At 29.4% G+C, this 72089-nt stretch overlaps 3 protein-coding genes across 3 annotated transcripts; 1 reads left to right on the top strand and 2 right to left on the bottom strand.

Moving 5' to 3' along the window:
- Positions 1-12711: 12711 nt before the first annotated feature.
- LOC110652974 (exocyst complex component EXO70H1) lies at positions 12712-14875 on the bottom strand. The gene has a single exon (XM_021808596.2). It carries the CDS (start codon positions 14750-14752, stop codon positions 12866-12868), a length of 1887 nt encoding a protein of 628 aa, XP_021664288.2. The 5' UTR covers positions 14753-14875; the 3' UTR covers positions 12712-12865.
- Positions 14876-31648: 16773 nt separating this feature from the next.
- LOC110670410 (protein SODIUM POTASSIUM ROOT DEFECTIVE 2) lies at positions 31649-33073 on the top strand. The gene is made up of 3 exons (XM_021832455.2): positions 31649-32431; positions 32517-32592; positions 32682-33073. Exons 1-3 carry the CDS (start codon positions 31811-31813, stop codon positions 32852-32854), a joined length of 870 nt encoding a protein of 289 aa, XP_021688147.2. The 5' UTR covers positions 31649-31810; the 3' UTR covers positions 32855-33073.
- A 4410-nt stretch (positions 33074-37483) lies between these two features.
- LOC110670403 (pentatricopeptide repeat-containing protein At1g07740, mitochondrial) lies at positions 37484-39505 on the bottom strand. Its single transcript, XM_021832448.2, has one exon. It carries the CDS (start codon positions 39440-39442, stop codon positions 38054-38056), a length of 1389 nt encoding a protein of 462 aa, XP_021688140.2. The 5' UTR covers positions 39443-39505; the 3' UTR covers positions 37484-38053.
- Positions 39506-72089: the final 32584 nt, after the last annotated feature.

The raw sequence follows: 72089 nt of genomic DNA on the forward strand, positions 1-72089 counted from the left end.
TTAGTGAGTCCAAAAGACATCACCAAGAACTCATAAAGACCATATCTTGTCCTGAATGCCGTTTTGGACACGTCCTCATTCCTGATTCTCAACTGATGGTAGCCTGATCGCAGGTTTATCTTGGAAAAGAATCTAGCCCCTTGAAGCTGATCAAACAGATCGTCGGTCCGAGAAAGTGGATACTTGTTCTTCACAGTCACCTTGTTCAGCTGTCTGTAGTCAATACACAACCTCAATGACCCATCCTTCTACAGATGTATCTCTCACCAATGCCAAATACCCTTGGTATCCATGCCTCAACATTTTTCTAGCACTAATTGCTGACACCAAGTTATATGGAGCCACGCTCTTGTCACCATCAAAACTAAACTCTTCCATACCGGGTATGTGGAAATACACCTTTTTATTCCTGCAGTCTAAGGTGGCATAATGAGTTGCCAATAAATCCATCCCCAAGATTACATCAAAATCTATCACTGGTAGAGGAACCAAGTCTGCTGGGAGGATCTTTCCATCCACTACTACTGGGTTACCCGGAAAAACCATATCTACATCTATGTTGTCACTAAGTGGGGTAGCTACCAACAAAGGGCATTCTAAAGTTGTAGGGTTTCTACCCAATCTCATGGCAAACACAAGGGAGACAAATGAGTGTGTAGCACCCGGATCTATCAAAACACGAGCCTCATAGGAACAGACCAGAAGAATACCTGCCACAACTGCATTTGAAGCTTGAGCATCCTGATGGGTCAGGGTGAAAACCCGAGCTTGACCCCTACCCTGAGTGGCGAGAACCACGATCGACTTCTACCTCTGACCGCCTCCAAATCCACGTCCCCCTTGTCCTCGGCCTGTTGGCCACCGAATCGATCACCATGCTGGAAGCACCCGGATACAATTGACGAGGAACATTTGCAACAGAACCCTGTGACCCCATCTGTGGCTCACTGAACACGGGGCATTCCCTAGCAAAGTGACCTGGTTGGCCACACTTGAAGCATACTCCTGAACCCATCATACAAGGTCCTGAATGTCCTTTTCCACACTGTGCACAAGGTGCCAAGGAGGATCCTGAACCAGACCCAGAACTGCTGTACCCCGAACTGTGACCACTGCTGGATCCGTACCCTGGTCTGAACCCTCGGGATTTGTGTCTAAAACCACTCCTCTTATTCCTGCTTCTTCCTCTGTAAGTAGTTTGGCCACCACTATCCGTAGTACCCATGTGGGGAACACCTGAAGAACTCTCTGCTTTTTTTTTCTTTGCTCTTCCGCTGTCATCCGCAGCATAGCTAATCTCTATCTGTCTGGCTCGATCAACTACCACATCAAACGACTGATCAGACATCATGGCCAGGTTTGCATACCTCCTGTCAAGTCCCTTTAGGAATCTTTTCACCTTCATAGTCTCTGTAGATACTGCTGTGGGGGCATACCTGCTCAGTTCCAGAAATTCTGTAGCATACTCATCTACAGACCTGCCATTCTGTCTTAAGGCCTCAAAGGCCCACTGCTTTTGATCCCTGAAGCTTTCTGGTACAAACCGGTTGATGAACATTTCCACAAACTGAGTCCACGACAAACCCTCCATCCGAGGTAATATGTAGTCATTCATCCATTGTCTAGGCATAGGCCCCATGACATGCTGCATACACTCTATAAGTCTTCTATCAGTCAATCGCACTGCTCTGCTCGTCGCAGAATCCAAAAACCGATATGCATCGTCTGACACATCATAAGTACCAGGCACTAACTTCTTGAAATTGATGATCTGTTTATAAGGTTCCCCTCTTGGTGCGGTGGACTGCTGCTGCTGTGGTGGGTGGACCATATATTGTGCCATCATATCGATGGTTCTCTGCAACCCAGCTAGAGTAGCTGCCATGGGGTCCATGGGACCCTGTGCCATGAAAGACTGATCCTGAACTGTTGGCAGCTGCTCTTCTACTTGAGCAGCTCTAGGCCTCCTACCCCGCCTCCTGGCAAAGCGCCATCCTGTGCTGACACCTCGTCAGGCACATCTGGTTCTGGTGCAATGGCAGCTCTCCTGCTTCTACGCATTTTCCTGAAATTCAGCAGCATTAGCCCACAAAATTCAAAATTACTCATTACACAGCTCTATAGACTCATATTTACACACAATATATGAAGCAGAAACTAGAAGCAAAGATGACAATGCAAGACGAATGTGGACCCTATTTTTCCGCATGTGACTCCTAGTAGACTCTTCCCAACACTTTAGATGAACATTCCCTAAGAATCTGGAGCCTAAGCTCTGATACCACATTTGTCACGACCCAACCTATGGGCCGGACCGGCACTAGGACCTGGGCCAGCCTAAAGCCCTCGAGGCCTGTAGTAAGCCTAACTATTCACTTAACCCAACTCTAAAGCCCATTTGGACCCAATTTCAAGAAATCAACCGGACAGAGTCCGACCATAAAATGGACCTACCAACAGGGAGTTTATGACTCACCCGACCTGTAAACACAGTAAATACTCAATTGGGGAGCTCAGCTCACCCTCCACATACTCATCAGCATAAAAATAAATGGGAGCTCAGCTCCCTCATCCAATCCATCAAACATGCATAGAATATTAAGTTTACAGGTCCACAATAATAATTTAGTTTACAGACCCAAATCAAATAAACATTTCTAACACATGCGGAAATTCTAAGATTTAACAAGTTTATACAAACATTAATAATCGACCTGCGAGGGAGAAAGCAGGTTAGCCTCAAAAATATCCTCCTGTGGCCTGGAAAAATATTGAACAGGAGTGAGCGTTCGACTCAGAGAGTAAAATATCAATTTTAACCATAATCTCTATAACTATCTAAAACTAATGCACCCTGTGGAGTGAAATGCAACACCAGTAATAATTTCACATCATAACATCAAAAAGGTAATTTGGAGCACTAACACACCCAGTAACATCAATCATAATATATATGGGAGCCGATCCCTATCTGACTCTCTTAATTCCAATCTGCGTGAAGAAATCATCTCGGACTTCCACTTAATAACCAAATCGGGGTCCCAGCGAAGAACTCAAGCCGTGTCTACCCCGAAGGACCGGGTCCCAGCGAAGATCTCAAGCCGTGTCTACCCGTCCTATCCATAGTCCACACCACATCACACGCACGCCAACGCACGCACACTGCTCCAAATTACCACAACAACATACATGGCACTTTCACAGTTATGAATGCAACATAAATCGTGCCTAAAGTTTATCTACATAGATATATGCATATAAGTGATGCATGGGCATGCTCGAACATATAATAATAGTGAAATTATAATTAAAATTAATATTTTACTCATAGACTTGACAACGGTCACTGTGGCGGCTGGGCGGAGGAAGAAGGTTGTCCCGGCTCACCTGATAATTACATTACAATTATTTAATACAAATGACTCAATACAACTCAAGGAAAGACCAAATACGTCCTAAGTCATGCCGAAAATCCGACAGAGTCTCCCCTATACCTAGGACCTACACAACTTGCAAAAAGGCTCAAATCACACTTCTATATTCGCAACTCATATATCCTCAGTTCAATCACATCACACAGCCCCTCCTGGGCCCATCAAATCAGCCACCCATCACAATATGTAAAATTTCAATGTAGTCCTTATAATTGATCATTTTTGCAAAAACTACCCAAACAAGCTCTAAAAATTCTAAAACTTCGCCCCGCGGTCCTTAGCAATATTACTAGGCTATTGCAAAAAGAATCATAATTTTCTGAGCTACCACGAATATTTTATGGATTTTTAATCCTATTTAAGCACTAGAAAATTACGAAAAAACAAGGTTCGGATTTACCTTTGCCAATTCCGACTTCTGGGACGCGCTCGGGACGTCTGACAATGGGGGGGTAGCCAAAACCTCGGTCCAATTCGGAGACTTTTCCTAGCAGTGCTGTTCGATCGAAATTCACGCACTGGACAAGCGTCGAATTTCCGTGAATTGAAGATACCTACACGAAGCCCACAACACGGGGGTTAGTACATAAATTTTACGAAATTTTCTAAGCTCATTTAATGCTCGGAAAAATACTTCGAAGTTCCGTGGGACCCACCGAAAAACGGTGTCGAAAAAATTCAAAATTTATGTCACCGCGAAGCTCTCGATGAGTGGAGGCTCTGGTACTCTCGGTTTTCTCTTGGAGTTTACGGTTTGTGAGAAATATAGCCCAAAAGTCAAAATGGGCTAAAACTTTCTGGGTAAAAATTGGACAAACCGCTCGATGGATTTCGGTGTTCTTGGTGTCTATGGAAAGCTCTTGACGAGTAGATGAGTTTAGACATAAGACCCGGTCCGATTGGTAGCCGGATCGGCCGAATTTTGGCGGGAAGATTTAACGGTCGTCACAAGTGCGCTTTCGCCGAGGCCGTTTTCCGGCGTTCGAGCGTGGCCGGCCGTGGGAGGGTGAGGCGGCGTCTTGGCGAATGGGTGGCAGAGGAGGTAGCGGCGCAGCAAGGGGAGGAGGGAGGAGAGAGAAAAGAGAGAGAGAAGGGGAGGAGGTCGGGACGCACGGAAGAAAAGAGAAGAAGAAAAGGAGCTGGTCCGATTCGATCGGTCCGATCCGGTGAGGTCGATTCAGTCGGTTCGATTCGGAATACAAAATTTTAAATTTTTACTCTGCCTCGGGACCGAAAACGAGGTCCAAAAATTTCGAAAAATTTCCAGAAAACTCAGAAAAATACGTAGACTCCAAATATATTTTTAGTTTTGCCATGTGGTTTTTAAATTAATTTTTAAAAATCATCAAAGTTTATATTTTCGGAAAATCGAACCCGATTTTTAAAATTCGAAAAATCTCAAAAAAATTCCTAAAATTTAAATAAAATTAAAATACCAAAAATACTCATAAAATAATAAAATTTAAAATTTTGGGGTGTTACACAGATGTCCACAGTAAAATCTCAAATATTAAGTGAAAAAAAATTAAATAAAAGCATATAAAATAGGAGATGGATAGTCTCAAAATGTGGGATTAGCATATAGCCAAATTGCTCTTACTAAAGCATGAATAACTTTATTAATTTGTTGTCTAATATAAAGCAGAAACAAATTAATTAAAACCCTGAAATAAAAAAGAAAAATTTACGATTCAAATAATTTGACCAAATTCTTACCGACCCTCAGTAGCATCAAATAACATTTTAAGGGAAACTCAATAAGTAATATAAATCTTAAAATTTTTAATTCATTTTGAGGCTTAAATTCAAGATTTTATATTTTAAAAATAATTTCAATATTCTATCAAATTCTTTAATTTTGTAACTTTAGCTCATACATTATATATTAATTAAGCAATTATGCCTTAAAGGTTAGATTTAACGTTAATTAAGATGGCTAAAAATTGAATTGACGCATGCTAATATGGGAATTATGGTTAGATGTACCGTTAATTAAGATTGGATCATGGAAAATAAATTAATAATAAGTGAAACGATGATAAGTTTAAATTTAAATCCGACTGAGTACGTGCTCAATGAATGTATCAACCTATCTACCAACCATTTAGATTATTAACTTGGTCGGAGACAAGGAGACTTTGCTTACATAAATACTCATTTAATTAATATATTATTAAAAATTGTGATAGAATTTATCATAAAATATAATGAATCTTACTAAATGATATAATTTACTGAATTTTAATTTATTATATATATAAATTAATTTATATCCTGAATTTTAATTTTGGTTAAAATCTTTTCAAAATTAAAAAAAATTTAGATAATTAATTCAAAATTAAAGCAATAGAATAAAATTATAAATATCTGCAAACAGCTTTTTTAGTTTGATTGGGCTACTAAAAAAATATTATCTTCATTCATTTTTATCTTCTGCATTTGGATTTTGCACAGTAACTAATAAAATGATTTATATATCTTATTTACTGAATTTTAATTTATTAAATATATAAATTAATTTATATATCTTATTTTTAATTTTGGTTAAAATTTTTTCAAAAACTAAAAAATTTAGATAATTGATTCAAAATTAAAACATTAGAATAAAATTATAAATCTTTGCAAACGGTTTTTTTAGTTTAGTTGGGCTATTAAAAATATATTACCCCATTTATTTTTATCTGTCGCATTTAAATTTTACATAGTAATTAAGAAAATAATTAAATAATTTTATTTTTATAAATATATACTAGTAATAGATAAAGTTATCATTTATTTTATTTAAAAAATTATATAAATATTTATTATATTTAATAGAGATAAAGGGATAAAATTTTAAAAAAAAATAATTAATACTCATTCATTTTCTAAATGTGATAGACAATTCTAGATAAAAATATCTGTATGTGACAAAAATGAATGGCTGTAATAATTTATTGAATATTAATTTATTAAGTGTATAAATTAATTTATATATTTTGATGTAGGTAAGAATTTGCAGAAGGGAATATTAATTAGGAAGTTAGAAACCAATAGATCAATGGCTATATCCACTAATCATTTGCCAAATGTTAGGGTTGAAATTGACTTAACAAATTTTCTTGTATAGTACGTATGGAGAAGGCAATTTGTCACTAACATGAATGCTTCATAATCACTTGGTCCGAGTCACACACACTTGCTAACTTCACTTTGAAAAAATCTGATCAATGTCATTGTATAAAAATCCCATCAATATATGTCATTGTATAAAAATCCCATCAATATAAACTTTTCTTTTCAATATTTAAAAAAAATTAAATTTAAATAATGTTTTATTATAATAGAGTCAATTTCGACACATTTTGTCACCTTTAAATTTGAATGTAATTTATATTTAAATTAGACAATTTGCAAATAAATAAAATATATATTTTAATTATTTTTATTATAATTAATGATTAATCGGATAAAAAATTAGACAGATGAACTAAATTATAAGTTTTATCAAATCTTATAGATTAAATTGTTAGGTTATGAAAATATAATATGATGATAAAATTTGGGTGTTATATACAATTACTTTGATTTTGAAAGGTTTGGTTCAATTTTGTAAATTTAAAAAATTTGAATAAATTGAGCAACATATGTAAATATTAATTTGAATTTATCTGTCAATAAATCTGAATAAAATATTATTTTGTTGTGTTCTAGTAACAGAAAATTAATGCAAACTTAAAAAAAAAAAGACATGATTATTTTAGGTAGTAGAGCCACATGTTCCACTTAGTCCACTGAATTAGGTCTAATCCTGCTCGGGCCGGGGAGGCTTATTATGGGGGATAAAATGCTCTTAGTGGAAATTTTCTTCATTTACAAGGAACGAACATTCAACCTTACTTAAAGGATATAAAGTTTCTTACTATTCATACCAACCCGTTTGTGGGACATGACTATTTTAAACACAAGTAGACAACACAATTATTGAGAGAAACTCGAATATAACACTACACCAACTTGCCTTATATATAAGCCTCACCCTAACAAAACACAACATGTGCGGTTTAGTTAAACCTCACAATTACATAATTTGAAGATGATGCAAAGTTATAGAAAGAGACTAACCTAATTAACTATATATTGATATGATAATTAATATTCTTTTCAATCCAAATTATCACTCTAATTAGATTATACAACTATCTAAATGGATCATCCCTTTTAGAATAAAAAAGTTGGACTTTGCAACTAATTAGTTCAATTTTTCAAAAGTTATATATATATATATATATATATATATATATATATATATATATATATATATATATATATATATATATATATATGAGGGGGAGACTTCAGAAAGAACAAATTGCCCTAGGCAAGATTAGGGCCTGCATATTAGAGGCCAACAAAGGATCATAAAGAATGTGAGTTCCCAACTTTGACTCAACAGCCAAGTTATCAACTACCTGATTAGTCTCACGACAACAATACATCAAGGTTATTTGTGGCAAAGAGAAATCAAATTGGCAAACCGAGGACTCGAATTATCCCTACCATAAACCAAACGCAAAGCAACCTAGGAATTCATTTCCACTTACACTTTCTGAAAGCCAAGATCCCAAGATTTCGCGCCACTTGGAGACCATTAAATAATGACTGCAACTCTGCTTGCACGAATGTGCAAATACCTAGCCGCACTATAAAATCAACTCTCCAAAGACCCAAATGATCTCGAATAACTCCACCACCACCATTGTGTGCTGGGTTACCTCTGAAAGCTCCGTCAGTGTTGAGCTTAACCCATCCAACATCCAAGCACTTCCAAGCAATGGGAATTATTGATATAATCATCAGTTTATGATTATCACCCAAACCACACACCAAGTCAACAAATTACTATGGATTTGGCTTTGCAACAATCTCAACTTCCCTTCAAGAGATAAAGTTTTTTGCTGGAAAATAAATTCACAGCACCATTCACCATATACACCATAAAACTCTAAAGCATTTTATTATAAGATATTGAAAGTATAAATGTATATACTTGGGCCACCTGCAGATGTGTTTACCTGCAAATTTTACGTTTCAAATATTCATGTTTGAATGCGAGTGGGTGTATTATCCCATATTAGTTTAGGATAAAGTGTTTATACTATATATAAGAACTGGGCAAACCTCCTTCCATATTAATTTGGGATAAGGTGTTTGTATTATATATAAGACTTGAGCAAATCTTCTCTCCTTAAGCTAGCTTTTAAAGTGAAATTAGGTCCGATCCAATTTTTTTTAACATGATATTAGAGCCTCTTAGATCAAAAACTCCAAAGTTTGAATCCTAACCACCTCCATTTATTTGAATATTTCATCATAAGATAAAATGGGCATATGCTTGTTGAGGATTCAAGCCAAGTGAGCTTCCGCATGCAAGAGTGTAACAGATATATAAAACATTTCTTGGAGATTGTTGAATTTGAAGTTGTTTCCTCCAAAATGGCTTAAGCCAATAGAATTTGGCTCTCCATAATTATATTCTCTATCAAATTTTTATAGCTAACTGATGTGGAAATCTAACACTCTCCTTTAAGTATAACTAGACTAGACTTTAATTTATAGGTCTAGTTATCACTTAAACTGCATGTAATGATCCATCTAGAGTTCAGCTTTCTTTCTTTTTTTTTTTTTTTTCCTTGGCTCTATGGGTATAGTTAATTTTATTAGCCCATCGATCCATTTAAGTCTAGCTCACTGTAGAACTGCCTACTATATTTTTTCAAGTTTGGATTGTGGATTTCTTTAATGCTATATGAAATTTTTTTTGACCCAGAGAATGCTAAATAGTGTAAGTTAGGAAACCTTAAGCTTAACAATTGAACCAGACCAATAATATTTAATACTCTTCAGGTAAGAGAATTTCACATTAAGTAAATTCAAAAGCTATATATATATATTAGATCATTTAAGAATATATATTTTTTAACAGTGATTTCAGCAATAATGTGCAGAGGAGAGTAGTAAAGTAGCATGAAATAAAAACGAAAGCTGGAGTTCCTTGTGTGGAAGAATAATTTCTTGAAATCTTGGAAAGTTTGTGGAGAATGAATTGAATGCAGTATAAGAAACAAAGGGGCATACACGTACGTATCAAGTTCACATTGATTAGGGACTGCTCCATGGCAAGAAATCCATGATATCTTTACAGATATGAGTAGCTGTCGCGCGAATGAATTAGTTCATAGCTTTCTTGCAAACTAAATTGCCAGCCCAACAAACTCTTAAATATGATATATCAATCTATGGTTGCATTAACTTTTCATCTGTAATTAATTTCTCTTCCCTTTTTGGTTTAAATCCCACTTGATTCATCATTTTCAATGCTCAACCTCTGTACCACCATTGAATTAATGGTGATAAGACATTTTACCAAGTATAAGATCGACAGGGCAGCAGCCCAGAAACCTTTGCCAGTAGGCCTACTACTACCCAAGTTGGAAGCCAGCCACAATAATCCTTCAGTTTGTGTGTTAGGGCTAGTTTGTTTCGTCGTTTGGGCCGATGGATTTTTAAAGGTTTTGGTTTCTGTCTCGATTATCATGATACATTTGAGTCTAACAGTTTCTCTGGGATTTATTTAGTATTGCTGTTAATGTTGATATTAATAAAAATATTTTTTTAATATATTAATTAAAAAATATAAAAAAATAATTTAAAATTAAATATGATAAATTTTAATTATAAAAATATTAAACAACAAAATAATTTTTTAAATGATTAATTTTAACTGTATTTAAAATATATATTTTTTAAAAAAAAAGATATTGATATTTCAACCACAATGCCAAAGGATCTAATAGTCTCTTACTCTCCTCATTGCATAAAATATATTGTGAATATTACTATATTAATTAATGAAAAATTAAAAATAGTTGAAATAAAATCTAAAATTAGTGGAAATATTATTTAAAACCACTTAATTTTCCAAAGACAATCTTAAATTATTTACCATTAAATCAAAAAATCTTGAATTCTTTATTAATACACACTAGCAATTGAATATAGTATTTAATATTTATATATAGAAATGTAATGAGGATTGGAATATTATTTTCCCCTCTCCTTCATTGGAAAGAAAAAGAAAATTGAAATGTATTCACATAGAAAAATCAGAAAAGCCATGAGAAAAAGAATCATGAACTTCTACACCAAATAACATCAAGTTGCCGGCAATGCCAAATTAAATTAATTAATTTGGTACCCTAGCATTATGGATCATGCATGGATTTTTTTTATGACATTTTTTTTATTATTATTTATCAGATTAAAATTTTAAATTTGAGACACGAGAAATTTTTTTTATTATTGATAAATCAAATTAAATTGAACTTTTATTTCTGTATTCTTTGGATTCCTTCATTGGCCTCAAGCCATCACAATACCCTTTAAAATCTTTAATTGCAGAAGTTAGAGAATCCTCAAAGAATTTTAAAGTTATTTTCAGGATTGTAGAGTCTTTGAATTTGAGTCACCGTCAAAGTTTTGTTCATTTGTAAAAAATTATGATTTTTTTAAAAAAAAATTATGAAAAAAAATAAAAAACAAAATTTTGTACTCACATGCGCTAATTTTTCAAATGAAACTAATTTTTTAATTCTCTAAATTTTAACTAAATTTTAGAAAATAGTTTTAAGTTATTTTCTACTATTTTCTAATATAACAAAAATTCTGTTTTCTAACTAATTTTCGAATGAAAAATCATAACATTTTTATAATCAAAATTATACTATAACTTTTGAACATCTAAAATTGAATAATTATTTTGAAAAATATTTTATTTATAATGATAAAAAATTAATTATATTATTATAAAATAAATGAATAACACATATTAAAAATTTTAAAAATAAAATAAAATTTTTAAATATGCTTTACAGTGATTTATTTTTTTAATTATAAAATATGAATAATTTTATTTTATTTTTTTAAATCATAAAATCATTATCTATTATTTGTCATTGAATGCGCTTTCTATATTTTCTCTTATTTTTCATATGAAATGAAAATTATAATTTATATAAAAAAAATATAATAAAAAATAAAAAATTATTTTTTACGAGTAAACAGACCCTAAATATTTTTTGAAATATGGTTCAATTTGGTACATGTACTTATTAGGAAGGTTCAATTTAATTTATTTTTAACTTTTGATTCAATTTAATCCATAAATTTGGATTTATGCTCAAATTAGTTCAATTAACGAAAATATTATTTTTTAATATGAAAATATAATATAAAATAATTTATTTAATATTTTAATTATACAAATTATACAATATAAAAATAATATTTTAATATCATTTTTAAAATATTTAATTATTTTGTTTAAATAATATTAAAAAATGAATTTTGTTAATATTAAAATATTATTTTTATATTGTATAATTAATTAATTAATTAATTTTTTTATATATCAAATAATTTATTTAAATAAATTATTTAATATTTAATTATTTTTAATATTAAAATATTATTTTTCTATTGTATAATTAATTAAATAAAAATATTATTTTTATTATTCAATATTATTAATTGGAATAGTAATAATTTTTAATTTTAATTAATTATATGAAAATATAAAAATATTTTTTTATATTTTTAGTTTAATTAATAATATTGAATAATAAAAATAATAATTTTTTTATTTTTATTAATTAATTATACAATATAAAAATAATATTTTAATATTAAAAAAATAATTAAATAATTATACTTTTTTATTAATTAGTCTAATTTGAACATAAATCAAAACTTATGGGTTAAATTAGATTAAAAATTAAAAATAAACTAAATTGAATCTCCTAAATAAGTACAAGAGGTAATTTGAATCTTATTTTAAAAATTTTTATTTCATGCTAATTTTGTATTCCTGGAAGAAGAATAAAAGAATAGTAAAGTGACAATAAACTTCTTTGCTATTGTCGTTCTTTTTCTTGAGGCTTAATTTTCTGTTTCTTATGCATCAAATCATATTATATATAATTAATTACGAGTTAATCATTCTTCTTGTCATCTAAAACTTGGAATCTAAAAATAATTAATAAAAATTCCAAGGAAATTTCTCCTAAACATTGGGCACCTTGTCTTCCAATCTTTCTGTTAGAGAACTCCGAAAGAATGAGTAAAGCTTCTCAACCACTTGTTTGGCATTTTTCCTTTTCTATAATTATTTTATTCATGGTTTACTTGTTCATCCTTTAATCACCAAACACAAGCATTTGCAACCATAAAAAATATTCCCTTTTAAATAAAAAATAAAATAAATTTTTATTATTTAAGTATGCCGTTACGGTATCTCAACGGTCCTATGCTCCAAAATGTACACGCTCCTTTGTCTTTATTCTTTTTTTTTCTATTTTTTTAAATTTACGCGCCTAAATGATTCCACAGCGGCATCAACGGCTTTTCCCACCTCGGGATTGACCCGACGATGAAGAAAACGACGACGTTGATGAAGCCGACGAAATACTTCCGGAACCACCGTTGTTCCCAAAGAACAAATCCGACAAGTAATTCCCCAAATCATCAGGGGTAAATTTGACATGACTTATGCTTCCAATTTCCCTCCTTACTACCTCACGATACTTGTCGTGAAACTCCCGATATACCAGCACCAGCTTCTTCGCCGCCGATACTTTAATCTCGTCTCTTAATTTAGCGTCCGGCACCACCCACGAACTTTGCTTCTTGTATGCCTCCTCGAAAGCGGAGTTAAATCTCTTGAAACACTCTGCCGCTTCGTGAATCGTCATCCCCGACGCTAAATTCTCTGGCAACGAAGAGAAAACCTTGCTCCACACCATGCGCTCGTAATTCAGTGCGTACTGTTTCACCTTAGCCTCGTGTTTCGTGATCCAGTCATCGCCGATAAGGAATTTTAAGCTTGATTTTTGGACTTTGTTAACCACGTATTGGAGATTATTAGCAAGAAACAGATATGATAGAGACACGTCCTTGTAAAGCTCAGCCTTGCCGTCGAGTTTGCAGAGTAAAACGAGGATGAGCCAAGCAAACCGTACAGAAATCGCCGAGGATGTGCCATCTTCGGGCTCGGGGCTTCCAAAATAAGATTCTGGCAAAGGAGATGACATCGTTAATGGCCAATCGGCGACTATATCGGATAGGATACCGCCGTAATCGGCTAAGAAAGCAATGTAGTTCATTACATAACGCGTAAGCGGGTGGACCCCCCCTCCAGGAACTAGCTTTTTGGAATTTTCTTTCGAAATAGCCGATTCGAAGTCCGTTAGCATAGTACGCACAGCCTCGCCGAGCCGGATTAGGGAGCTAACGGCCTGTGAACGGACGGTGGAGGTTGAGTCAAAGTTGAAAATGGACTCAATCTCTGGCCAGAGATCAGCGATTGCTTCGTAGAGGTCGAGAGTGCGAAACATTTTCTCTGGAGTTTTCTTGCACTTGGCTACACTTTCCGGGAATCCAAACAGGGTCAAGGCGCCTTCTCTTGTTATATCGGCAAAGCAAGACTCTTTTATCGCAACAGAAGCAGAGAAGACATTGTCACAGAGAATCCTCTCTCCATTGAACAACGTTTTAACCGCCACCTTCACTGCATTTAACCAGCTCTTGATTTTCAATTCCAGTACCTCCCAATCCATCTTCTGAATCTGCGAGAAATTCAATCTCTCCACTCCAAGATGATAGAGAGCCTCATCAACAATCGATTTTCGAACAATTTTATAAATTTTGACGCACTCTTTTCCATAACCAGAACCAATCATGCAATCAGCAATCGCCTTCAAATCCGCCATGGCTGCCAAAGAGATTCGCTCCACTTCAGAAACAGAGTCACCATGTCGTGAGGACTCATCCTCGGATTCATCTTCAAAATCTGAAACACTGGACCTGGACGCTCTAGAAGAGTGAGTAGACACTGATTCCGGGTCAAGATAGTCTCGGTTAGACTTCAAGATTTGGTAGAACTCCTTCTCGAGTCGTTTCATAGCAATTTGCATAAGATTTTGAGCTCGGACGAGCTTTTCAGAGGCAGAGTTTTCAGTGACGTAATATTGCATTGCAGACTGTAGTTGTTTGATAGAGTTGAGGTATTGCTTGGCTTCTTGGCGATTGTCAGTGAAAAGAGAAGCGATGGAGCAGTAGTTGGTATTGGAATCAGAATCCCATTTGTAAATAAGTATATTGGCATTGTCTATGTTCTCATCCACTAATGTATCAGAGAAGGTATGGCGATGCGGTTGTGATCGCATTGGAGAAGATGAAGTAGACGGATTGAAGAATACCGTCCTCATACCTTTTCTAGGCATATAGAGCTTCAAGATTAAAGTAATTTAATTTGATGAATATTTTAGAGAGGGAGGAGAGAGAGAGAGAGAGAGAGAGAGAAGGGAAGTTGAGTGAGACAGAATACTAATGGTTTGTGCGGAGGAGGTGTGGGGTGTGGCGCATTTATAGAGGAAGAGAGGGAGAAGGTAAGTTTGAAAAGAGACGGATAGTTTTGACTGTCGGGAGAGTGCACGCGGTTGCCTTGTTTGTCTGTTCCGGCTGCAGGTTTTTCCAAGGTGTTCAGTTCACATTTTGGAGACAGTTAATGACACTTAAATAAATAAATTAAAATATTTAATAAAATTAAAAAAATAAAATTAATAATTAATAAATAAATAATATGATATCTATTGATTATAATTTATATTAATTTTATTTTTAAAGTTATTTTTTATTAGATAATAGTTAAATTATTTTATTTTTTATTTTGATTATATTTTTTATTTAATTTAAAAATTAATATTATTAATATTATTTTTTTTATAATTTTAACAATTTAATTAACACATTTTAATTTTATTAAAATATTTTTATTAATAATATAAAATATAAAATATTTATTTATATTTAAAAATTTAAAATTAATTATAAATTTTTTCTTTATTAGCAATAATAATTATTTTATTATTTTACTGGTATTTTTAAAACTATTTAATTATTTTTTAAAAATATTTAATTATTTTTTATTTTAATAATAAAATAAATAATATAATATAATAAATTAATAATTATATATTTATTTTAATAATATAATAAATAATATAATATATTAATTTTATAATTATATATTTAATTTAATAATAAAATAAATAATATAATAAATTTATAATTTTATATTTATTTTAATAATAAAATAAATTATATGATATATATATTTATTAGTTATTTCACGTATCAACAGTAATAATTAAACATAATTTTATCAAACACTTAACATAAATTAACTATCAGTCATCAACTAACAATAACAGCTATTAACTAAAAGTTATTATTTATATTCAATAGTTAAATCAAACAGAAACTTATTAATTTAAATAAGAATAATTAAGTGGGGTAATTAGTCAAATAATTTTTTGCCTTTTTTTTTTTTACCAAGAAGTTCTTTACTTCTGTATGAAGATTCTTAGTTTTTTTTTTATATAAAAAATAAGAAAAATATTAAAATGCTTTATTTAATATTAAAATATGAAAAATATTAAATTGGAGTAATGATTTTGGTTTTTTTTTATTAATATTTAAAAAAATGAAATAATTTTTTTGATATGATATTTATTGAGTGTCACTCTCATTTTAATTATATTTTTCATGTTTGTAAACACTAACATAAAATATGTTTTATGGAAAGACTGATCTTTTGTGCTTTCATTGAATAGTAAAAAGAAAATTTAATGTTTCTGTTTTGCATGTGAGAGTAGAAGACCAGTTCTAAATACAAATTTAATCCACTTAAAAAGACTCTTTCTCATGCCTTAAATTTTCATATATTTTTTTAATTTTTATTAGACCAAATTTGAAGCTCCTAAACATATATATATATATTTGTTAAAGTGATTAAATTAATAATTTAGTAATCAACTGTTAATTTTATAATATAATAAATTATAACCCTTTATTCAATTCTTGTATTCTTTGTTCCTTTGTCTAACAATTTTTCAGATGTGAGACCAGCAATTGATGTGGTGTAACGTTGCCGTTGTAATGTTTTGAATACTTCTACGCCAAGCATCCCCATGTTTTGGAAACATTAATCATAATGTATAGTAATAATAATGACAATTAATGAGTCTTAATGTCAAATTAAGGTTCAAGATACATAAATAAGAAAAATTTTAATTAATTAAGCAATATTCTATATATTTCTTATTTAGACTCGGTCCAGACTTAAAGCACAGGATATATGATGAGGTTTGAAATAATAAATTTAAATTATAAATTTATAATAGACTGATCTAAGTAAAAATTTTTATGTAATTAAAGAAAAGTTCATTTCAGATTTAAGTCGATTAATTGGACATTGGTGCCCATTGTTTTGTGTTTGGAAGCATATTGATTATGATTAACCAAGTCAATTTAACTACAAGTCAGTATTGGAGAAAGGTGAAAATAATATATGTTGTTCTAGAAATGTCCTATTGTAATTGTCCACCCCAAACACAACTCATGCCTTTACTTGTTTGAATCTCATTCATTTTATGCCAATGGTTCCCACCAAAGCCTACAGTTTGACAATTACAATGCAAGTCTAGGAGCCCATGTATTCATACTCTATTTCAATTCTACAAATTTATGCTAATTTCTTTTAGATGAAACCTTCATTTCTCTTTTTGAATAATTTCATTTTAGAGAATTTGAATAACTCAATTCATATTCATCTAATTCAGTTTGTTTATTTAATTATAAGGTCATATTTAACAACAGCTTTTAAAGTCATGTTTAATATTTTAATTATGATAAAAAAAAAATGATATCATTGATTTTATATTTAACAGCTAATTCTATTTGTACCGAAACTTCTACTTTAAATCATTATATAAATAGCTAATCATTAATAATTAATATTTAACGGTTAGTGAAATAATCGATAACTTTAACGGTTAACTACTATTAAAACAGCTAATGTTATCGGATAGACCTTAAATTTTATACTTTCAATACAACCGTATCTTTATTTTAATATTTGAGTATGAGGAGATTAATTAGAATAATTACAAATTTAATAAGCAATTATGTGATTAATATAGTATAGTACACTGAGTGATTACCGAGGAAGGTTCTTATGCCCCGTAGAATTGCTGAGTTGATTAGGTCAAAATCTAATATAATACATTATATGATCATTGACATGCTGGGTAATGCTCTCTAATCAGTCTTTTTAAGTTAGTTAATTTTATTCTTTAAACAATTATTTAGTTTTCTTGAGAAGATGGACCGTATTGTGATTATGAAGAAAAGTATTTTGTAAAAACAACAGTGAAATCTTATTCGTAAATTAAATGACATGAGAAGAGATGTCATTAGATAGTGATTAATTTCTTGATCTATAGGCATTAGCATGATAAAGAAATCTTAATTATAAAATTGAAATATATATATATATATATATATATATATATATATATATATATATATATATATATTCTATGGTCTGTCCGCAACCCCTTAGATGCCAAAGGCGTCCTTGGAGTAATCTCATAGTTTTTATGGGGTGAAGATGATGGGTCAATCTATAGATTTTTTTTTTTTGTTTTACGGCATTTCACTAAAGGGTTGAAGGGAGATAGCATATCAAACTGTTCGCAAAAGCCAACTTGATCATCTTCCCTAAGGATCCTAAATAAGGGAACAACCATAGGATGATCGACTTATATGTTAAGCTGAGCATTCGATTCAAATCGTATTAAATTGAATTGTAAAAAAAGAATTGAATCGAATCGCTCTAATTCGGTTTGGTTTGGTTTGAATCGATTGATTTTTAATCTTTGATGGATTTTTTATTTGTATTTGATTTTCAAGTTATTTAGTTTGATTTTACTTTAATTTGAACCTAATAATTATTAATCAATGAAATTAAATAATATATATATATATATACATATAATACATAAATAAAAATAAAATAATTTAAAAATCAATAAAGTAATTCGATATAATTTAGTTCGATTCAATTGATTTTTTTTTAAATCAAATCAAATCAAAATAATAAAAAATTTTAAAATTCAAAATCGAATTGAATCGAATTATCTTAAAAATCAAATTGAATTATTAAATTAGAGTAATTCAATTTAATTTATTGAGTCAAATTAAATAATACTCACTCATACTCATATGCGGTGGCTATAATTATCAATATAAATAATAAATTAAATTTAAATATCCATTTTTGGTGCCCTAATTTAAATTAGATTTATCTAATAACTTCTTTTATTAGATTATTTCCTTCTCAATTTTAAGAAATAAGGGGGATGGAGGGATGTGGTATTATCATTAATTTTTTTTTTATAAGGGATGAGAAGTGAAGACACTCTCAAATGAGTAATATATTTTTAATTACTAAATAAATCAAGTTAGATTAAAAAAAATAATTCATTTTAACATGTAAAATTAACTCAAAATATCTTTAACTATCAATATACAATAGGAGATTTAAAAGGGAAAAGTAAAACTTCTCATGGTGTATGCTGTAGTAATCAGTAATATTAAAAAAATAAAATAATTCTTTATAAATTATTTTTTTTATTAATATTTAAAATAATATTTTTCTTTTAAAAATAATTTTAACCCTTAATCGGGAAAGGCTTTGTGAGCGTTGCCGTTGGTAGCAGCGGTAATTAACAAATCCCCAACGCTTTATTGAATAAACATTGCATTATTTTTATATATATTTAACAATTTTTCTTCTTGACATAAATCAATGTGTATCAACACATGATTACCACGTGACGTCAACCAATAGGCAGCCGGCCATTCCAAACATTTAGAATCCATAAATAACAAAAAAAAAAATAAAAAAAAGAGCAAATAATTCGATGTGAAAAGAACTGAAAATAAAATAATATAAGAGATGGAGAAAAAATAATAATAATTAGTGAGAAAGTAATAATATCTAACTGTTGTACTGAAAATACAAATCCATCTATATATTTTTTTCTTAGAGAAAAATATTAACCATTATCTTTTTTTATTTAAATGCTTAATAAAAATATTTAAAATTTTCATATCCTTTTCTATTTTTGTTTTATATTTTTAAATAAAAAATAAATTATCATATTAAATATTAACCTTTTAAATAAAAGTTTTCAAATTTCAATTATTAAAATCATACTAAAATAAAAAAAAATATCAAAATTTTTTTTATTATTCATCATATTATATATCTATAAAAATTAGTGTTTTTAATTAAATTTCAGTTAGATTAGAAAGAAAATGAATTATTTGTTAAAAATTAAAAAAATATATCTATTTAAATAATTATTCAATAAAAATTATTTATAAAATTTAAAAAATAATTTTTAATAACCATTTATTATATTTAAAGTCTAGAAATTTTGATAACGATATATCAAAATATCATGGAATATGTTTTTTTTTTTTTTTTTACTTTGTTTTTCGTTCAATTAGTATAAGACTATTTTATCGTTCTATTAGTATTTGACTATGTCAATTCATTTAAATAATAATAAATAATAATATATTATATAATTAATTAAAAATTTTATTATAAATAAAATTTTATAATATGATTATCAAAATATAAAAATATATATTAAATTATATTATTAAAATAAATATAATAAATAATTTATACACTGCATGAACAAAACGACTAGTATTATAATAAATTGAGGAAAAATAGTAATGGTTTCATAACGAAACAATTCATGCATGTTATAAAGGGCTAATTATTAGGTGCACCTGGTGCACTAAAAAATAGTGCTCCCTCTCTCATAGAAAGTGGGTCATTTCTAACTCTCATAGAAAGTGAGTCATTCCTATTATATAGGAAGTGGGTCTCACATGATTGTGAGAGAAGGTGTATGTGTACCGATTACACCTAATAATTCTTCATTATAAAAATCTTTGCACATTATATAATAGTTATGTCCGGGTGTGTGTATGTATATGCTTTAATCTCAAAATGGTTTGAATTGTCTATATTGATTTATTTTTGCCATTCAACTTTATTTAAGATCAATGCAATATTTTTTCATTGTATTACAAATAAAGTAATATCATAAAGAAACAAGAGAGAGTTATAGAAAGAAGATAACATATAAAGAGATATAGTTATGGGAGAGAGTGTATGTGTGTGTTTTAGACGTTAACTTATATGGAATGAGAGAGAGAGAGAGAGTAAAAGAACATAGAGAGCAATAGGTAGATAGCAACAGGGGAAGAGAGTAATAGTACATGAAATGAAAAGAAAGAGATATATAATAACAGGGGAGAGAGAAAGAGTAATATAAAATATATAGAGAGATAAAGCAACAATACATGAAGAAAGAGAAATTTTTAATTAGATAGATCTATCATGGATCCAAGATATAAATATATAAAATTTATATTTTTAATATGTAAGTCTTATTATTTATCCTGTGTCTTGGATTCATAATAAATCTAATCTAAGTAAAAAAAATTTCATGAAAAAAAAAAGTATAGATAGCAATATGAGAAAAAAAAAAAAAGAGAATCGAAAATAAAATAATAAAAGAGATAGAGAAAAAGTAATAGTAATTTGTGAGAAAGAAATATATATATATATAAGAGAGAAACAAATAAAGGGAGTAATAATACATGTAGAGAAAGCGATATAAAGCGATAAGAAAGATAAACACAGAAAGATATAATAATAGTACATAGAGCCAAAGAGATAAATGGTGATAGGAGGGACAAAATAGATATTTCATACAATATGTTTTAAATTTTTAAAACTCTATGTAAATTTTATTTATTATTTTAATTTATCAAAGTTCACATTATGCTAAACAACATCTCTACTATATAAAAATACACAAAAATTATTTTTGTACTTTAATGTAATATTTTAATCTTCATAATGTAATATTAATTTACAGATTAGAAATATACAATTGATTGATAATTAATATGAAAATATATGAAAACTTAAAACAATAACACATTTTTATATAGTTTAATGGAAAACTAGTGCTATAATTTTTTTTTTTTAAGTTCTAAGGTTTGAATCCTAACAAAATCATTGACATTATATCATATGATATTGAGTTAGTAACTGCTATTCAATATCTACCTTATTAATTAAACAAATTTATTTAGTAGGCTTTCAATGGATTGAGTTAAATAAAATTTATTTTTTATATTATAAGAATTCAAATTTTTATTAAAAAGGGAGTATTATTTTTTTATGCATGAGATTGAGGTCATTCCACAAATTCTTAATTATTATTATTATTATTATTATTATTATTATTATTGTGAAACAAATTAATAAGACAATCCATGCCAAAAGCCTCTTAAATATTTCTTAATTGTCAATAGGAAGGACATGTGAATCATATGCATGAATTTTTAATTTCCCCTGTATTTTTTTTTCCTTCTTATTTGTATTCAACCAATTAAATGGGATTCTTATTCTCAATTTTTAAAAAAATGAATTAATAAGAATTGTAAATGTATGGAATGTAATCTTCTATATTGACACAAGCATTAACTCTGACTTAATCTATATATGTTTTCTTAATTACTCAAGTTTTCTCTCATAATTTGTTTGATTCCATTGTCTCATACACCACTGAGAATAAGGGAGACTCAGTTAACTTACCATCATTATAAATTATATATAGAATAGTTAATTAATTAATTAATTAATAATTACTCTATTTATCAAAACCTTCCTTCAATCATCAAATTAATAAAATGACTGTTTATTATTTTATTTAGATTATATTTTCTATAGGTTGATAATTAGTTCATGTTTAATATGATTACTAATTAAGACTTTATTTGTTTTACAGAAAATAACTTATATATAAAAAAATATATTTCATAAAAATTATTTTTTTAAAAATATTTTTCACGAAAATATTTTTATTATTTGATTATAATGTTAAATTAATGGTATATATTTATATCATATATTTATAAGTGTTTTTATATTTTTAATAATGTCAAAATTCAAAAAATAGTTTTATCTTAAAAAAAATTATTTTTCTTAAAAATAATTTAAATTTTTCTTTGATTAAAAAAATATTTTTTATTGATAATTTTTGAGTGCTTCAAATGTTAAAAATGTAAAAAATAATTTTCACAAAACAAGCCAGTAGAAAATATATAGCTGAATAAATGATAATTACTAACAAGAACAAGAAATACTACCACAACAATTGCTTAATTAATTATTTATGGATCCACGTCAATTTCAGAGAAAATTTTCTTTTCTTTTTAATGAATATATCAATTTTTAATCTCATAACCCATAAGTCTTGATTGGAATATATAATAAATTTAATAAAAATAAATAAACTATTATAGTAAAACCATTATATATACATTACTTTCAATAAATAGAAATTAAAATTAATATATTTATTGAAATTTTATAAATATAAAGTATAAAAGTAATTATTAATTCACATATATATGATAATGTATGAAATAAAATAAGAAAGAAATATTTTGAGGAAGAACAAAATAATCAAATTTCTATATTACAATATGAATGGAGAAAAATAGAATCAACTTGTCAAAGTGAATGGATCTAATTTAATGCGTTTCTATCAAACACAGAGGGAAGAATATATACATGCTGTACATTCCCAGAAGAAATTAGAAATTTCTGAAGAAATTAGAAATTTCTAAGTGTGCATGCGACGCAAGAGAAAAATGATGCAGATAATATTGGCATTTTGTGGCCTAAATAGCAATTATAAATGACACGTACCGCGTAAGCCTAAGGTGTGCAGGTGAAAAGTAACCCAAATGGGTCATCCTAATGTTGACAATACGTTTATGATTTGGCCTATGTAGGTTTCAATTCTTCAAATTTGCAGAGTTGATCATGACATTTGATGTAACTCCCGTGTGTGTGTGAATGCTTTTGCTAATATAATTGTGACATGTTTGTTCCAATGGGAAACTGATCAACAACGTAAAGCTTCGAAGTTGATTCAAGGTAATGAGAATCTTCCAAGCAGTTAGTTTCTTGTTGCTGTCAAGAGCTTTGTTGAGGGATTGAGATATTCTTGACTCATTAGGCTACTTCTTTTTCTTGTTGCTACGCGTTATTTGCAGCAGATTCTATAGCTTCGTTTGTTTAAAGGAAAGTGGATAGAAAATATAAATTTGGTTGTATCTAATATGAAGTTGTTCAAACTAATACGAGAACGGGTTTAATAATCGTTAGATCAAATATTTATACTAAAATATGTGTAGAATTAATTAAAATGCATATAGAGAGTGTATAAATCTAAATGTAAAAATTTAATTTAATAATTGATAAGCTCATTCTTATGTAAGTTCGAGCTCTCTATGAACACATCCTATAAATTTTTCTGATCTATATTCAGTCCATTATGAATCTAAAATACAATATATACTCTCAACACTAAGATTATATAATAAGAGTTCAAGAGTGAAAATAAAATTTATAAATTCATTTCCTATATGTTGTAATTAATTAGAGTAACCAAACAAACAATAGAATGGAAAATAATTTTTTTCCTTTTTTTTATTATTTAATTTCCTTTTCATTTTTATTACACGATTAAAAAACCAAATAAAGGGGTTGGTTTCTTAGTTATTTTATAACAGTTGTGGAATTGCTTATATCCATTCTCGTGTTGATTAATTAGGTTCTCTTGAGTTTTACTTCATGTAAAAATAAGAGAAGAAAGACATGTTAAGGAGTATTTATTTATTGAAAATTAGAGTAATTTTTTGAAAATATTTTTTAAAAAAATTAAAAAATAAAATTTTGCATTAAGTGTGTCAATTTTCAAAATATAAAATTGAAAAATTAATTTTTAATTTTTAAAATTTAATTAAATTTGAAATAATGACTTGTCTATAATTAAAATAATTGTTTTATAATTAAAACTGAATAATTATTTAAGAAATTATTTATTTACAATAATAAAAATTAATCATATTAGTATAAAATAAATGAATACACAAATTAAAAAATTTTAATTATAAAATAGAAATTTAATTTTTTTTGTAATGATATATTTTTTTTTTGTTTATGAAAGATATGAACAATACTTTTAATGTTTTGAATTAAAAAACTTATTTTTATTGACAAATAAACACAATTTTCACTTTTTATTTATTTTCTATGAAAAATAAAAATAAAAATAATTTAAAAAAATAAAAATTTAAAATAAAAAATTATTTTCCACAAATAAACATGTTACAATTGGAAGAAGGCAACTTTATCAAGGACGTGAAACTTTAATCTTTTGGTAGGCATACTGCATAGCGCAGTGTTGCAGTCAATTAGCGCGTTTGACTTCGGATCGAAAGGTTGTGGGTTTGATTCCCACAGTGATCGGTTGCAGCTAATAAATTCCTTTTCTGGGCCTGTTTGGTTGTAGAAATAAGGAAAGTACTTGCTTTTTATTGGTTTGGGTTAGGGCCCACATTTAGGCCTCTTGAGCTTTCAGTTGTCTTCAATCTTTAGGCCTTTGGGCTGCTCCATTTTTAAGGTTTATTATTATTATTATTAAAACATATCATTCACTTGAGCTCATCTCCTTATCTATTTATTTTAAAATTATTAATATTTGTGTAAAAAAAAGACTATCTCTTCAGTTATATAACTCATCAGTTGTAATCAACCTACTGTGCTCCGTTGAATTCAAATATTAGATTTATTATTATTTTAAAATCAACTTAATAGTTTTCAATTTTTAAATGGAGTTATATACATCAAATTAATACCATGATGAAGATTGGTGGTAATGAATTTAAGAGAATTTATAAAAACTTTTAGTATATAAAAAGCTTACATCTTGGAAAATCCATGGTCTTAGCACCTTTAAAAGCATAGAATTTCTTGAGTTTGAAATTGATAAGAAGACGAAGGAGAGACAACTGAAAAGTAGTGTGCTTTAATCCTAAGCAGGGTATCTAATAATTTAATTAATTTTCTTGTATATAAGAAGGGATGGCAACGGATTGAATTTTTACGGATACTTGATTCAATCGAACCCTAATAGGACGAGTTTCGATGGTATATAATCGGGTTTGAGACGGGTTTGGGTTTGAAATTTAATACGCATAACAGGTTCATATCGAATTTAAATTTTATATATCGGGTATCCGTTACCCGAACCCGTTTATATAAATATTTAATTAAACATAAAATGTATATTTTTTTATAATAATATTTATAAATTTTTATACATTTTATTTTATATAAACTAAAATTGAAACATTTTATAAAATTATTAAAATTTTAAAATATAAATTATTAATAAAAATAATTTTTTATATAAACTATTAATTAAATATATAAAATTAAATAAAATTAAATATTATTTAAATAATAATAATTAGATTTGAAATGAATTTAAATAATTAAAAATAAATTTTAATTAAAAAATTTAAAAAAATTTAAATTTTAAAAATATTAATTAAATTTAAATTCAGTAAAATGATTTTCATATGTAATTTACCGGTTACCACCCATGCATATAAAAGAGATTAAATTTAGATATATATTTTATGTAAAAATTTTTGTCTGAAAGAAAATGAAAAGGGTGAGTTTAATTCTGCTAATCACAAGTCAACCGATAAGTGTACTTGTGATAATCAACTTTGAAAATTTTGCACTCAAAATGCACTATTGGACCTACCGGGCCGTCATCTGATGGAAGACAGCTCACCCATTTTGTTGGCTAATTTCAATATTACGAACAGAGTCGTCCAAATTGCTTGTAAAGTTGAAGGAGAAGGGGAAATTATTATTATTAATTTGATGTTGGTGGAGTTGATACGTTTTGCTTGTCAACTACAAGATTTTTTTTTATCCTTTAACATCTATCCAATCTAAGAAATTCGGATAGTTTTTATAGCTCTCTGAATTTTTTATTTTATTTCATATTTTACTTTTTTTTAATTTTAATTTATTATTTAAAAATTTTAAAAATTTAATTTTATCTCATAAAAATCTTTCTAACTTATTATAGTAGATTTATAGGATACAAAAATAATAAAATTAATTTTTTTACTTCTATTTTTCTTATAATAAAAAAATATTGATAATTTTAATTATTATTTAGACATATCATAAAAATATTAATATTATCATGATAATTTATTTCTTAAAAAGAAAGAGGATTTAATATTTATTAAAAAGTGTTAAAATTATATTTATAAATACTATATTATAATTTAAAGAGATTTTTTTTTTTAAATTTGAAAGCCTGCTATTATATTAGAAAAATTTTTTATGAAATAAAATAAAATATTTTAAATTTTTTAAAAATAAAATAAAATTAAGTGATAAAAGTAAAATATGGGGTAAATTTTAGAAATGGAATATAAAAATTACTCAAGAAATTATGTTTTGTTTTCTCATCATATACTCTAATTTTATTTTTTTTTAATAAAAGATAATTGATAAATACACACAAGAGAACAAAATAAAAAAAGCATACATCAAACAATAAAATTATGGCAATTTTATTAAAACACATCAAACCGTACATACATTCAACAATAAAATTATAATAATTTTATTAAAACGTGCTAACTCTTATACCTTACATGTGCATAAGGTTAATAATTGATGTAGGATCCAAAAGACTAACCCTGCACCAGCTTTATTTAAATATTGATATGAATTACAAATGTCTTATTTTTTAACTCTTAGGGAAAAAAAAAAATCTAACTTTGCATGCAATGTAAAAGATTTTAGAATTTTTTTACATTATTATTAAAACTGTCAAAAATTTTTTAACACATTAATTAAAAATAATAAAAATAAATGTAATATAATTTAAATATAAAAAATATTAAAATAACAGAAAAAAATTTTTAAATTGTTTTTCAATAATAATATGGAATGAAGCGCTAATAGTTTTGCTTCTAAGCGCTACAATCCGCTCAATGTATTGTTGAATGATTTAAATATTGTATTAATTTCATGGGTTAAATATATGTCATTAGCAAAAAAATTGAAGTAGGTCTATTTGTCAATAGATTAGTCTTTTGGGATTCTATATTGATTGTGGAATGTGTGTGAGTGTGAGTTATATAAGAATAAAGATTCCGTTAAAATTGTCATAATTTTAACCGTAATCTATTCTCGTCATTAATCCGTGTGTGTATGTTACATCTTAAGAAAAAAAAAACCATGAAATTAATAAACTAATTGAAGAGCCCGAGAATTTACAATAACTTGGATCATAAAAATAGTAATTAAAACGAACATATGATTCTAGTAGTTCACAAGTATTATATAATTAAGAGCAACAAAAGAAAAATATGTTCCATAGTCATGCGCAATTGAACTTAAAAAATGTATAAAGGGATATTTCGAGAGTTAGTGCTTTTGATATTTAAGATTTGTGATTTATTTTTTTTTTTATAAAATGATATTTTAAATTTTATTTCACTAGCATTTTAAGAATGTAACGTCCTGAAAATTTATATTTTTTCAATTTTAATTTAAAAAATTTAATTTGAATTTATGGGAATTTATTGTTAATTTTAACATTTTTATTGATTTAATTATTCTAGTTTTAAATTAAGTACGATAGGTGACGATTCTTAAATTTTATTGTTTTAAATTTTTATGCATGTAAATAAAATTATTTGAAAATGTATTTAAATTCTTCAATTCCCAATGGAGAGAAGAGGGAAAAAAAAAGGTTGGGATGAAAATGAGAAAAAATAAATTTAGGGACCTAGTTGAAAAATTTTTGGACCTTCTTGTATACAAATTTTGGGTGAAGGGAAAAATGTAATTTTGAGTAATTAAACGTAAAATTATGAAATGGCCCTCTAGTTTCCCTCTTCTTCTCCCCACACCCTATTCCTTATCCTCTCTTTTTCCCCAAAATCTTCCCTTCCCTTCAATCTCTCTTTCTCCGCCTTTCCCTAGTGTCAACTAGGAGTGAGAATTCAGTTCGAATCGAATCGAATCAAATCGAACTGAATCGAATTAAATTATAAAAATTAAATTTTAAATTTTAGAAACCGAATCGAACTGAAATGGGTGAAAAATCAAATCGAACCGAACAGCTCTATTTCAGTTCTGTTAGGTTTAAATCGATCGGTTTTGATTTTTGATTGATTTTTTAATTTAGACTTGATTTTCAAGTTATTTAGTCTAATTTTGACTTTGATTTGAACCTAATAACCATTAATCAATGAAATTAAACAATTAATATATATATAAAATTAAAAATAATTCATAAATTTCCCATGAAAATAAATCAATTCAAAAATCGATTCGGTTCGATTTGACTATATAAATTACTATTCAGTTCAGTTTAATTTAACCGATTTTTTTCTCTTCAAAACCAAACTAAACCGATATAACTAAAATTTTTATAATATAAAATCTAATCGAACTGATTGAATTTTAAAACCGAACCGATTGAATCGAATTGACTCGATTCGGTTCGGTTTTTCGGTTTGAACCGAATTCTGCTCAGCCCTAGTGTCAACCACTATCACCATATCCTCCCCCACACAACAACAACCACCCCCATACGCGAACATCGACTAAAATGTTGAAAATCGACAAGAACCTAAAGATGAGACCCACAAAAGCCGAAATATCTCTCTTTGTTCTCTCTCTCTCTCTCTCTTGACCATTTCAAGAGTTAATTTTGTTCCAAAACACTTGTCTAGACTTGGGTAAGAGATCTCAATCAATGGCAGGCACCATCACTTTTTGGTTTGTGTGAATTGAAGTTTGAAAGTTTCGACCTTGGAAACTTTTCGACAAGATGCTAGCCATACACGAAATCTATCAGTCGATATGTGTTAACTATTACATTCCTTGCAACTTTAGCTTTGTTTTGAAATCGACTGAGATGATTTTTGTTGTTGAAAAAGTTAGGTGACCCACGGATGGTCAAAATTTGTCAGTATAATTTCAGACATTTTTATTTTATCATTTACAAAAATTAATATTAATAGCGTTCTCAATATCACTTTGGCTTCATGCAAGTACCTTCAAATCATCATAGCCTTCTAATGTGGAAGATTGCATTTTCACCTACACCAAAAGTGCTCAACAAACCGTCATGGAAAGTGCTTGATAATACATTCAATTTTTTCATTTTTGGGCACTCCTGATGTGTTTCAAGTAGTAGAATTGACACTGACAAGTCTGAACTCAAACTTATTAGTTTTGCATGACTGCTAAATTTTGCTTGGTGTCTAGTTCAATGTTGAAGGATATGAAGATGTGTGGTATGTTCTGATAGGCTCCAGATGGATAGAATGATAAGTGTTATGGGTCTAGATGGATAGAGTAATAAGTGTTATGTGCCTAAAACAATCGTGAAAGTTGTTGCCTTATAAACAACATTTTTCTTATAAAGGGTTAATCGTTAAGTACAGGAAAAACTACTAGATTTTCCTCATATCTTTTGATTTTGTTATATATATATATATATACTTTGAGTTTGATGAAGATGGTACACTTACACAAGTGCTAGGATAAATATGTGTGTCTTTATTTTTATAAGCAAATAATTATATTAAGAATAAAATTCAACAAAAACTTTTTATGAAAACATCCATCTAATACAGGCCAACAGACCAACCCAAATACACATTAATCTAGGACAAATTATGCTAAGTGAAAAAAACCTGAAAATTGCGATATAAAACTAGTCAAGATCAAACCAAATAAACCAGAATTACAAAATCAACTTCAAGATAAAAAAACCTGAATTCGTCCACGAGCTTTAGAAGAAGAAATGACTTCAAATGCAGGCTGAAGCAACAATGATCTATAAAAATGTACCATGATGTGAAAGATATGTTCTAGTAGACTGGCATAAAAAGAGATATAGTGAAGTTTTTGTCCAAATGCCTAACTTATTATAAGGTTAACTTGTCAAACTTTACTCCTTTAGAGTCTAATGTTAAGCTCATTTCTGTTGATGGCACTCCTCTAAATGATCTACTCTTTATTGGCAACTAGTTGGGAACTTGGTGTATCTTACAGTGATTGATTTTACATGATTAGCCAATTTATGGTTGCTCCTCGAACCACTCATTTTGTAATTGTTTTTCGTATTCTTAGGTATATTAAAGGTATCTTATTTCGTCGTTTGCACTTGTACTTTTGCTCTCCTCTCATTCTTATTGATTACTTTGATGCTGATTGGGCTGGTGATCTTAGCTATTATTCATTGCTACTCCATTGGTTATCATCTATTTTGGGGTAATTTTATTATTTCTTGGCATAGTAAGAAGTAAATTGTCATTGCTCTGTCAAGTACGAAATCTTAATATTGTCCTCTCACTGATGTTACATCATAGTTATTCTGAGTTAGATGATTACTCTCAGATATGGGCACTGATGTTACATCATAGTTATTCTGAGTTAGATGATTACTCTCAGATATGGGCATCACTCATTCTATTGCAACTAGAACTCTTGAACAAGTTTCCTTGCTAATCAAACAACAAATATCTTCAGCAAAGTTCAACCTCCTAGCCCTTGACAAGATTTTGTTCGCAAACTATAAGCCGGCATCTACCACACCACCTTGAATTTTAGAAGGGTGTTAGGTATATTTTTATGGGTATATTTTTATGGGATTATGATTAGCATAATCAACTAGGCTTTTTTTTTTTTTTAATTTATATAGGATTGAATAGAATTAACGTACTTAATCTTATCCTAGAATCATGTACAAAATTATTTTATTTTCCTTTCTTGGAATAGATTCATCTCATGTGTATAGATAGCTCTGATTCTTAAAATTTATAAACCTTCAAAAATACAATTTTCCTATTCATAAATATATAGAAATGTTATTGGATATATGGAGATGGCTTCTTTTGGACATGGTTTCTAAATCAAAATTGATGATTGGGAAGTGAACTTTACGTGAGACAAATTCATTGCTATATTGATTGATCTAAAATCAAACATAGCCAAACCTAATGCTATGAATGCTATGAATGCTATTGATTGTACAAACCCAATCATGTGTCAATAATAGGAAAGGACATGCTACAACTAGTGGTAGTAATCATTTCATACAAAGGATGGTTACCCCAGTTTAAACATTTTTAAAAGTGAATAATTAAAAGTTAAATCTCAACTTTGAAGGTCCATGATCCTGATTAAACACATACCTTCCAAGCCATAATTATTTATTTCTTCTGGTGGGACCAATTTGTGCTTCCTTTTCTTCTCTTTTATCCCCCTCCTATCCTCCAACTTCAGAAGCAGATTAATTAGTTAGCCTATCTCATTAGAGAGAAACTACTTCTGTTTTCTTCCTAGAATTTCAACAACTTCTGCAATTAAATTTGGCATTGTTTCTGCTACTGATTCTCCCTGCCTTTCTCTCACAAATCCAAACATGAAAAAAATGGATCTTTTCTGTGCTTCTCCAGCTTCCACAGCTATCTGCTCTAGCCTAGACCATCGTTCCATGGTCCGTAGTGGTACTACCAGACCCATTGGTTACCAGAAATCCAAACCTTATGCTCCTTGTTCGTCTCATCATTTACCCTATAATCCTAAACCTGATTATGAGACGAACAGAAAGAGTTCTGCGAATAAGCAAGGTGATTTTCGCGGGAAAAGCTTTGCTGATAATGATAGAGAGAGCAGTACTACTTCTCGTGCAAAACAAACTGGTGATTTACGTAGAAAAAGCTCTGCTGATATAAGGGATCTCCATAGTCCAACAGTCTCCTCCTCTAGGTATCTTCTGAGTGATAAAGTACCCTATATTGATTGGATTTCGGAGTCTAATGATCATACCTCCGCATTGGTTCTTGATCCTGCTCAACGTTCCAAGCCTGGCCATACAGGCTCAAGTAATGCTCCTGCTACTCCTCGAGGATCTTGTTCACTAGCTAATTACTCTCGTGACTGGATTTTGGAGCCTCATCAAACTACAAAGTCTAGGCATTCCAGCTCAATTGATCATTCTCCTGCTTTAAAATCTTCTTCCTCAGCTCGCTCCCGAGACCAGGTTCTTAATTAGTAATTATCATTTTTGAAGTTCCACTTGGAAATAATTCAAGATTAATTATCTTAATACAAAATTAATCTTGCAGGTCGTCGTTTTGTGGGTGTCAATCCATTGCAAGGGCTGTGAAGGAAAAGTGAGAAAGCATATTTCCAAAATGGAAGGTCAGTTTTAGTAGATAGATACTTTGTTTAATTACCAGAAACTTTTTATATAATTATCAGCTATAAATTTATTGAAAATTTTTATGCAGGAGTGACATCATTTAGTATAGATTTGGCTACAAAGAAAGTTACAATTATAGGAAATGTGACCCCCTTCGGAGTTCTTGCTAGTGTGTCCAAGGTGAAGAATGCACAGCTTTGGCCGTCTCCGGCGACAACATCAACTGCGTCCTACATCTCCTCCACCAGAAGATCCACCTGAGCTATATATGGAGCGCTAGCTAGGTTTTTTTACTTATCTTCTTCTCAACCTTTTCTTTTTTGTTAATTCTGCTTGGCGTGTGTGAAATACTCCCAGGATCAAGTTGTGTGTTTTTATTATTAATTATTGGCTGTTTAATCACTAGTCTAATATATATTATATATGTACTGTAAATGTGAACTCTTTTTATGTGATCGAATTGAGAAAAACTTATATAAATTTGGCCTATCATAAATTCAAAATATAAATATATAACTTCTACCTATTTTAAATGCAAGTTACACTATATATATTATGTCTTAAATTCATAATAAATCAATTCTATACAAGAATTTTTTTCGAATGATTTTCCCTCTAACTTATTGATCATCTTAAAAGAAAGTAAAATGAAAAAGATGTAGTTTGGTGTTCTGTTGCGGCTTTTTTATCATCATAATAATCTGTTCTTGGAACAAGCAATGGTGTGTTCTAATTTTTTGTTCCAATATTATTCCTTTTACTTTCTTTAAATTCAAAAGACATGTTGCTTAGGCTGGCACTTCTGAACTTGTCTTCTTGTTTACTAATTTCCATATAATATTCTCTTATCTCTATGTTATGTGGGGTTTGTAGCTAACTAAGATGAGCATGTACATATCTCAACATATACCAATATGAACTAATAATGAAAATTTAAAAATGAGATTCAATCAATTAAACATAGGTAAATGAGATTCAATCAATTAATTCAGTTTAAATATATGTATGTTTTATTATCAAATTAAACAGCGGAAAAGTTATATCCAGAAATTTCACTGTAGAAAAGCTTCCAGGGTCAGGATGAGTAATTTCATTTTCTTTAAAACTAAGAAATACTGAATTTGCATCACCTGCTGATGCAATATAACACTAGAAAATTTACTTGGGGGGGACAACCTTTCAGGAATTGAGTGATAAGAAGAGCATATATGATATGATGGTGTGTGGTAGGCATGATCAGGTGATGCATTTTAGTTGGTAGTGTACATGAAAAATACACACCACATGAATCATGATAATTAACCTGTGGAAGGCATGAGAATAAGAATGCGGTGGCAAAGGACAGAAAGGTTGTCAATTAGGGACAAAGTCATCACGCACAGGCTTTTCTTTCCCTTTTCTTTTTCTTCTGTCTTATGCATTATTAATATTGTACCCATGAATGTGGAGATGGGTAATAATTAATTTCTTGCTTTTTGGAAGCTTTGTTGTGGATGCATCATTAGGTTCCAGAATTAGTTAATTACCTAGTCAAATTCAGTTTTGTATTTCAGTCAGCAAAAACCCTAGTTAGTCAAAAACATAATAGAGGTCATCCATGATCTTTTTAGTATAATTGTATTGAAATCATTTATAAAATTTTAAGATTTTGAGTTTAAATTTCATTTAAAATTAAAAAAAAAAAAAACCATAATTGAGATCAAAGAACATTAGAAACAAAAAGTGACAAGTGACCAGCTGGAAATGAATCAAGTCTCTAAATGACATATGTCACTAAACCTAATAGTTGCTTGTTTGATACTAGCAACAACAACTAAACTTTAATCACAAATTAGTTGGGATCATCTATATGAATTATTTTGTGTCATTCAACTTTATCAAACACGGCACCAATCAAGAATTAAATTTAAGGTGATAAATAGAAAGCTTGAAGTAGTGGGCAAGTTCTCAAGAGGGTTAGATGTATATATGTCGTGTATGGTTCCTATATTCACAAACAACCAAATTTTATAGGCATAATTTGAGTTGCCAGTGCATGGGTGGCATTTTCTTTCCTTGTTGTGTAAATGTGGCCTGCATAAGGACCCAATGATGACACTAAGGTACACTTTTGGTTGGAAGGTCCATTCCTATATCCTTTTTTCCTCCTAACGGTGGGGATGGATTTTGCTTTTTCAAACTTTTGTATGTGATTTTCATCTCTATACTTAATGAGACAAAAGGAAAATGGAAGATCACTAGCTGTGGAAGGAAGCAGAAATTCCAATTCTCTATCTTTTACCTCATGATTTATTGATTTCTCTTTTCCTTGGTCATTTTAATTTCTTTTGACTAAATCTTGGACAGCTGAAAGAAGAAAAACCAGAAAAATAAAGTAGCAAATATATATATATATATATATATATATATATATATATATATATATATATATAATATGAATCCTTCAAGAGATTATATTATTTTTCATGCATCAAATTAGTGATTTTGGTCGGCGCACTATCCATGGTTGTTATGAAGTTAATCTTTTGGATTTGGAAGATAAGATTGTGTTATTTAATTAGCATTTTAGCTTTGACAATACTTAATTTTTTAGGTAAAGTTCACTATCAATTTAGTCCTCTTCTATTATTATTATTATTATTATTATTATTATTATTATTATTATTATTATTATTATTATTATTATTATTCGCTTTAATTGAAATTTAAACTTTTCGAGATTATTCAAATTATATTGATAAAATATAAGTGATTGAATTATAACATTGATTTGATTAGTTATTTTGATATGTAAAGTAAATTAATCACTTATATAAATCAAAATTAAAATAAATCAATATGTAATTTGATTAGTATTCTCTCCAAATTTAACAAAACTATCATAATACACACATTTTTGAAAATAATTTAAAAATATGTGAAACTTCTATATATTCATTTACTGTAAAAAAAATTATTTAAAATAGGTAAAAAAACTATTTATTTATGTTTAGGAAGGAACAATGACTATAAATTAAAGGCGCTAATTTTTAATTGGATTCATTAATTTAATTGATTTAGAGAAATTCATAATCTATTTTAATATATATAAAATTTAAAAGCATCTGAAAAATTGAATTGGTCATAAAATTTAGAGTTTAAATGAAGGATAATATGATGATCCACATAACTTAATTAATTTAAAATTTATCTTAAAATTAAATAAATAAACATTAATATTTTAACTTGAAACCATTCACAAATCAACTTAAATTTAATTTAAAATTTTATTTTTTGTAGTATTTAATGGATAACTCAATCGAATCATTCTCTAATTTAAAATAATTTTGATAAATTTAATTAAATACATTAAAAATATGAAATAATTTGCATCCAAAATGACTCAAAGTATGTCTCATTTGGCACTTCTTTTATAAAATCAACAAATTTTCAATTAAGTAATAAAATTTGAGCTTAATTTATCAATGAATTTTAGTTTAATGACATTGATGTAGTCTTTAGGGTTGTGAAATATTAAGTTTGAGTTACAAGCGATCACAATTATTAAAAAAAAAAAAAAAAAGCTTAATTTTGTTTAGAAGTAAACAAGCCTGGACATCTTAATATTTGGGTTATTTCCACTCTTATTTCAATAAATAAATGATATGTTTAAATAATAATAATAGGATCCAAGGAATTGAATCTCAGGTTATAGAAAGAGACAAAGAGAAATGATGAGCAAGTAAAGAAAACAAAATACAAGAATGTGGAAAATGGTTGTCATCCAAACAAAATGGAAGAAAGTGGGCAGAAGGAAAGGATATATATATGTTTATAGTGTAGTTTTGAAGAAAGATGCATGAAAATGATAGACAAGATAAAGAGAAAGGAACATTGAAAATAAATCTTAATAATAATAACACTCATATCTTATCCAAAATGCTTTTGTTTGGTTTCTCTCCTTTTTGAGACATGAATTCCTATTTTATGTTTGCTTGTCCTTCAAAACTTGGAATTTAATTCTCCCCTATATGTGCTTAATGTTTTTATAAAGAAACCACTGTATATAAGCATGCGGACAGTGAAAAGGGAAAAAAAATACCATTATTAATAATTACACAAGTAAATCAAACAAAATTAGCTTTCAGATTGAGGGTATTTTTCATCAAAACGAAAATTAAAGCACAAAACCATCAAGTGGATGCCATGTTTAGCTAAAACCATCATGTGGATGCCTGTGTTTTGGGCTCCCAATTCAATGACAGGGCTTTAAGTGGATGACATGTTTAGCTTGTCTTTCCTGCACATGGCTTATGCTTGGAAAGGGATTAATCCTTTAGGATTATGGGTCGTTTTCAGATCCAACAGTCTTACTTGTGTATCCACAGGCCTTTTGCAGACTCAATTGTGGCTTTTTAGGTCCATTTTCCATCTTAAATTTAAAATATAGCACAGCGCGACTCCACCCATGTGAGGCATTTGCTTTTTCTACCAAAAAGCACCCACCTTCAACATCATCCATAATCTGAAAGTGAATGAAACTGCTGCTCCTTGGAGAACAACTTGCTCAACGCAGTGTCCAAGCATAGTTTTCTTAGTTATTTACAAGATGTATAAAATTGAAACAATTCAAAAGAGGACTAAAATTGACACGCAGCGCAAAAATTCTCTTTTTTCTGTTGTTTAACCTTCAAACATGATAATATAGGATTGAAGTTTATGCTGTCCATCTCACATGTAAATAAAGAAATACAAATTTCTGTATTATGTAATAATTTTGCATTGTTCTCTTAGAGGGACAAAATTTTTTTTCATATATTTGATACAAGCGTTTATAGTTCTGAATTTTGATTGCTTTTCAAATCTATAGTTGATACAAGCATGCCCTCCTGCACAATGCACAAATGTGAATTTGAGGCAAGTATATAGATGCTATTCTTAATTCACAGAAAACCTGAGAACATCTAATCACTGTCACTGGCTTCTTTACACAGTATCTCAAGATCAGAAAGAAAGCAATTTAGCAGTTTCATTTTACACAACCTACGTGCCACCATGCTTCTGTTAAAATTATAACAGAAATGGTTACCTGGATCAATATGTCTCATAAGGTAAATGATTAAAGGTTAGAGCTTTCTCAATGAACAATCATCAGCAGTTACAAAAAATCTTTCAAATTGCCATCCTCGGTTCCCCCATGCCTTGCATTAGATATCACAAAATGCAAGCCTACCTCCACGTCCTACCAAAAGAAAGGACCAGCTTTCTTCTGTATTCAAAAGAGATCACAACCAAAATGTACCGTAATCAAGGACATGGCTATTAAAAACCTTCATAACCTCCCGCGTCATAAGGCTTGCAAACCCAGTTGAGCATCCAAAGAATGAATTATAGTTGATAACCCTACATGAAGTGAAAATCCATGTCATTTTGAAAAGTTCGCAAATATCTTATACAGCTATTTGTCCCCTCCAGTGACCATTATGCAGTTGAGATCAGTAGTTTATTTACAAGTTCACCAGCACCACCATCTCCTCTGCAAGAATCCTTAATGAGAGCTTCCCATCCATCAGAATCCAATATCATCTTTCTCTTCACCATTTCCTCCAAGACAAAGCAGGCACCAGTAATATTTCCAGACTTTACCAGGCCAACAACCAAACATTTAAAAGTTTCAATGCGTGGAAAATGCTTACTTGTCAACATTGCATTAAGAACCTTCAAACCACCCTCAAAATCTCCAACCTGGCAAAATCCATCAACCAACATTCTGTAAGTAGCGGCATTAGCCTCACAACCTCCAATTTGCATTTCAAACAAAACCTTATAAGCCTCTGCCGCTCTACCCTCTTTGCAAAGATAATTTATCAATATATTATAAGTTACAACATCCGGCTTGAACCGCCTCTTCTTCATTTCAAGGATCAAAGATTTTGCCTCCTCAATCCTCCCCCTCTTTCCAAGATCATTCAACAAGACGCCAAAATTCACAAGTTTAGGCTTACACCTTCTGTATTCCATATCAAACAGCATCTTTTTGGCCTCCTTATACTCACCAATGGAGCACAAACCCTCCATCATCAAAGCATATGTCACTGCATTCGGTTGTTTCCCTTTCTGAATGATGTTCTCAAACAAATTCTTCGCTTTATCTAAGTCACCATTTCTACAAGAATATCGTATAAGACTATTATATGTCACCACAGTGGGTTCTACTTTCCTCTCAAGCATTTCATCAAATACCTTGCAAGCTTGATGCCAATCACCCTTCTCCAGCCACCCTTTAATCATTATATTAAACGGAACCGAATTCAAACGAAAACCCATTTTAGCAGACCTATCAAATAACTCCTTCGCATCAACTAATCTATCATTATCAACAAGAACATTTAGCAAGGCATTGAAAGATTGCGCAGTGCGGACACAGTTAAAACCCGTCATTCTATTGAAAAGCTCAACGGCTTTATCAACCAATTGCACTTTTCCATAATGTTGAAACAAAGCGATGAACAGCTTTTCTCCGCACCGAACATTACTATCCTGTAAATATCCCAGAACTGTTTCAACAGCCTCAAAATTGCGAGAACGAGCAAGCTTGTATACAAGAGCAGAGTATGAAGGGTAATCATGCTTAAAACCCATTTGGTGATACTCGTGAAAGAGAGACAAGGCCTCATCTGGGTCTTGTACTTCCTTCAAACTGGTCATAAAAGGTATGGATCCGCGTCGTCTTCGTGTAAAATTTTGAGGCTTCTGGTTATTGCTGGGTTTGGATTTAGGTTTGCTTAAACCCAGAGTTCTGTAATGTTGATAATGTGAGAGATTGATATAGCTCCGAAATTGTATTGTTTTCCGTTTTGAAAGAATCATTGAAGCAGATCAAAGTTTTAGGATACAAGAAATGATAGAAGATTTTCAGCCTCTCCCCCTCCTCCGGACATATCTAATGGTATTTAGGGAAAATTACACTTTAGCCCCTTGAACTTTTACGCTTTTACATTTTAGGGTCGAAACTAAATTTTGTTATCATTCAAGGATGGAATTTTTATGCCGTTAACACTTTTGATGAAAAGGTGTCCAATGGCCTTAATGGTGCTTATTGTAAGCTAACGTGACATGCATCTTTAAATTTTTTTCATTTGTCACTAACGTTGTGTGTTCCATGATCATTAAAAATTTTAAAAAAACTCAAAAACTTCAAATTAGTAATTTTCTCAGTTTCTACTTGCAGAATCCATTAATTTGTAAGGTTAGACATTGATTCAAATATATGTTTTTGTTTAAAAACGAGTGAATTCTGTAGAGTTTACATGAAATGATAAGAATTTATTTAATGTCACTGTGGTAGGAAACAAGCTTCCCTTTCACATATTGGTCGGTTTTTCTTAAGGGTTAAGGCATGTATATCAATATTTTATTCATTATTCCATAAATGGGATCGATTTTGGGTGTAATTGTAGGTGGGAAGGCATATGGTTAAGGTAGATACCAATTTTTTAACCCCTTAAATGCATGTTTTGTAGTAGTAGGGAGAAGCTCTATAATGAATGATTTCAGTAAACGATGAGAAATTTTAAAGCAAGAAGCTTATAAAAAATCATAAAATTAATAAAAATAAATTAATAATGTATTTTAGGAAAATAATATTTCATTTTAGGAAAGTTGAAAATGCTTTAGTATTTTAGAAAAGTAGAAAATGCATTTTAATTTTGTAAAATTAGAATTAATTGTAGGAAATTAGGAATTAATTAGAATTAATTTTAAAAAATAAAAGGATTTTAATGCTTAAATGGACCAGAACAAAGCCCAAAATATGTGTTACTTAATCAGGCTTGAGCCTAGGCTTTCTAAAGGCTCCAGTGAGCCTATGGGAACTATTCGCTAGGGCAAATTAAGTGACTGAACTCATCAAACCTAATTTCAAGTTTAGGATAAGCAAATTGAGTCTAACAGTTTAAATTGACGCCCTTTAAAGAAAGCCTTTTAAATTATTTAACAATTACTAAATAAAATAAAGAAATAATATTAAGGGAAAATATCCCTTTGGTCTAAAATCCAAAGGGATATTTATCCTCTTTATTTATTTATTTTTTATTATAATTATTATTTAAAATTCTAAATTTTAATTAGAATAGGATTGCATATATTTTATCGCCTTTTTCTCTAAAAATACCTAGACTTTTTCTAGGCATTTGAAAATTAAGCCTACACACACACACAATACTTTTGTTAAATTAGCATGTGGGAGAGCTTCTCCATAGAAATTTTCTTCCTTTCCCCATTGCACATACAAATCTTCCTATACCTACATCCACACAACTACACCCAGATTCACATTTTTTTTAGGTTAATTAATTTAATCTACCATCAAATTATTTTATTTTATTGAGTTTCTACCATTCATAAGTCTTCTAAGGAGCGAAGGAGGCCTTCCAAATCCAAGAAGATCAATTCCAAAAAAGGTGTGTTCTTATTAGGCACCTATTACCCATAGCTTCAAATTTTATGTATTTTCATTTTTCTATATTTACAACATGTAAACATTAGATTTAGGTCTTGAAAATATATTTGATGTGACTATTAGGTTGTTTCCATATGAAATTACCTTTTAATCAATCAAAATGCTATTTTTCTAGGCTTAGCCATTAATTTTTGAAATTAGGACTTAATTATGGACGATTTTAGCATATACTCGTTTTTGCAAATTTGTTTTATGATCAAATCTAGAGCTATAAGCCCTTACCTTTTTACATTAATTTTAGATTAATTGACGAAACATATACAAGAGAATATTCCTTGGTACATAATGTTTGCGGATGATATTGTTCTGATAGATGAGACGCGAGAAGGAGTCAATAGAAAGCTAGAGTTTTGGAGAAGTACTCTAGAGTCAAAGGGCTTTAAGTTAAGTAGAACGAAGACAGAATACATGCATTGCAAGTTCAGTGAAGGCCAAACTAGTGATAGGGAAGGAGTTAGTTTGGATGGAGTGGTGCTGTCCCAAAGTAATCACTTTAAATATCTCGGCTCAGTCCTTCAAGTAGATGGGGGTTGTGAGGAGGATAGTAGTCATCGGATTAAAGCCAGATGGTTGAAGTGGAGACGTGCCACGGAAGTTTTATGTGATCGCAAGATTCCCAATAAGTTGAAAGGAAAATTTTACCGTATAGCCATATGACCGGCTATATTATATGTTAGTAAGTGTTGGGCATTGAAGGAGTCATATGCGTCTAAGATAAGAGTTACAGAGATGAAAATGTTAAGGTGGATAAGTGGCCATACTAGACTAGATAAAGTCCGTAACGAAAGTATTAGAGAAAATGTAAGAGTGGTATCAATTGAGGATAAATTGGGAGAAGAGAGATTAAGGTGGTTTGGTCATGTGAAGCGTAGACATACGGAGGCTCCAGTTAGATGAGTAGAGTACATTAGGTTAGAGGATAGAAAGAAAAAAAGAGGTAAACCTAAATTGACTTGGAGGAGAGTAGTACAACATGACCTATAAGTATTACAAATTTATGTGAATTTAACTCAAAATCGTTTAGAGTAGAGAAAACGAATCCATATAGCCGACCTCAAACTTTTAGAATAAAAGTTTAGTTGAGTTGAGTTGAGTTTTATGATCAAATCTTACTCTTTTAAGTCATTCTTTTTTTTTTTTTTTTTTTGTGCAATTAAGATGTTGTACTTTTCATTTTGCAATATTCCTTATGGATTGATATGAATAACTTTTATGAATTTGGTGTGCAATTCTGTTTGGAAATCAGTTTTGGTCCATTTGATTAATTTTGCATATCTAGTCTGGCATAGAATGATTAGTTTCTTTTTACCATATTTTAGTTTAATATGTTAGGCAACTTCTTGTAGAATTTTGTGATTTTTCGTATTTTTCCTTGATTTTACAAATATATTGTCCCATTTTAGAATTTTTGCACATAGGTCAGTTTTGGTTATTTTTGTATGATCCATTTGTGCACAAATTTTAAGTTTCTTTTTCCTATATCTTAGCTTAGGAGTATAGAATGATTTTTGTGGTTGATTTATTATGTGAACCAAAATTATATTCTTTGAAGTTTAATTAATAATTAATTTTGTTTAATTTAAGCAAAGTACTTAAAAAAAAAAAATTAAAGCCCAATAAGCCTCCTATATGCGCTTAAATGGAGGAAGAGAGACCTAGAAGGACTTTTGCTCAACAAAATGGTGGATCCAAGCCTAGTGAAGCCCACAATAGAACTCCAAAGTCTCTTGTATGAGGTCTTTAAGCCTTTCAATAGTTATAGGATAAAGGATCCAAAATAATAGATACAAGAGAAGGTCCCTAAGCATCATAACACACCCTAGCTAAAAACCATTAGGGCTAAAAGATCCACAGCCCAAAAACTTAGAGCTAGAGTTCATGGCCTACGAAAAAAAAGGTTCCTAATAAGCTGTTTAAACCCAGACCAAATGAATGGCTTAAGGTCCAACCAAGCATAATGTAGCCTGGGAATCATCAAACAAGATGGAACCACTTGACAAGGAAGATGAAACACTGCCACCGATGGAGAACCAATTGCGGAGAAGATGAAGAAAACCACGAGATGTACAAGGGAGCCATGTATGGCAGAGCTACCATCAATGGAAAAGTCACCCCCCACTATAAGGATCCTAGAAACACGAGCAAAGCCAAATAAGGACCCATTATTGCAAACTCCATGAAAATAGAACCATGGAAAAGCTGGACGACCTGGAAGGCTTAGTAGAGCTCTGACACTTTCAGTCTCTTATAGCCTTTAAGGGACCGGGAAGACATTGCATAGTGCCGTCCCAAAATTACCAACCATCAATCTCTAAGAATAAACGTTGAGATCCCCGTGCAAGCAACAAACAAAACATAAGGAAAACCATAAACATAGTAACAACCAAGCAACCCTAAGATAATCCTCAAACCAAAGAAAGCAGGCTTCTCTCTAAAATCAAAAGCACTATGTACATCCCAACCCAGTAATGGGGAGAAAACCCACACCGGGTCAGGGAAGAATAATGGCCTTCCCCTGTTCAAAGTGACAGAGGAAGGCGAAAAAGCGGTAGGAGCAAAGACTATAACCCTAGAAAAAAAAAAGGAAATTTTTTAATATAAAAAAATTTAAAAATAATCATTGTAAAAACATATTTAAAAATTTATTTTATTTTTACAATTTTGTAATATGTATTATTCATTTATTTTATAATAATATGATTAATTTTTTTTATTATTGTAAATAAATATTTTTTAAAATAATTATTACATTTTAAAAATTAAAAATTTATGGCATCATTTTGGTTATAAAAAAATCATGATTTTCATTTGGAAAACATTCATTTATTATAAAAGAAAACAATAAAAGACAACTTAAAACTGTTTTCTAAATCTTAGTTAAATTTTGAAAAACTGATTTTTTAATTCTTTAATTAAAAAATTGGCACATGTTAATATGAAATTCTGTTTTTTAGTTGTCTTTGGAAAATTTTTCAAAAACTACTATAATTTTCTGCAAGTGAACTGGCCCTATATTTTCCTAAAAAATTAGATTTTTTTTTAAAATAATAGATATTTAAATGACTTATTCTGTGTAGACAAATTAATAAAGTGATATTTTAATCACATAATATATTCTGTGTAGACAAATATTATTAAAATTAGTGATATTTTAGAATAAGTTTTCTCCAATCAGATTTTTTACTAAAACTAATGTTAAAAAATTTTAGCATAAGTGATCATATTTTAATATATTTAAAAATTATTAAAATTAGTGGTAATAAAGTCAAAATTAGATTAGGGGTGAAATGGGGTCAGAGATGGATAGATGGTGGAGGGAAGGTATTTAGATTTTCTTATTATTTTATTTTAATATAATTTTTGGTTGTTTTATTCTAAAATTTCATATTCAATCTAATATTTTAATGTGCTACTTATTTTAATTTATTGTTTAAGGGAAAATTTTATTTTATTTTATCAATTGGAAATAGAATATAAAATTTAAATATAACTATATTTTTCATAAATAAATTCAATATAAATTACTTATAGAAAAAAATTATTATTATTATTATTATTTTAATTTGAAAGCTTGATCATATTGATAAAATATTTAATTTGGTCAATTAATAGAAAATACACTCCATTAAATGACGATCTACGATCATTATTTGACTTCTTATTATTTCTATAAGCCTAGTCTAATAATTTTTAAATTTTAACCTTTTACCAAAAAAAAATCTAAACATTCTATAAAATGAACCTCAATTAGAGGTTTAACTAAAAATAAAATAAATTCTTATTAAATGAAAAGCAAATAACTCAAGGTTTATATATATATAAAAAAAAGATAAAATTACATAAAGCAATAAAGAAAACACAGAAAAACAAAATTTTTTAATTAAAATGGATAAAGTATTGATGCATTAGTAATAGTTGCTAGCTAATCAATATTAATAAAAAAAATAATTTAGATTGCAAAGAGAAAAGGTAAAAGAAAAAGAGAATAGTCAGATTAAAAAACAAGGACTAATTGAATAAGGACAAGAGAGAATGCATACATGCTAACTTCTGTCTTAATATTTAAAAATAGAGCCAATGGAGGATGTAAGTGGGGAAGAATATTAACTATTCATAAATTTAGTTATTTATTTTTTTAATAAAATTATAATTCTCTCTAATAATTTTAAAGTATTAAATTTATTAAGTTCAATTATAAAATATTTGTAACATCCTCACTTTAGCTAGTCCGTACAGTCTACTGTTCCGGCGATCAATGTCGGTCCGGGCAGCTAGAATGTTTGAAATTATAATTAGACTAGAGTGAAGAGTTATAAAGAAACCAAATAATGCTCATAAAAATCAAGGAAAATTTTTAGGAATGAAATGCAATAAGGTTAAACGAGCCGAAACCCCAGTGATGAGTAACCTGAAGGGGAAGTGACGGTGAAGACCGTTAACAACCCTAAACCTGGGGGAAAATTCATAAAATAATTTTTGAGACTCTAGATAAGGGTCATTGAGGTTTCTAAGGTATTAGAATGCCAAGAAAATGCTTAGAAAGTTTAATTTTTGAGACTCTAGAGAAGGGTCATTGAGGTTTTTAAGGTATTAGAATGCCAAGAAAACGCTTAGAAAATTTTTTCAATCGATACAGACAATTTTAGCTCGTTAAGCAAAACGGAGGGCATTTTGGTCATTTCGTCTTCAGAGATGATTTTTGACCACCTTGTTCATTTATGTAAGTGAATTATATAACATAAAATATGAACAAACATTGATGAAAAATTAATTAAAAATAAATAGGAAGAGAAAGGAAAAAAATGAAAATAAATGGATTTATTACTTAATGCTTATGTAAGCATGAGATAATAAATATGCTTTGGCCAATCAAAAATCATTAAATACATTAAAAATACATTAAAAAGAGAAAGAAGAAGTCAAAATTTCAAAAAGCTATCTGCCCTTTATCTGCTTCTCCAAGCCGAACCACCTTCCTTGCATTATCCACCATTGTCAAGCTAACCAAAGCTTGATTTTCTTGGTTTTTCACCCATTAAACCCTAAGTCGTCAACACAAAATCCTGTTCTTTCCTCATAGTGAAGCTTTTGGGAGCAAAAGAAATTCTAAAAGAAGAGTTCTTACAAGCTTGAGATTAGCTCCATTAAAGGTTTGTGACCAAACTTGGTTTATCTCTTTCAATTCATGTTGAAGGAGTGGTATTTAATGCAAATTTGCTTGAAAATTGAGTAAACATCATGTGTATGTCTTACTTAAAATTTCAGCAGCCTTGAACTTGTTTGAGTTTTGAAGATTTCTTAGAATTTAAATGATATTGTGGCTGCTCTTAACATTAATATACTAATTAGGATAGTGAAGTGCAAGTGAATGCAAAAATTTGAAATGGTAGGGCTAGGGTTGGACCCTAATTGAGACTTTGTTCATGTATTTGGTGAAATAGAGTTTTAATGGTCAATTACTGACCATTGGGTTGTGTGTGAATAAGAAATGAAGTGGTTTGTTTAGTAGGAATTGAAGTTAGTGTGGCTGCCCTTGGTGACCTGTAGGACTGGGCATGAGTCCAGCAGGTTTGGGCAGCAATAACTGGAGTTGTAGAGGTTCAATTGGTGCAAGGCTAATTGGATATGAAACTAGACACATAATGGCACAACTTTGGTGAAGAAAACATATCCAGAAAACTAAACCAAGTTGACCTAAAGATTGCCCTAATTCGAGTGACCTGCATTCTGCCTGGGCAAAATAACCAAATGAACAGTATTTATTCATTTGGTCATAACTCAGTGTAGAAAGGTTCAATTGACCTGAAATTTTACCAAAAAATAGCTGAGGCATATATCTACAACTTTCATGAAGAAACCTAACTCAAATTTTGACCATAACATGTTCAAAAGGTGACCTGCAATCACTGCATAAAACACTGTAGATTTGGTCAATCTAGAAAATCTGGGAAGTTGGCAATCCGGCCAGTCATGGTATTTAGGCCATAACTTGAGCTACAAAACTCCAAATGGAGTGATTTAAAAAAAAGAAATGTAACTAGACACAATAAGGAACAACTTTCATGTTGACAACTTTATCAAATTCCCACTGCAAAAATGACTAATGGAATAGTAAATACAAAGCTTGAAATTTGAAAATTTTGAACAATTAACATTAAGCTTAGAAATGGTATTGGCAACCAATACCAACAATTTTAGAATGCAAAATGTGGTATATTGGGAGTATTAAAACGAATGTACCTATTGTCTATGCAAAAGTCAATATTCTTGTTGACTAATGGAATGAATAGTAACACCTAAACTTAAATTTCAAGAATTGTATAATTTAAGAGTGTAACATGCCCTAGTACACCTAACAATATTGGTTTGGATAGGTTGGCATGCCAATAGAGTTCTGTTAGCAGCACTGCATATGGCTTCATGCCATTCTGTGATAAAATAGCCTTTAGCTATGTTAATTGAGTTATTATACTTGAATTTTATCCCTGATGATTATTACAGCTTATTAGCTGTTATGTTGCACACCGGGAGACACAATGTGACCGATGGTGTGATGGTCTGAGGTACTTAGTACCCAGTGCCAGTTTACCCGTTTATCTAGTCCAGTCGACTAGTAGGGGTTACTCGGGCAATGATAATAAAACTTACCAAATTTTAATCGAATAATACTACAATAAATGCCAGAAATTAAGTCTACCTAAAATGTAAACATACATTCTGCATATTTATGTTATTTTAGTTATTTTATTTTATATTGTCACCACTAAGTAGAATTGCTTAGCGCGTCGCTTTTGCCACGCGCAGGTACTGGAGACATAGCTGTGGAGTCCAGCAGACCTCATACCCGGTGAGCTTTCGGATCTGCACACAGAGTCCAGAGTCACCTCACATTTGCAGTGCATTGGTAGGACATTAGGCTACTTTTGGTCTTTTATATTTGTAAACTTTTGTTATGTATATTTTAAACTCATGTAATTATGCTTTTGATGTAATTATTTATGAACCATGTTCAGTAATAATTTGAGTTTTTCTTATGGAGTTGAGTATGATATGAATGAATTGAAATTTTGAAATATTGATGTCATTTGAGAAATTGTGGGAAGATGTTGGTGGTTGATTAAGATTGAAATTATGATTATATTGGAAGTATTTTTAACAGATTCAAAAGAACTATTTTTCAAATTTACAGCCGGCACTTTGTCGAATTTTCTATAAAATTTGCAGAAAATTTAGATTAATCAAAATTATAAATAAATGAATTAAAAAGGATAAATTGTAATGGAAATATGAATTGGTGCTCTAGCACATGTGTGACATATCTTGCTCGGTTACACTGTAGACGGATAAGGGGTGTCACAATATTAATATTATATTTTAATAATAGTTTATTATTTATTTTTACATATCTATCATAAAAAAATTCCTATAAATATCAAAGAAAATATTCTCCTTGTTCCACAAAGATAAACTTATTTATATTTTTATATGAATTAAAAAATTTAATTAATATAATTAAAGCAACAAATTTTATTTACTCTTTTCCTAATATACCATCTATTCATATAATTTTACTAAAAATTAAATATGCTATTAAATTATTTTTGAAACTAATAAATTTTACTTTTATAATACATATTAAATAAGAGATATTAGTAAATTAATAAATAAACTACTATTATTCAAAAATAAAATTAAACTATAATTTAACAAATATAAAAAAAAGAAAATAAGTTTATTTTAGAAGTGATGAATATAAAATAGTAAATATTTTTCAAATGCTTTGTCAATATGATTAAGTTCTTCAAATAAAAATAATTGCTCTCATATTTTGTACAAGTGTTTTATTTTAATTTTTTTTATGTAAAATTATAAAAATATGATTTTTTTTTTATTTGATAGAGGCTCAATAGATCGAGTAATTATTGATGGGTTATAAAACGAGAGGTAGCTATCTCCATTTTTCATCATAAAAGTGAATTATTTTAAAATAAATAGAAAGAGATACTCAAACTCAAGACCTCCATTCTTCCTATACTTTAAGGGTGAAGGAAAATCAGTTAGAGTGACTCTCTAATTAGTATAGTAATATAAAATTTTATACTTTAAATTTATATTTTATGTCTATTTAATGAAAACTCTATTTTTCATTATTTTTTAAAAAAATTAATTTAATGGTGAAAAATGCGCATACGTCTAGATATGTGAAGGTGGTCCACGCTATCTTAAAAGTCACCTAATATTTAATGGGATGAAAGTGAATTACGGTGGCTTAATTGAGACAATTGCTTCCTCTTGAGTCTTTTTCTCCATTCCATTGGTTATTCGTTGGACTTGGAATTTGGAAAGCTATATGGCGTAAGTGTCTATCACATTCACACGTATGCTGTCTAAATTAGCCATAAAATTGACTGGCTAATGGGTAATCATCTTTAATTAGAATTTGACTTTTATGTATAATAAATAAATTTTTTGTACCATATTATTGCGTAGCTATATTTCAGCATTAAATCATTAATATATATGTATATTAAAATTATGACAAAATGATTATAAATTATAACTTAGAAGAGGATAAGTTTTATGAATATTTTTTTTTTCAATTTTGATTTTATATATATATATATATATCAATTTGAAGAAAATATTAATGACGATATACTTAATTTGTAATAAACATATTATATAACTTTAACATCAAGTCAATAATATTAAAACAAAAATATAAAAAACTATAACTTTGAAAATTTAATCATATTATTAAATATTAAAAGTTTATTATTTGTTACTTTTTTTTTACAATATATATATATATATATATATATATATATATATATATATATATATATATATATATATATATATATATATATTGAGATTTAAAATTTGTCTCCAAAAATCATATATTTATCTTTAAATCTCTTTATAGATAAATAAATAATTGTTTTATTTACTGTTGTTCCTAAATGTAATTAGTGATAGATGTATAAATAAATTTATATTTAATACTAATTTAATTTTTTTAAAACAAATATATTTATTTTTAAAACTAACTTATAGAGACAAAAAATTTATTTATCTACGCATTTTTACAAACGATATTATTTACCTCTAAAGTTATTTTTTGAGACAATTTTTTTTTATTTTTAAATCAAATAAATTTATCTCTAATAATATGTTTTGGAGAAAAATTATTTTGTCTTCATATCACAAATTACATATTAATAATATAATTAAACATATTATAACATATAATTAAATTCTATTATATTATTTATAAATTGTTAAAATATCAATTTAATTAAAAATAATATCTGAAAATTTTCAAAAATATGTTATATATATGATGTCCCAAAATATGTCCAAGAGGGGGGGTGAATTGGACTTTAAAAATAATTTTCGGTTCTTGCTCAAAACCTTTAAAAATTGCAACTAGGTTCAATTCAATTGACTAATGTGAAATATGAACAATACAGCTCTATTGACAAGTTGATTCAAAGTTAGGCTATATACAATCAGTATACTGATCTAACAAATTATATCAGCATTCAGCAGAGATATCAGTAATCTGGATAAATTTTTAACACAACAACCAGCGAGATACCGGATATACTAACCGACGATCAAACAACAAGAAGATTAAATCGATATCGCGATTTAGCGAAAAGCAGATTTAGCGATGGCCGATTTTCTCGGATTCTGACAAGATTACCGAGAAATGGCCTCAACTTTCATATCAGCAAAATCATATCAATCATAAAGTTAAGTTGCATAAATGTAAAGAGCAAGGGTTGAGAAAATGAACACTGAAATTTTTATAGTGGTTCGGCTTCAACTAGCCTACATCCACTCTCTCAAAGATCCCACTTTGAGTCTTCACTTCACTATTCTTCTCTTTTAAAGGAAAGAGACAAAAAGCCTTTTACAAATCTTCTCACCAAAGCTTTTACAAGTAGCTTCACACTTCAACCAAGTGTTATCCCAAACACTTTATCACAACCAAGCTTCAATAGGTGCTTAAATGACCTCTCATAAATGATAATAAGGTGTTTAAAACTCACTCTCACTCAATACAACAGAATCTATAAAGAAGAGTTGAGTAAATAAGCCAATGATGAGCAATAAAAACACTTTGAGCACTTTAAATGAAAGCTTTTATGATTTTGAATAGTGGAGAGACTTTCATTAAGTGCAAAATGGCCAAAGGTAGGTGTATTTATAGCTTTAGAACGTTTTTTACCGTTGGAGAACTCATTTGAACGTTACAGATATGAATTTCAAGAAAATAGCCATTATTTTGTCGTTTTCTGCGATGTTGTGCAGAGTTGAGACAGTTAGCATACTTGAGAAAATAGCAAACCAGTTAGCATACTAAAACAAGTAGCAAACCAGTTAGCATACCAGGAAAACTTTTCTGCATAACTTTCAAAACTATAAAACTTTATACCAAATCATAGTCAAACACTTTTTAGGCCAATAATGATATTTAAAAGAAAAATCTTTTGAGGGATTGAAAATAAGCATCATTGACTTTTACTCCTCAATTCTTTTCACAAGCAATCCTAAAAATAAAACTTAACTTCTATACTATATGTACCTTCAAATTTGATTTTCAATGCAGCCTTGGAAGGTAATATTTTCTTCTTTTATCTCCTTTGATTCGTCCTGTGTTATCCTTAGAATGTCATCGAATCCATTATGAAATCCTTGTGTCTTTTTCTTTGAGATGCACAACACTTAAAACAATGTTAGTTTGATTCTAGTTGAGTTTTGGTATCATCAAAATCTATGCTCCTTTGAGCTTGTGGGGTCAACAATCTCCCCCTTTTTGATGATGACAAAACTCAATTGAATCACCATGTAAATATTAATAAGTGTGAGTATGTGTATGAAAGTATATGTGAGAATAACTCCCCCTATGTATGTGCTTATATCAACAATTAATCACAAATAACTCCTCCTTAATAATTTCAATGAAATATTCATAAGCATTTTCTTAAGGAGTCAAGTGTGACTGAAAATACTAACTAAATATGCACAATATGCACACTAATCACAGATTGTATATCATTCACAAGTTATATCAATAATATGCACACCATAAAGTTATATCAACAATATACTATTCACAAACTATATCAACCACAAGTAATCACAAATTACATCAATCACAAGTATCAAGATTACCATTCATTACTTTTCTCCCCCTTTTTGTCAGCATCAAAAGAATATGGGAGAAATCATACACATACAAATGTTTAAGTGCAGTGAATAAACAGTCAAAACAGTAACTGATATAGCAAACTAATTAAAGTTCAGAAAAACTAAAAGTAGCAGACTAAGTAGCAAATTAAGTGACAGACTGTCAGACAAAATTCAATCAAAATTCAGTTTATCCTTTCAGCCTAGTGCTTCTTCTGATTGGTTTAGGAGCAGCCATCTTCAACTTTTTTGGCTTGACAGGTTTATCACTCAAGGTTTGAAGGATTTGTGACCATTTCAGTTCACGGTGTCAAGGGAATAATAGGCCCATTGCTAATTCGATTGTGATAGTACGGTCTGCTGTAGACTTTTTGCCAGTTTTAGCCTTTTTGCCAGATGGTTTACCAGTTTCCTCTTTTTGCTTGCTTCTTTGTTCCTTTTGGGTTGTTTTTGCCTTGTCTTTTGCAGGAGCAGCAGGAGCAGGTGTCTACGGTTCTGCCTCAGATTCTGAGTCACTCATATCCTTCCCACTTCCTTCTTTGCTGCCTCCATTACCATTTCCATCATCAGAATCATCTTCATCTTTTTCAGCTTCATCTTCTTCCTCTTCTTCCTTTTCTTCCTCTTTCTCTTCTTCTTCTTCTGTTTCTTATTCTTCCTCTTCTGTTTCTTGTTCTTCCTCTTCTGTTTCTTCTTCTTCTTTTTCTTTTTCTTTCTCTGTTTGAGGAACAGAACTAGTAGCAGCCTTACTGGTTTCTCCAGCTTCAGTACTTGAAATACCCAGATGAACTTTGATTTTAAACAATTCTTCCACAATTTTATACATTAACATCAAAGTGACATCAACTTTAGAATCAAGAGCATTCATAAGAACAGTTTGAAAACCTCTAAATTTCTGTAGCTCTCCAAGATCAATTTCAACAAATTCCCTCAAGTTGTTCACTTCTTCCAGAATTCCTTTAACATTAACAGTACCGCTAGCACTATCCTTGGAACTAGCACCTTGTTCAAATCTAAGTTTTCTACCATCATCATCTTTTTGCAGACTTGTGATTGGGATCATATTTGTCCTAAGCTTCTCGGTTTCCAAAGGGATCCCAAAGTCTCTAAACAGACCATTAAGAAGATGGGCATAGGGTAGCTTGTAAGGTGGTTTCCATTTCATGATTTGCTTCAGCATAAAGTAGGCAAGATTAAATTCAATTTGATTCACAATATGCCAAATTATGCAGAGATCAAGGGTACTTAAATAGTTTGGACCGATTCTAGGATTCAACACATAGATGATAAAACTATGAAGAATTTTGATGTGTTGATGAGCATGGGTAATGCTAGTCTTATCCTTTACTTCCCCTTTAAATACTTCAGCCTCAAAATCTCTTTTGTTAAATCCACCAACAGCAAAAACATCTTTGTGAGAACAAATTTTATTCCCACTGTTTGGGATTCCTAGGGCTTTGGCTAATCTATCAACTGTCACTTCATAGACTTTCCCTTTCATTTTCACCTTAAAAGACTCATCTTTGTCAGAATCATCAACCCTTAAATTCTTATAGAATTCTTGAACTAAGTCCACATATACTCCTTCAGTGTCAGAGCACAATTTGTCCCATTTTTGATATTCAAACAAGGATTGTAAAGGAACAGAAACTTCAGTAAAAGCAGGCCAGTGGATATACCTGGGTTCATGAATGGCCCTTTCCATATGTATAACTGGAGCTTTTGAAGTCTTTTTCTTTTTGGTTCCTTTTTCTTGGACAGGCTCACTGGTTCTTTTCTTGGGCGTTTCTTTTGATTTTCCAATTACCAGAGGAGCATCTTTTTGTGGAGCAGGAGACGCAGGAACACTTGCGTCAGTGGAGTCCGAAGATGATGAATATGTGGGGATTTTTGCTTTGCCTTTTCCTTTTTCCCGCGCCATAACCAACCCAGAAGAAAATTAGGCCGAAATGACTGAGTTCACAAATTCAACGATGTGAGCAGCCAATATATATATAATCATTCGAAGCACATCAACATATTTCTAGCACAACTTAGCACAATGTCATAAAAAATAGAACAAACAGTAAGAGATACTCGGGTTTTTGAGAATCCATGGCAACCGATTCATGATTTTGTTATATACCACATTTTTACGAAATGTTAATGCCCAAAAAAAAATCAACAGCACATTGCGAAATCAAAACAAACAAAACAAGCACGAACAAAATGTAAAACATGATTCCATTAAAGTTTTAGATTTTATACCTGAGATTTGCAGAGACAGAGAGTGCGAATCGTTACCAAGCGCGTCAAAAACCAAAAACTAATCCAACAAGAAATGGTTTCTTTCGGCAGATTTAGACAAATAACGGAAATGAAAAATTTTGGGGATTTTCTAACTTGAAACGATCGATTTAATCGATTCACAGCCAATGGGTTTCGGAAATATTTAAGAACAATGAAGAGAGACGACGGTTTGAAAGGGTGCGAATGAAATGGGTTTGCAAGTGGAGAGAAGATTCACTCATTCGGGTTTTGGGAGGCGATGCGACGGAAAAGAGAAGGAGTTTTGAATTTTAAAACTGAAAAGACATAAATGGAGACATTTGCAGAGAATGGGTACCGTGTATCAGTGGAGAAGCAGTGAGAAGATTGATGGTTCATAAAACAATTTTGAGTCCTGCGCTAATTAATGTGTTAAAAGTCTGTTTTGCCCTTAAAATGCATAGAGATGCAATACTCTAAATAGAGGGGCATTTAAGTAATATGCTCTTTAAACATGCAGAATAGGCGCTCGAAAAAAAAATAATTTTAGAGTTTTAGTACAATCAAACCTGACTTCCAGTTTGCCAACGAAAAAGTAGGAGCAGTGGTAAAGCATTTAGCAAACAAGAAAATTAGCAAACAGATTAGTATGCCACTATGATCAAATTCTGCAGAATACTATTCATATCTGATAAGACCCATAATTTTTCAAATTGCACCAAAAATATCAGAACACATCTTTGACACTACAAACCAATATATATCACTTCATTTTCATATAGAAACATGAGAATGCATCAGAACTTAATCAAGAGCATCAATCATACCAAGTTCTCTTCTTATTTTGCAGAAAATTTCCTCATTAAGTGGCTTTGTAAAAATATCAGCAAGCTATTTTTCAGAAGAGACAAATTCGATTTGAATATCACCATTTTGAACATGATCCCTAATAAAATGATGTCTAATTTCAATATGCTTGCTTCTAGAGTGTTGAACATGATTTTTTGATAGGTTTATAGCACTAGTATTGTCACATCTTATGGGAATGTGATCAAATTTAATTTCAAAGTCTTCAAGCTGTTGTTTCATCTACAAAATCTGTGCAACACAACTTCCAGCTGCAATATATTCAGCTTCCACAGTAGAAAGTGCAACAGAGGTTTGCTTTTTACTGTGCCATGAAACTAATGCATGACCTAGAAATTGACAAGTTTCAGAAGTGCTTTTTCTATCCAATCTACTACCAGCAAAATTTGAATCTCTATAACCAATAAGATCAAATGATTCACATTTTGGATACCATAATCCAATGTTGTGAGTGCCAATGAGGTACTTAAAAATTTTCTTAACTGCTACAAGATGAGATTCTTTTGGACATGATTGAAATCTTGTACATAAACATACACTAAAATGAATGTCTGATCTAGATGCTGTCAAGTAGAGTAAAGAACCAATCGTACCTCTATAAAGTTTGTTATCTACCTCTTTACTTTTTTCATCTTTCTCCAATTTAATTGTTGAGCTCATGGGAGTTCCGATACTTTTCATATTCTCCATTTTGAACTTCTTTAGCATATCCTTTATGTACTTGGACTGATTTATAAAAATTCCATCTCTCATTTGTTTAATTTGCAATCCAAGGAAGAAAGTAAGTTCACCCATCATACTCATTTCAAATTCACTTTTCATCATATTTGAAAATTTTCTACAAAGAGAATGGTTAGTAGCACCAAAAATAATATCATCTACATAGATTTGCACAATAAGCATGTCTTTTCCTAGTTTCTTAATGAAAAGAGTAGTATCCACTTTTCCTCTTTTAAAATCATTTTGAAGCAAAAATTTACTAAGTCTCTCATACCATGCTCTAGGAGCTTGCTTTAAACCATAGAGAGCTTTAGTAAGCTTGTAAACATGATTTGGAAAGTGAGGGTCTTCAAAACTAGGAGGTTGAGCTACATAAACTTCTTCATCAATATATCCATTTAAAAATGCACTTTTAACATTCATTTGATAAAGCATGAAATTCTTAAAACATGCAAATGCACACAACATTCTAATAGCTTCAATTCTAGCAACCGGAGCAAAGGTTTCATCAAAATCAATACCTTCCTCTTGGTTGTATCCTTGAGCTACTAGTCTAGCTTTATTTCTAACTACATGTCCTTTTTCATCCATCTTATTCCTAAATACCCATTTAGTTCCAATAATGTAATGCTTTTAGGTTTAGGAACAAGTGTCCACACTTTATTTCTTTCAAATTGATTTAATTCCTCTTGTATAGCAAAAAGCCAATTTTCATCATTTTGAGCATCATCATATGTTTTGGGTTCAAATTGAGACACGATAGCAACATTACCAAAATATCTTCTAAGTTGAGCTCTTGTCATCATTCTTTGTGATGGACTATCAAGAATGTCATCTTTGGAATGATTTCTATGGTACCTCCATTATTGTGGAATATCTTGATGTTGAGGTTCCTCAATTTGTAGTTCTTCCACATTTGGTTGTGAGTCATCTTGAATTTCAACATTTGTGGAGCAAGGTAGTTCTTCTTCTTTGTCATTTTGATCATCCTCCACTGGTTCTTTTGATTCAAGCTCATCATTATTCGAATTCTTTGAGTTTAGAATCTGCTCAATTTCATCATTACAAGAATCTTTCCTTTGCAAGGAAGTGTTAGCATCATCAAAAAGTATATGCATTGATTCTTCCATGGTCAATGTTTTTCTATTGAAAATCCTATATGCTTTGCTATTTGTTGAATAGCCTAGAAATATTCCTTCACAAGATTTAGCATCAAATTTCTTGAGATTACTGTCTTTGTTATTCAAAATATAACATTTGCAGCCAAAGACATGAAAATATGCAATATTGGGTTTTCTTCCTTTCCATATTTCATAAGGAGTTTTCTTTAAAATAGCTCTAATGGAAACTCTGTTCAAAATGTAGCATGCTGTATTTATAGCTTCTGCCCAGAAATATTTTGGTAAACTATTTTCATTCAGCATTGTTCTTGCCATTTCTTGCAAAGATCTGTTTTTCCTTTCAACAACTCCATTTTGTTGTGGAGTTCTAGGAGCTGAAAATGTATGATAAAACCATTTTGAGAGCAGAAATTTTCGAACAAATTATTTTCAAATTCTTTTCCATGATCACTCCTCAAAGATGTAATGCAATATCCTTTTTCATTTTAAGTTCTTTTGCAAAATGCTTCAAATATATCAAAGGTTTCATCTTTATGAGCAAGAAAGAAAGTCCATGTGAATCTTGAAAAATCATCAACAATTACAAATGTATATGCCTTGCCTCCTAGACTTCTAGGTGTGATTGGACCAAAAAGATCAAGATGTAATAATTCCAATGGTCTAGACGTAGTTACAATATTTTTTGATTTAAAAGATGATTTTGTATGCTTACCAAGTGCACAAGCTTTGCATTGAAATTCTTTTTCAAATCTTAGCTTTGGAAGTCCTCTAACAAGGTTCCTTCTAGAGAGTTTAGCAAGTGTACTCATGCTAGCATGTCCTAATTTTCTATGCCATAACCATGCACTATCATCTGAAGTCATAAAGCATGTTTCACAATTTTCTTCAAGACTTGTTAAATCAAGTAGATAAATATTATCTATTCTAGCACCAGCAAACATAACATTGTTTCCATGAATCTCACAATGTGTAGAAGTAAAAATGACTTTAAAACCATTATCACAAAGTTGACTAACACTTAAAAGATTATATTTTAATCCTTGAACTAATGCAACATTCTCAATGCAAGGATTTTTACCAATAGTTCCACATCCAATAATTTTAGCTTTGCTTTTATCACCAAATTTGACATAACCTTCTTCTTTCAAAGTAAGAGAGGAAAACTTGCCTTTATTTCCTGTCATGTGCCTAGAGCAACCACTATCAATGTATCAATGTTCTGTTTCCAGCATACTCCTTAGGCAGACTTGAAATCAGTTAACTGTTCTTAGGTACCCAAGCAACTTTGGGTCCTTGAGTGTTAGTAACATTAGGTAGGGTTCTTTTAGGCACCCATACTTTCTTTGCCTTAAAGGTTCCTTTCCTAATAGGACAAGCATTAATCATATGACCTTTATGATTACAATAAAAGAAAGTAATACTTGGTTGAGAAAAGGATGTAGCTTTAACAAAAAATTGTTTGTATTTTTCATACTTCATAAATCCATCATAACCAATTCCAGATTTTTCATTTGTGGATCTTTGATTCCCAAGAAGTATATCAAGTGTTTCTTTTCCTTTTGTAAATTTAGTTAAATCTCTTGTCAAAGATTCAACTTTTGCCTCAAGAATTCTGTTTTTCTCAAGAAGTTGTTCACACACTTCTTTTGATTTTTGAAGCTCATCATTAACTTCCTTAAATAATTTCATTTGTGATTTGTAAAATTCATTTTCCTTTGAAGCCATACTCAAGGATATATTTTCTGATCTTAAAGCACAATTTTCATGAACTAAAATTCTGCATTTCTTTTTAAAAGTTCTATATTTATCATATGTCTTCACAAATGCAAGTTCTAATTCATCAACATTAGAAAGTTCAAGATTTACCTCATTTTCACTATCTTCGATGTGTGAGCTTTCACCTTTTTCTTCAATTGCCATCATACAAGTGTTTGCAGCTTCTTTGTCACTTGTTTCATCATTTGATGAAGAGTCACTATCACTCCATGTTGCTGCCATTGCCTTTTTGCTTTTGTCCTTTCTAAACTTGTTTTTCTTCTTCAATGTAGGACACTTTGGCTTAATGTGGCCTGGTTTGTTACATTCATAATAAACTATTTCACTTGGATGATTTGGAGTCTTTGGAGCATATTTCTTTGTGAACTTCTTGTATTTGCTTCCACCTTTTCTAAATGCTCTTTTGAATCTTTTGACTATCATAGCCATATCTTCATCATCATCACTTGAAGCACTTGAATCATCACTTGAACTAGCTTTAAGAACAACACTTTTCTTTTTCTCATCTACCTTTTCGGATATGAAAGCTATACCTTTCTTTTTCTTTTGATCACCTTCTTTCTCATCTTTCTTATAGATCATCTCATGTGCAATGAGAGAACCAATTAGCTCATCATAGGTGTATTTTCTGAAATCCTTGGTGTCTTGAATAACAGTAGTCTTTGCTTCCCACGTCTTTGGAAGAGACCTTAGAATTTTCTTTACAAGTTCTTGTTCCTCAAATCTCTTTCCAAGAGCTTTAAGTAGATTGACAAGATCTGTAAATCTGGTACTCATTTCAGCAATAGTTTCACCAGGTTTCATCTCAAATAACTCATAATCACGAATGAGGAGGTTTGCCTTTGACTCTTTCACCACATCAGTTCCTTCATATGTGACTTCTAGTTTGTCCCATATTTCTTTTGCAGTTTGACATCCTGAAATATGATTATACTCATTAATATCAAGAGCACAATGAAGAATATTAATAGCCTTGGCATTTGTAGAAATTTTCTTCCAATCATTATCATCAAATTCAATTTCAGCTTTAGGAATCTGTACCGTTCATTCACTGGTTTTATAAGGAATATAAGGACCATCTTTAATTATCCTCCAAGCATCAATGTCAACAGATTGTATAAAGTTTCTCATTCTAGTTTTCCAAAAAGAATAATTTGTGCCATTAAAAAGTGGTGGTCTAGTGATGGAATAACCTTCAGCTAAGGGAGCGGGTATACCAGCTGAGTTTCTAGATGAACTAGCCATATGTATGGATCACTCTAAGGGGTTTAATCCTCAAGCAAGAGAGACAAGCTCTGATACCAAATTGATGTCCCAAAATATGTCCAAGAGGGGGGTGAATTGGACTTTAAAAACAATTTTCGGTTCTTGCTCAAAACCTTTGAAAATTGCAGCTAGGTTCAATTCAATTAACTAATGTGAAATATGAACAATATAGCTCTATTAACAAGTTGATTCAAAGTTAGGCTATATACAATCAGTATACTGATCTAACAAATTATATCAGCATTCAGCAGAGATATCAGTAATCTGGATAAGTTTTTAACACAACAACTAGAGCAGTATACCAGATATACTAACTGACAGCAGATCAAACAACAAGAAGATTAAATCAGATATTAGCAGATTTAGCAGTATAAGCAGATTTAGCAGTAAACTAATTTTCTCAGATTGCAGCAAGATTACCAGCAAATGGCCTCAACTTTCATATCAGCAAAATCATATCAATCATAAAGTTAAGTTGCATAAATGTAAAGAGCAAGGGTTGAGAAAATGAACACTGAAATTTTTATAGTGGTCCGGCTTCAACTAGCCTACATCCACTCTCTCAAAGATCCCACTTTGAGTCTTCACTTCACTATTCTTCTCTTTTAAAGAAAAGAGACAAAAAGCCTTTTACAAGTCTTCTCACCAAAGCTTTTACAAGTAGCTTCACACTTCAACCAAGTGTTATCCCAAACACTTTATCACAACCAAGCTTCAATAGGTGCTTGAATGACCTCTCATAAATGATAATAAGGTGTTTAAAACTCACTCTCACTCAATACAATAGAATCTATAAAGAAGAGTTGAGTAAATAAGCCAATGATGAGCAATAAAAACACTTTGAGCACTTTGAATGAAAGCTTTTATGATTTTGAACAGTGGAGAGACTTTCATTAAGTGTAAAATGGCCAAAGGTAGGTGTATTTATAGCTTTGGAACATTTTTTACAGTTGGAGAACTCATTTGAACGTTACAGATACGAATTTCAAGAAAATAGCCGTTATTTTGTCGTTTTCTGCGATGTTGTGCAGAGTTGAGATAGTTAGCATACTTGAGAAAATAGCAAACCAGTTAGCATACTAAAATAAGTAGCAAACCAGTTAGCATACCAGGAAAACTTTTCTGCATAACTTTCAAAACTATAAAACTTTACACCAAATCATAGTCAAACACTTTTTAGGCCAATAATGATATTTAAAAGAAAAATCTTTTGAGGGATTGAAAATAAGCATTATTGACTTTTACTCCTCGATTCTTTTCACAAGCAATCCTAAAAATAAAACTTAACTTCTATACTATATGTACCTTCAAATTTGATTTTCAATGCAGCCTTGGAAGGTAATATTTTCTTCTTTTATCTCCTTTTATTCGTCCTGTGTTATCCTTAGAATGTCATCCTTTCTTTAAAAGCACGAATCCATCATGAAATCCTTGTGTCTTTTTCTTTGAGATGCACAACACTTAAAACAATGTTAGTTTGATTCTAGTTGAGTTTTGGTATCATCAAAATCTATGCTCCTTTGAGCTTGTGGGGTCAACAATATATAATCAATATAAATTAAAATCATCAAGTATATAGTTAACTTTTTAAAGTGTTTTAATCTATTTTTTGAGTGTTTTTTTAATTATTCAGTCTTAAAAATTACTTTGTGCTACAAATATAAATTATTGCATGATAGAAATATATTAGTTATTTTGATTGGTAATTAAAAATAATTTTAAGATTTCAAAATTTATTATTACATGTCGGGTTGACTGTAACTTTTAATTATTAACCTTTATTAGCTTAATAATTAAGAGCAATACATTCCTTAGAACCTTTAATCATGTATAAATGAGATTGAAAGAAAAATATAATTTCTTTATTTAAATATATATAAAAATATAATATAATAGAAGTGTATATATATGTGTATTACATGTTAAATTTTTTTGTCAAAATAACTTTTATTATGTAACTCTTAATAATCTATATGCACTTAGCATCTAATACAATTTATTCATATATAGTTTAATTACTTATTAAAAATATTTTTTTACATGAAAAAAAAGAAATTTTTTAGTGAAAAATTAAAAAAAATACTTAAAACTTTTTATATAAATAAAATTAACCTTAATGAATTAGAAACCAATAATATAAACTTTAGAGATATCTAAATATAGTATAAAAATATATTAGTGTGCATATTTGATCCACTTCATTATTATCCTTGCTAGTTTTATCTATATATACTATGTTATAAGTAACTAAAGAGGTTTAAGTCTTAAAATGAACAAAAGATATAAAGTAAAATTTGTGGGAAACAAAGGAAGGTAATTATGAGTACGAAATCAATATTAATTTAAGGTAATAAAGAATATTAATTTACGTTAGAAAATCTCGTAGGAAATTATAAATCAACTCGGACTCTATAAATATTAAAATTCATTTAAATTATTAAATAGGAAATTAGCAATTTTAAATTTATTGGAACTCTGAAAAAATTAATAAAATTTAAATAATAAAAATTGTAAATTGTAAAAAATATAAAGGGTTAAGGACATTTTTGACAAAAGAAAATGTACCCCTTCATATATTTATATAGATTATAGATATAAATTATAGTTTTTTTTTTGCCTTTTCTTATTAATATTTAATTTTTAAAATTTTTAATATTATAATTTATGATAAAATTAATGATTATGTACAAAAAATAAAATTCTTAATTTTAATTGACATATATGTTAATATAGTCTAAATCCATAATTTATTATAAAAAAATAAATGCACAATTTATTATATTATACAAATTTTTAATTTCCAACATTATTTATTATATTAGGGTTATAAGAAAGTTAAAAAAAAAAAATTTACGTAATTTTTATTTCTTTCCAAGTTAAAATAGAATTCTTTTTATTATTAAAAAAAAATCATAATACAATTCTTATAAATTAAAATTATTGTTAAAAACACTTTTAATACTTTTAATAAAACTTAAGTACAAGTAGGAATATAAAAATTTTAAATTTATATAAATTTTAAAATTACTTGAAATAATAATAATTTAATATACATTAATTTTTAATAGCTAAAAAATTTTTAATGCAATAATTTATGATAAAATTAATGATTATGTAAAAAAAAATAAAATTCTTAATTTAATGGACTTATATGTTAATTTAGTCTAAATACATAATTTATTATAAGAAAATAAATACACAATTTATTATATTATACAAATTTTTAATTTCAAGCATACTAAACAATGTTAAAGTTTTAATAATAATATAAGAAAGTTAAACATTATTTTTTTTTCAATAATTTTTGTTCCTTTCCAAGTTAAAATAGAATTCTATTTATTATTAAATAAAAATGAACATAAAATTCTCATATAGGTGAAATTATTGTTAAAAACACTTTGATACTTCAATAGAATTTAAGTACAAGTAAGGCTATAAGAATTTTAAATTTATATAAATTCTAAAATTAATTTAAATTAATTTTAATAACTAATTAAATTTAGTCATTAATTGTTATTGCAATAAATTCTCATAAGTATTTTTACCAATATCAATGTTCTCCTCTTTTCACATTTATATATTATATAGATATATAAATTGATTTTAAGTATGAGAGAGAAATTGAATTATTAGAATATTCTAAAAATAAAAAATAAAAATAGAGCTATTAAAAAAGGCTATGTAATATAACGAGAGAAAAAATAAAGCTAAAATGGCACACACTTTAAAAAATCTATATAAATCTCTATATTTTTTTTTTAATTTCCACCAATGATTTTGGTATGACAAAATAATCGAGTTGCTTATTGTTTAAGGCACATGTGCAGTTTTCGGTTTAAACCGAAAAACCGAACCAAACTGATTAATTTGGTTCAATCGGTTTGGTTTTAAAATTTAATCGATTCGGTTCGATTTAAAATTTTAAAAATTTCCGATTAATCGGTTTGGTTCGGTTATTTTTATAAAAAAATCAAAAAATCGAACCGAACCGAAATTATTAATATATATAGGAAATAAAAAAATCGAATCAAATTGAATCGAACCGAATCGAACCGAACCGAAATCAAAGAAAACCGAATCGAACCTTAAGATTTTTTAGTTTTGATTTCTAATTTTTTTTGTTTTTATATTTTTATTATTTAGATTTAATGTTAAAAATATGAAATTTTATAAATTTCGATTTGATCGGTTTAAAATCGAACCGAACCGATATTTATCGGTTCGATTCGGTTCGATTTTCTCTTATCAATCGGTTCGGTTCGATTTTTAAAATTTTTTATTTTTAATTTTTGATTTTATCAATTCGGTTCGATTCAGAACCGAACCGACCGTTTGCACACCCCTACTCTTTGGTATCTCTTTTCTTGCTTTTCTTCTTGACTCAATTATTAAATCTCTATTCTTATAATTTTGAATTTCAAATTTATCTATAATAAGTTCTTGATTGATAAGGCATTATCAATCTAGTATTATAATAATTATACAACAAAATCTTCTTAATTTAATGTATATTTATATAAATATTATTAAAATTATATTATTTAAATATTTTTATATATTTATTAAAATATATAATACTTATTTTAATAAATGAATGTTGAATATTATTTAATAAAAAAGTAATTTATAAATTTTTATTAATTTTAATAATTATATAATTCTTTAGATTTCAATCTGAGGGGAAAAGAGGAAAAAATATTTTATTATTTATTTTTTTAATATTATTAAGTCAATTATATATATATTTTTAGTTAAATATATTAAAAAAAAACGGTGCAATATAAAATATAATAATTGTTTAAGGATCCAATGTAAAAATGACGTCATAATGATGTCTTTTCTTACGTAAAGAGAGTATATTTACGATAAACGTTAATCCTCCGTTAATGTCTTGTCAAATTCCATTCTATCATTGTTTAGTATAAGACAAGCTATATACGTGTCGCATTGCTGTGAATTTTTTCTTTTGATGTTTAATATATTAATATGAATAATATATAGAAAATTATTTATATTAAAATTATATTTAATTTATAATAATATAAAATATTATACTTATATATTATAAATAAAAATTATTATCTTCTAATAATTATAAAAATCATTTAATTAATTTAATTAGAATATAATTTTAATCATTTACTATATTGCTTATTATTTATGTATATATATTGCAGTTTAATATAAACTAATATTATTAATATAATATTTATTATTTATGAATAAAATATAATTTGATAATAAAAAATATTTAATTATATAGTTTAGTTATAGAAGATGATAGTAATATTGTTTAAAAAAAGTAAATTAATTAACCCATTAAAAAAAAAATCTTAGCACTATTCTTATTATATATTAGATTTGATATATAAAAATAATATATATGCACATTGGTTTTAAATTTTTTAAATTATAAAAAGTAAATTAAATATATTATAAATTAATCATAATTTAAAAGTAAAAGAAATTTAATTACTTGTTGCCATAATTTAAAAGTAAAAGAAATTTAATTACTTGTTGCTTGTAAATTAAATTTACACATTTAATAGATTAATTTTAAATATATATTACGAAAAAAATCTATAAGTATTTTTTAAAAATATTTTTAGATAGTAATTACAGTATTATAATAAAATAACAATAATATCAATAAAAATCTTACTATTTTAAAGTTTATAAAAAAATTAAAAATATTCTAAAAGATATCAATAAATTGTTATTATTGTACTTTCATTGTAATAAGAATAAAATCTAACATTTCATTAATATAATATTGTTTTATAAAGTACATTCATTTTATCACAGATGAAGTCAAATTAAAATTAGTTTAATAATTGTAATAATAATTAATGCGAATTTATCACTAAAAAGTTAAATAATTTAGCTAAAAATAAATAAAATATTAAAAAAATTAAATTCATATATAAACAATTAAGTGATTTAAAAATTAAAATAAATAAATCGAAATTTTAATATTTAATAAATAAAATTTAATCTCTAAATAAAATTTTAAAGGGATCCTCGAGTGATCCTTTAATAGTTCAGAAAATTCAACTAATTGAAAAGAAAAAGAGTAATATATCAAAATATATCACATAAAAATTAAAATGTCTCTTTTAATATTAAAGTGAAAAATTTCTAAAAAAATAAAGACACTGCAAATAAGAAATCGTAATAGAATAAAATATTATAAAATTGTTGTTAGAACAATGAATTAAACTTTATTATAAATAAAATTATTTTAAAATTATTTTATTCAAAATAATAATAATTACATAATTAAAAATATATAAAATTAAATTAGAAAAATAAATTATATAATTTAAAATAGAAATTAAAAAAAAAAAGAAAAAAAAGGTTACTCTCTTTTATACATATATAATAATTTCTTAACGATGAGTCGATGGTTGAGGCATGAATTTGAGTTTGAATGAAAGTGGACTAAAATGACAAGACGCAAAAAAGTGACGCTATTCAAAAGTCTATTAAAATTAACAAAAAGGGTAATTTTTTTGAGAGAAATTATTTTATTAATTATTAATTATTAGATATTAAATATAAATAATTAATTATTTATATAATAATTTAAAATAAAAATATTTAGTAAAAATAATTATTGAATTAACTGTTATATATAAAAATAGTACTAATGTATTTTTTTTATTCTAGTCAAAACATAAAAACTATCTTAAAAATTATGAAAAGTGTTGGTGAAATTACAATAAAGTAAAATAATAATTAAAATATAAAAAATAAATTAAATTAAATAATGTCTATATTTGTATTTTGGAGACCCAATCAAAAAGTATTTTGGACCCATTTGAATATATGCAAAAGCTTCATGTATTATTCATTTTATCCAAAATTTTTAATTTTAAATAATTTAATAATAACTTTCAAAAACTTATAATTTAATTTGGCAATTTTGACTTTTAACTGCTGAATAGTGAGGAGATTTTGACTTATAATATGATTTCCACCATTATTGTGATATATACCATTGTTGTGGTATATTTCCAGGTGGTAAAAGTTAAAATTCCCAAATTAAATTATGGGTTTTGGAAAATTTCTTCAATTTTAAAAGCTATGATTAAATTATCCAAAATCTCTCTCTTTCCTCCTCCCGCATCTCTCCCTCTCCTTCTCCCTCTTTGTTCACTACCCCTCCTGCCAGACCAGTGGTAGGCAATGGTCGACAAAGCTCCGACCACCACCAGTAAACTCCGATGACAGCAGGGAGATTAGCGGCGGTGAACTTGGTCAAAGGTGGAAGCTAAAACAAAGACAGAGAGACGAGAGAGAATTGAAGTTTCAAGGCCATTTTCTGGCCGTTCTGGCCATCCTCCGGCCACACCATCAGTCTAGATCGATGCCCCTCAGCCCAAAGAAGTATTTCCGATTAGTGGCAGCACCTATGGTCGCCAGAATCATGCAAAACGAGGAAGAGAAGGAAATGGGCCTTTTTCAAGGTTTCCAGTGATCCGACCCTCGAATCGGTGATCTGAGACCATCGATGAACTCAGCGCATCGAGACCTTTGAGATGGGACCAACCCTGCTCCGATCGAACACTGTTTGAAAGAGGCGATCATCAGATGGTCCAGATTACTTGATAAGATTTTCGACCCTTTTCGATGTCTGTAAATTAAATATAATTATATGATAATTATTAATAATTTATGGGCTTCGTTTAGGTGTGATCCTATCGATGATAGCTCACCAGCATTAAAGATTGAGTTTTCGGTCCAGTCTGGGTGTTCGGCCGGCTGTCCCGAAAAGGGATCGTGTTAACAGTCATTTCTAGGATTTTTAGACGTTCTGGACGTGTTCCAGATAGTAGAATTTGTAAAAATAGTCCCTAACTCAAATTGTATAGTTTTTATCTTGGCTAAGCTAGCTGATAAATATGTAAAATATTATCAACTTAGTAAAATTGTGTGAAATAAATTTAATCAATACGAGAATAATATAGAGGACCTCCAAGAATATTTTTATAATTTTTAAAGTGCTGAAAGTAAATATTTGGACTGTAAAAAAGTTAGAGACCCAAGCTAAAGTTTGGAGGATTGAACCTAGAATAGGATTCTTGTAGGTATCGGATGGGCATTATAATTGTTTTTATGGGCCTAAGGCCATGTGTATTGCTGTTGTTGCGTTTTTCTTGCAGGAGGGTTAGGTCCAATTATAAGGGAGACTCAGCCGAAATTTCGGCAAAACCTTAAAAATTATTCTTGCTTCTTTAATTAAATTAATTGATTATTTTTGTCAATAAATTAATAGAGGTCAGTATATCTATATAGGTCATTGATGCCGACTAGCTTTTCTTCTATCTAATTGAACCATCTACAATTGAGTCGACCAGTTTGTGAGTTGGATATTGATTATTTTTATAATTTTAATATTAACTATATACTGGCATGCCCATGCATTCTATAAATAATTAATTATGCATGTAAATAGTTAATCAATTGAGGGAATTTTTGGTTGCTACATAATTAATTATTGTTAATTGTTGTGATTGCCATCCTAAGAATAATTTGGTGCTCTGTGTGTGTTGGCGTGAGTATGATGTGGATATGAATACAGATAGGACAGGTAGTTGTGGCCGAAGCTTGACTCGTTGGGACCCGATCCTTATATATGGATAAGTCGATGTGAGTACGGCTTTGAATTGATCTTGTTGACCCCCGTAGTTAGATTATTAAGCAAAAGTCTAGCTTGAGTTGACCTCGTTGGCAGGTATTAGATTAAGAGAGCTGTATAAGGGATTAACTCTCATATATGTATTAATATGATACACTGGGTGTATGAGTAGCTTCAAATTAACTTTTCGTGCGAATATTAGGTAAATTATTTATTATTTGTGATGGATGTGCATTTCATGGTAGAATTTCACTAGTTTTAGATAGTTAAAAAATTACACTTATAATCAATACCTAAACTCTCTGAGTCGAACGCTCATTCCAGTTCAAATATTTTTTCTAGGTTGCAAGAGGAGAGAGTTTATTTTTTCGAGTCTAATCTATATTTTCCTTCGCAAGTTGTTCTTCCTAGTTTAATAGTTTATTGTTTCTACTTATTTATTTATTTGTTTAATTACTAGAACTCTACTATAGCATTAGTTATGAATATATTGCATTATTCAATGAAAAATTTATGATATGAGGTGGTTTGTACATGCTATGAGTCAAAGCTGAGCTAGACTTTCCTCATAGGGAATTTCTTATAGATATTGGGTTGAGTTGACCCAAGTAAATTTATAGTGTTTTATTTTATTTCAGTATGCATGTTGGGCCTTGATTTTGGTCATGGTTATGGGTTTGGGAATAGTGAGGCTTATTATGGGCCTCGAGGGCTTTATACTGACTCAGATCCTAGTGCCAGTATGGCCTATGGAATCGGGTCGTGACACTGATACACAAATGTCTCGCTTTCTTTAAGGAGATTTAAGCCCATTGTAATAGGCAATGCCCATAAAACGATGCAGCATATTATTGACTTGTCTCCTCCAGAATACAATAACCTAACAATTTCGTCATGTGACTCAAACCAACTCTACACTAGTGGTTGAATTCAAAGCTCAAGCAAGAAACACCTTTTCTTGACTTTTAAACTCTCTCTAAACTTTTTTCTTCTTAGTATTTTGTATCACTGTATTATCAGAGAAGAGAATACACACCTATTTATAGAAAACTTAATTCATAACTTAAAGTTAATAAATGAATTAAGTTATAACTTAAGTTACTTTAATTAATAGTTAAATTTAATAAGCTTATTTTATGTTAATTAGTTATACTTTATTAATTATAGTAATCAATATCAAAATGCTACAACATTCCTTCTCTCATTTTAATATTAGAAAGAGAGTTTACTAGCCAAAGATAGATCTTTATGCCTAATGAAGGTATGACTTTGCATTGAACCTTCACTTAGTGAAATAATCACCTTTACTCCAGAGTTAGAGTAGTCTCAGACTTGAACTTTAACTGCTTAGGGGAGATAAAGGATAATTGTTCACACATCTAGGTATTGATATATGTGAGTTTAAATAGCCAGCACATTACGGCCCTGTGTTATCCCGGCTTTTATGAGTGTATTTGAGAATAAACCGAATTCTTATTGCAACAACCTAATTTTTTTTAAATAAAATATTTTTAATTAGACTGTTAATTTATTACTATTTTATTGATGATGTTAAATTAGTATTTTCATAATAATAATATTTTTATTTTATGAATATTATTTTTCATGTATTATTATTACTACTACTATTTTAAAATTGTTATTTGTAATGTTGTTATTATCAAAATCAATTAGAGTTGTTTAATATTAAATTATATTATATGTAAAAATAATTAAATTTCTTTAGAGAATTATTATTATTATTATTATTATTATTATTATTATTATTATTATTACTACCAAAGTTTTATTTAATTTAAATATAATAAAAAAATTTTGGACCTATTTGAATATACCTAAAAAGTCCAAAGATTGAAAGGGTAATTAAAAGTTAAAAAAAAAAAATCTAGAATTTTTAAATACTTAGTCAGCCCCCCTTCATGTTCTCTCTCTCGCTCTCTCGCTCTCTCTCGCTCTCTCTCCACCCCCCCCCCCCCCCCCCACCTTTTCCCCATCTATTCCTCCCTCCCACTCCATTCACCATGTTCCAGCAGGACCCAGTGGTGGATGACTGCCGGCAGACCTCCATCGACCCCCAGCTACACTAGCGATGCTCCTCAGATGACGAATGGCTGTGGATGGTGCGACTTTCTTGTGAAATGTGCAAAGAGGAAGGCCAATGGTCTTTCACAATTTTCTAATGATTTCGACATCGAATCGGACCTAAACCACCGGTGTTCAACTCCTCTTCCTCTGGGCTACCAGATCCTACCAACCTCGCTCCCTATTGTCATTGAAATTTGATGAATCAAGGAGAGAGAAATAGAAAATTTTAGGGTCTGACCGTCGGATCAATGATCCAAGACTACCTATGGACTTAGAGTGACGAAACCTTCGAGATGGGACCAATCTCACTTTGATAGGACACTGTTTAAAAAAGACAATCATCGAACAGTTTAGATCAATGAGATTTTAGGGCCTTTTTCGATTCTTGTAAATTAAAAATAATTATATGATAATTATTAATAATTTATGGGCTTCTTTTACGTGAGATTGGACCGATAATGACTCACCAGACTCGGGATCAAGTTTTTGACCTAGTCTGGGTGCTTGGCTGGCTGTCCTGAAAATAGGTTGTGTTTACAGTCATTCCTAGCATTTTCAGACATCCCGGATGTGTTTCAAGTAGCAGAATTTATAAAGGTAGTCCCAAAATCAAGTTGTGTAGTTTTGACCTTAGCTAAGCTAGCGAATAAATCAATAAAATATTTCTGACTTAGTAAAATTGAGTGAAATAAATTTAATCAATGCAAGGGTGATGTAGAGGACCTTCAGGAATATGTTTATAATTTTTGAAGTGCTGAAAATAATTATTTAGACTGTAGAGGAGTTAAAGACTTGAGCTGAAATTTAGATGATTGGACTAAGATTTGGTTTCTTGTAGGCCTCAGATGGGCATTATACCTATTGTTGTGGGCTTGAGGTCCTGTATGTTGTTTTTTGCTAAGTTTTCTTGCAAAGGGTTAGGTCCAGTTATAGGGGAGACTTTGCCAAAATTTCGATAAGACCTTAGGAATTATTCTTGCTTCTTTAATTAAATTAATTGGTTAATTCTGTCAGTAAATTGATAAGGGTCAGTGTGTCTGTAAAGGTGATCAGTGCTGACTAGCCTTTCTTCTC

The sequence above is a fragment of the Hevea brasiliensis genome, chromosome 6, assembly GCF_030052815.1.
Source record: "Hevea brasiliensis isolate MT/VB/25A 57/8 chromosome 6, ASM3005281v1, whole genome shotgun sequence".
NCBI classification, from domain to species: domain Eukaryota; kingdom Viridiplantae; phylum Streptophyta; class Magnoliopsida; order Malpighiales; family Euphorbiaceae; genus Hevea; species Hevea brasiliensis.

Excerpts from the sequence above, each read along its gene's own strand:
- LOC110652974 (XM_021808596.2), bottom strand. The coding sequence starts at position 14,752 with ATGCCTAGAAAAGGTATGAGGACGGTATTCTTCAATCCGTCTACTTCA.
- LOC110670410 (XM_021832455.2), top strand. The coding sequence starts at position 31,811 with ATGAAAAAAATGGATCTTTTCTGTGCTTCTCCAGCTTCCACAGCTATC. Across the intron at positions 32,432-32,516 it reads CAGCTCGCTCCCGAGACCAG|GTCGTCGTTTTGTGGGTGTC; the intron begins GTTCTTAATTAG and ends TTAATCTTGCAG. Across the intron at positions 32,593-32,681 it reads GCATATTTCCAAAATGGAAG|GAGTGACATCATTTAGTATA; the intron begins GTCAGTTTTAGT and ends ATTTTTATGCAG.
- LOC110670403 (XM_021832448.2), bottom strand. The coding sequence starts at position 39,442 with ATGATTCTTTCAAAACGGAAAACAATACAATTTCGGAGCTATATCAAT.